The sequence below is a fragment of the Dromiciops gliroides genome, chromosome 1, assembly GCF_019393635.1.
Source record: "Dromiciops gliroides isolate mDroGli1 chromosome 1, mDroGli1.pri, whole genome shotgun sequence".
Taxonomy (NCBI): domain Eukaryota; kingdom Metazoa; phylum Chordata; class Mammalia; order Microbiotheria; family Microbiotheriidae; genus Dromiciops; species Dromiciops gliroides.
Window position 1 is genome coordinate 13,289,350 of NC_057861.1, and position 72,089 is coordinate 13,361,438.

Sequence of the window (72,089 nt, forward strand, 5' to 3'; positions counted from 1 at the left end):
CACAACCTCTCTAAGTTCAGTTTCCTTATCGGTAAGATGGGGGCAAGAAGACTACTTATCTCTCTGGATGGTTCTGAGAATTAAGTTTGATAAGAGATGTAAAGCCCTTTTCATCCTTCTATAGCCCCATTGTTTTATGATTTGTGAAACACTTCCCATCCATTCCACATTTCACTCGATCCTTGCCAAAAATTCAGGGACTTGGGAACTTCCCCAATTATAAATGAGGAAACTGAAGCCGAGAGAGGGGAAGTGACTTGACAATAGGCACAAAGCTAATATGGGTCAAAGATGAGATTGGAATCTTGGTCCTCCCAACTTTTTTTGGGGGGGGGCAATGAGGGTTAAGTGACTTGCCCAGGGTCACACAGCCAGTAAGAGTCAAGTCTCAGTGCCACCGAGCTGCCCCCTCTCCCGACTTTCTAAATACAACCCTCTTCTCACAACATCATGGTGGACTCTCCTTAGTCTCCATAGAGAGATCAGGGATAGTCAATGTAGATAGACAATAATTGGGTTACAAATTGAACTGAGGAACATCTGGGGGTGTATTTGGACAGGAATTTGGAGAATTCAACACAGTTCCCTATTATTTCAACATCCATCTGATGCTGGAATGGCTGGGGATCTTGGAGCACCATGATCTTGAAAGGTTCAAAGTCACCACTCATCCAATGGCTTTCAGAGAGACGTGGTATATGTCCTAGCTGCAGTGCAGTATCAGTGATAACTTGGATCTACAAGACTTCAGTAAGAATATATGTGTGGGGGCAGCTAGGTGGCACAGTGGATAGAGCACCGGCCCTGAAGTCAGGAGGACCTGAGTTCGAATCTGGCCTCAGACACTTAACGCTTACTAGCTGTGTGACCCTGGGCAAGTCACTTAACCCCAATTGCCTCGCCAAAAAAAAAAAAAAAAGAATATGTGTGACTTGAAAAAGAGATGGCTCCATCAAATAAGAGAATAAGAGATGACAGATGGCCATTCAAATAACATCCATGAAATATTTCTAAAACTGAGAAAAGCACGTTGAGTTAATCCCTTACAGAGAATTTATGGGAAGACATGGATAAAAATCCCACCAGATGAAATGGTGTGAATGGGTTTCATACTGATGGAGGGAGAACCAGTCTCAAGGAGACCACAGTTCCATCAACTGAGCTTTCCTCATGAAGAGATAAGAGGAAGTTTGGTCATTATTATCTCCATTTCATGGAGGAGGAAGTTAATTGCCCATGGTGACCCAACAAGTAAGAGTCGGAGCTAGGACATCAACCACAGGCTCCCAGTCCATTGTTCCTACCACTATACTATTCTGCCTTCCTAAATAATTATCCTCTGGATTCACTGAGGTTCATAGAAAAAAACATGGACAAGGAGTTAAAGAACCTAGATTCATATCAAAATTTTGAAACTTACCAGCTCAGTGACCTTGGGCATCTTATAATCTTTCTGAGCCTTAGTTTCCACATGAGTAAAATCCTTCATATTTATTTTTCTTTTCTCAACACGTATTTTAGTACACAGCACACAGTAGGGGCATATATATTATATAAATATTTGAAAAATCTGTACAAAACAAATACAATGTAATTGGGATGTGAATGGCCCTAGCAATTGAATAGAACATGATGAAATACAAAGAGACTGTGTCCATAAAACACTGTGTAAATGTGAATTATTTTAATCAGTTTCCATTTTTTAATTGGAAATGTTTTCACATTGTGGTGTAGTGGTAAGAGATCTTGATTTTGAGGTCAAACCCGGGGTCAGTCATTCAACAAGCCTTTATTGAGCTTAGTACAATGATGGGGATGCAAAGAAAGACAAAAACACAGTGCTTGTTTGAGGTGCTCATGTTCTTTTTTGTTTATTTGTTTGTCTGTTTTTGCAGGGCAATGAGGGTTAAGTGACTTTCCCAGGGTCACACAGCTAATAAGTGTTAAGTGTCTGAGGCTGGATTTGAACTCAGGTACTCCTGACTCCAGGGCCAGTGCTCCATCCACTGTACCACCTAGCTGCCCCGATGTTCTTTTTTATCATAAAGTATTTTTATTATTTACAATTTACATGTAAAGATAGTTTTCAACATTTGTTTTCATAAAATTTTTAGTTCCAAATTTTTCTCTCTCCCTCCCTTCCCTCCCCCTTCCCCAAGACAGGAAGCAATCTGATATAGGTTATATATGTACAATCACATTAAACATTTCTGCATTAGTTATGTTGTGAAAGAAGAATCAGAACACGAGGGAAAAACCTCAAAAAAGAAAAAACAACAACAATAACAAAAACAACGTAGAAACATTATGATTCAATCTGCATTCAGAAACCACAGTTCTTTTTTCTGGATGTGGAGAACATTTTCCATAATGAGTTCTTTGGAATTGTCTTGGATCAATGCACCACTGAGAGGAGCCAAGTCTATCACAATTGATCATCATACAATCTTCTTGTTACTGTGTACAATGTTTCTCCTGGTTCTGCTCACTTCACTCAGCATCAGTCCACTTATGTCTTTCCAGGTTTCTTTGAAGTCTTCCTGCTCATTGTTTCTTACAGCACAATAGTATTCCATTCCATTCTTATACCACAGCTTGTTTAGTCATTCCCCAATTGATGGGGATCCCCTCAATTTCCAATTCTTTGCCACCACAAAGAGAGCTGCTATAATATTTTTGTACATGTGGGTCCTTTTCCCTTTTCTATGATATCTTTGGGATACAGACCTAGTAAGGGTATTACTGGGTCAAAGGGTATGGTTCTCACTCTAATTAGAAAGACAATATGCAAATAACTGTAAAAATAAGCTATAGACAGGGTAAAATGGAGATCTCAGATGGGAGACAGTGGATTGAATTGGAAATGGCTCCTTGCAGAAGGTATCATTTGAGTTGGGATGTGAAGGAAGCCAAGCTCCCTTGCCTACTTCCTAGGTGACCTTAGACAAATCCTTTGGCCTTTCTGGGCCTTGGAATTCTCCTCTATTCCGAAATTGGGGTGGATAGAATGACCTGGAGGGGCCCATTCAACCTTACATCTCATGAGTACAACTGCATAGGGAATAGCTAGATCTGAAGACAGATGCTCTGGCTCTAAATCCTGGTGTGGCCCAAGGCACGTGTGTAAATCTAGTTCATAAGAAGCTCTTAATAAGTATTCATTGTCTGACTGACCGACCTCAGTCAAGTGAGTACATCTTCCTGGGCCTCAGTTTGCTCATCTGTAGAATGAGAGGGTTGGACTATAGCAGATGGCCACTGACATCCCATGGTCAGCAGGAATTGAAATGAAGTTTTTGGATCACACAGCAGTCCAGATATAGGGTCAGGCAAGGTTTCAGAAGCACTTTCCCTGGGTAGGATGCAATTATTCCTTCCTTGTTGGAACTTCCTTAGGCTTAGGAACTTTTACCCACAGAGTCTCCCTAGTCTAGACTTTCAACTATAGTCTGAGGCAAGCCTCTTTTCATTTGGGCATTTATTTCCTCATCTCTTGAATGGGATTATTGGCCTAGGTGATGCCTAAGGCCTCTTCCAGCTCCAAGGACCTATCTTCTAAATTCGCTCCCAATTCTGACGTTTTTATATTCCAACGTAACCTCTGCTGACTCTAATATTTTGGTATATTCTATATTCTAGGAACCCTGCCTGTTTTCCGTCTATGTGCTATGTTAGCCCAATTCTGAAATTCCCTGTTCTAAGGCCCCTCCAGGCTCTGACATGCCCTGTTCTGAGGCCCCTCACAGCCCTGACATTCCCTGTTCTAATCTCCACCCCCCCCCACCAGGTCTCACACCCTGTGACTCCATGGATTTAACTTCAATTTTTAAACTAGATTGAGTATCAAGACAGGCTTATAAAATAAGGTCATGCTGATACCTGGCCCAAGACTTCCACCAGCCTGGAGATCTCAAACATAAGGATCTCTGCATTCTTTGTATTTATATTTTAGGAACCAATCCCTCCTAACCACTGTAAAACAAGTCTGCCTGGAGATGAAGGCCAACGCTGTATCACACATCCACCCGACTTCCCACCCCTCACTGTAGTCACATCATGCTCATTAAACTGTCTCCACTGCCCAAAGCTGCCCATTGATCAGTTCCACCCCTCGTAATGAACAGCATTGTGAATACCTGGTCTCCATCCTGAACTGAGGTCTGTTGCTCTCTAGGTAAGTAGGTGGTACAGTGGCTAGAGCACTGGTCTTGGAGTTAGGAAGACCTGAGCTTAAATCCAGCCTCAGACACTTACTAGCTGTGGGATTGTGAGCAAGTCACTTTAACCTTTGTCTGTCCCAGTTTCCTCACTTGTAAAATAGGGATAATAATGACCTTCTTACAGTTGTTGTGATGATCAAATGAGATAATATTTGTAGTTCTTGGCACACAGTAGGTACTATATAAATGCTCAGTCCTTATACCTTCTTTCCTGGACAGAACCAATTGATGCCATTCAAAAGACTTTTTTAAGTCCTTACTGGGTACACTAGTTAGTTACTCTGTTGGGTATGAAGTTCATGCATATACTGGACACAAGGATTTCATCAGTTCAGGGAATTTCCTGTCAGTAAAATCCTTCCAGCCCTGCAGATCTGTTCCTTCTCTATAATTTATGCTACCTAGGGCATTGAGAGGTTAAGTGACTTGCCCAGAATCACACAGCCTAAATGGATCAGGGACAGGACTGGAACTAAGATCTCCCTTGCTCTGTCATCTGTTCTCTATCCACTACACCAGAGGAATACAAAGACACAAATGAAAATATTCCCTGGCCTCAATGGGCTTACCTTCTAATAGCTACCATGTACATAATATCTTCTATAGGCCAAACAATGAACCGAGCACTTTAAAATGATTGTCTCATGTGATCTTCACAACAGTCCTTCAAGGTAAGGACCATATCATCCCCATTTTACAGATGAGAAAACCGAGGCAGACAGCAGTTAAGTGATCTGCTCGGAGTCACACAGCTAGTAGGTGTCAGAGGCTGGATTTGAAACCAGTAGTTTCTGACTCCTGGTCCAGTGCTTTGACCACTGTGGCACCATCTAGCTACATTCTATTGGACAGTAGGAAGATTGATGACCTTGGAGTCCAGACATCCTGAATTCAGACTGTATTGATGTTCCTAGCCCTGCACCTCTTCAAGGGTTGGTGTGAGGACAGCACTTTCTAGATACTATAGATAGAAATGGAAAAGTGTTATTCCTTTGTTGTCCCATTTGGTCTTTCCAAGAAGGCATTTCTCCTGCCCAATCTCTGGACTCATTCTTTTGTGAGGCCGGGGATCAATCACTCAGAGCCCAGCTCTGGTGCTGGATGTTGCCATGGGGTCAGCTTTTATTCTTCCTCCCGTCACCCCCCCACACACACACACCCAACCTCAGGCACCTCACAGATGTGCCTCTTTCAACACCAATATTTTCTCAGCTCCCTCGAAAGAGAAAGTCATGTGTTAAATGGGAGATTTGCTTGAGTGAGTCACCGGGAATCTAAGAGAAATCATATTAAGGAAGTAATATTTATGATCTCCATAAAGCGCAGAGCCCAGGCGATGTTCTGGAGCCAGATGGAGGGCCCAGATGTGTGGGGAGCCAAATCGGGGACTGTCAAAAGGGGGCACTTCGATCATGACTTAAAGCCTGCCGTCCGTGCAACATGGTTATAGATGCTGCCTGCCCAGAGGTGGAGACCCCCCTCGTCAGCTCCCTGGGTTGGAGAACTGCCTGGATATGGAAGGTGCAGGGGCCAGAGTGCCAGCACTGACTCCACCCATCCCCCAAAGCCAGATGTGATCAGTGGAAACAGTCTCTGGGAACATCTGGGTCCATCGTTGTCCTTTCCTCTCTTCTTCCTCCCAGCCATGATGAATGGGAGGTAAAGCTCATGGTCTAGATACCATTGTTCCCACATAGCACACCCTCCCATGCCTGCCTAGCTGGTCCATGCTCAGCAAAGACACCATAATAGGTTGCCAGGTGGATCTTTATGCTATGGCTCTGAGAGATATCTGTGAAGTTCTACAAAGCACAGTCTCCCATCCAACCATTGAGGTAGATAATGTGGGTGTTTCTGTCCACATTTTTCAGATTGGGATACTGAGCTCAGCAAAAAGAAATAAAATGACTCACCCAAGGTCACACAGCATGCACATGACAAACCTGTGGTTGGAACTTCAGCTCCCGACTCTATACTATTCTACCCAACCCCGGAATGACAACTTTTTTTGTTGTTTTTTTTAACTGTAACCACCAACTGGTTCTTCCCATGCATCACCAATTTTCATAAGCTAGCTCATGCTTTCTTATTTTCCCAATTATATGACAAAGCATGGCAGCTACGTGGCCCTAAAGTTGAGAGGACCTGAGTTCAAATCTCACCGCAGACACTTATTATGTGTATGATCCTGGGCAAGTCACTTAACCCCAATTGCCTTAAACATCCGGGACCATGTCCAGTCATTTTGATGTACATCTTGCCACTAGACCCAGATGACTGGAGAAGAGAGTGAGTTTGGTGATCTTGCACAACCTTCCTTAACTTAAATCCAATTCACTTCAAGTCATGACATCTGTCACAGTCCTCTTTGAGAGTGAAGGACAAACAACAACTGATGGGAAGACCTTCATGGGAAATATTGGGTCTGATTCTTCATTCTATTTCCCCGCACACTGCCTGACACCCTATCTTGAATCCAAGAGGTACTCAAGAAAAGACTCCATGGGTTGTTTTAGGCCTCCCTGGGGAAGTGTCCTAAGGGGATACATTTTCTCATCTGACAGATGAAAATGTGACCTATGATCCATGACCAGAACTTTGTGGAGAATGGTATCCCTCAAATCATGCCATGCAAATGGCTTCTCCCCATGATTAGGCTAATTGACCTAAGTCCCCAGTGTTGAAGGAGGTGGAGGGTGGAGGAGTAAGAGGAGAGAAAAGAAATGGGTGGGGAGCGATTTTTAAGAGCTTGTTATGCAATTGGGTGTCTAGGTCAAGTCAGGTTCTCAGGTTCTAGCCCTGAATCTTCCTGCCATGCATCAGATTACTTTCTCTGGGTCTCACTAACCTCCTTTACAAATGAGGGATTGGGACCAGATGATCTCTAAGATCCTTTCCATCTCTGACATCATAAATAACATTTTATTTCCTCTATTATTATTTACTACAGGTCTCTCCCCCCTCTGACATTGTATGTTCTATATAGATTAAGATCCTGTCCCTGTTCTAATATTACCTGTTATAAGGTCTCTTTAAGCTCTAATATTCCCTAAGGGCTCTCCCAGCTCTGACATTTTCTGTTCTAAGTCCCTACCCAGCCCTGACATTCCATGTTCTAAGGGTCCTCCCAGCTCTAAGATTCTATGTTCTAAGGCTAGTGCTAAGGCTCTTCCTTCCTCTAACATTCTCTCTTCTAAGGTCCTTCCCACTCTTAATATTCTCCATTCTTAGAGTCTCCTAGCTCAAAAGCTCTATTCTTTTTCTTTTCTTTTCTTTTTTGGTGAGGCAATTGGGGTTAAGTGACTTGCCCAGGGTCACACAGCTAGTAAGTATCAAATGTCTGAGGACAGATTTGAACTCAGGTCCTCCTGATTCCAAGACTGCTGCCCTATCTACTGTGTCACCTAGTTGCCCTTCAAAAGGTCTATTCTAAGGCCCTTCCCAGTCTTGAATTTCTCTTTCCTAAGGGCCCGCCCATCTCAGACATTCTCTGCTGCCTGATTCTAAAGTCGCTTGCATCCCTAACATTCTCTGCTTCTTTTTTCTCCCTTTGCCCCTATCTTGCTGTTCACTCTTGTTCTTCCCCCGTCTCTAGGCCTCCTTCTGGAGAACCTCAGAATTCTTTTCAGTGGCTGCTCTCCTTCCTTCCCCTCATCCCCCCTCCCACCCCAAGACTCCCTCCATTCTGTGACTGACAGGCCCTCAGCCCCAAGCAGTTCTGGGATGCAGGGAGGCAACCCTCACCAGACTTTTTTTTTTTTTATTAGCAGGAGAAAGTTGGAATGGTTATGCAAATAGGCCTGTTAAATAAAGAATATTCCTAGGTAAAATAATTATGCAGAGCAGTTTCCCCTCTGCAGAAGGTGCCAAAAATTATCTCCCTGGTGCCAATTATATGCTTGTTAGCACTGACATTCTCAGAGTCATTACATCGAATGGGTGCCGTTTATGGAGAATCTACACTGTGTTCCATTGTAACTCTCCCTCTATTTACAACTCAGGATAATAAATGTCATTTTTTAAATGTTAAGGTATTTGGTATTTAATCTATCATTAAAGCTTTAGATATGTCTAGCCCTAATAGGGAGGTAGCTCTGAACCCCCTCAGGCATCACATAAAGAAGAAAAATATAAGTGGGGAGAGGCCCTACCTGGACACAAGGGTCAAAAGGCTTGAACTATAGGCTGAGGTCTGCAGACAACCTGAAGTATTATTTTGGGTAAGTCATGGTCTCAGTTTCCTCCTTTGTAAAAGAAGGATGTTACCCCAGTTGATGAAATAGGTCCCTCTGAACTCTAATGTTCTGTGTTTACCTCCGAGACTCTTGATTCTATATTCTTTGTTCTATGTTCTGTTGTTCAGTCATTTCAGTTATGTCTGATTCTTTATGATTCCATTTGGGGGTTTTCTTGACAAAGATATTGGAGTGGTTTGCCATTTCCTTCTCCAGCTCATTTGACAGATGAGGAAACTGAAACAAACAGGGTTGAGTGACTTGCTCAGGGTCACATAGCTCTTGTGTCTGAAACTGGATTTGCACTCAAGTCTTTCTGACTCCAGGCCAGGCACTGCACTTCCTAGCTGTATAGCACAACAAAGTATCTTGTACCAGGCAAGTACTTGGAAATGTTTTTATTTTTTTAATGGGAAAGGATAAAATGGGAGAGGCTGAGATGTCTCAAAACTAGCAACTCATTCCAAGGGGCAGTAGTACTTTAGTCCTCAATCATTATTAGAAGAATCAGACGAGCATCCAAAATACCAAATCAAATCATTGGGCCCTTCTCCCATTTTGCAATGGCCAGTGGTCTCCACTCTTTACTCTGCTTTCTATGAATTGAAAATTCTTTTCTCTGCCAACTATCATGTAAGAAATAAAGCTTATAAACTTACTCACAATGAGATACGAGTAGCAGAATTGAAGGGTCCCAAAGCGAGGAGGGTCCTTAGAAATAAGGACCCAGACAAAGTGACATTTAAAGAATTGGTCAATAAGTGGGAGACTTGGGACATGGAAAACAGTTTGTTCTGCCTTAAACTCAAGAATCTTTCTGCTCCACCATCCTGAAGCCTAGACTGTTTCTGGGGACTTAGAACTGATAGGAGGTTTAATATAAGGCTCTGTCTTTTGTATCATGGGACAAACCAAGGAGAATAATGTAAACTCCAGGGGAAGAAAAGTTACCTGAGGGCAGGAAATGTATCATTTTGGTGTTTGTATTGTGAGCACCTAACACAGTATTTGTCCATGGTAGGCATTTAATATAGTCTTGCTGAATTGAATTGGATTGAATTGAAGAGTAAGACCTACTTCTAGCCTTCAAGGGGCTCACATGGAGACTGGGACAAATGAATACATCTCTAATACTAGATAGGATGGGGAAAGATCTATAGGAAATAGTGCTATGAAGATAATATCTCATGAAATAACTACAAGAATCATATATAGCTCAAATGCTATGAAAATTTGGAGGAAGAATGAGTAGGAACTAAAAGAGTAGGGGGTCTTCCAGGCAGAAGGCCAGAAGACTAAAGCTGCAAGGGGAGGGACAACAAATTACCCTTTGGCCAAGATGTATATTTATGTTTTGCCAAAGCACAGGCTTATAAATACAAGAATTTAGACCTGGAAGAAACTTTAGTGACTACTGAGTCAATTTCCTTCATTTTGCAGTGAGGTGAAAATGAGGCCCACAGAAAGATCATGGGACTGAGAAATGAAAGGGGTCTTAGGCACCAGTTGGTCATAGGGTACCTAAATCTAGAATTCAAGGGGATAACTTTGTTATCCAAGGTCATCTCCCTCATTTCACCAAGGATACAAAAAAGCCAAATGACTTACCCAAGGTCACAGAGACAGAGTCAATGGTCCCCAACTGAAAAAAATCTCCTTCTCTTCCAGTTTGGCTGCTCTGTTTCCTTTCCCGAAATCTCATCGGCTCCAGTGGCTCGCCAGAAACTAGGCACCCCCTGCTGCTGGCACCCCCCTCTTCTGGCAGGAGGCAGCTTTCTGTCGGGCTGTTTTGCTGACCTTGCTCGTCGGAGGCAACATTTTGACATAACAAATAACAATGTGATGAATCTGATTGTGTGAGTGGCCATCTGGTCATGTCCATGTGTATTTATGAACATCCTCATATTGGAACAAAGTGCCTCGGATAACAAGGTTATTAATCTTGAATAACTCTCTTTGAGCCTCTCTTCCTTGTCAGTTCTTTTGCCAAGAGCGCGTTTACCCATAACTCCTTGTTTGGGACTAGGCTAGGGGAGGAGGGAGTATGTGTATCCTTTTCAGTACTGTTGGATGGCCTCCATCAAGCCTGCCCAATCAATGCCACACACTCTTGGTAGAGAATCCTTGGTGGGACAGAGTCTCTCCATTCTATTTCCTGACTAGAGGTGAGAATATGTTGATTTTCCATTGAATGGAGGCCACAGTCATGTGGCAAGGGTGCCCAATGGTGCCCCAGGAATGTTGGGGTGAGCTCTTTCTCCCTCTACTTGTCCTGAAATTTCCCAGAGACATCCAGCAAGTATAAGGCAGGGAGAAGATCATAGGGTCATCGAATTATTCAGAAGATCACTAGCCAAACCCCCCACTATACAGATAACCATAGAGGTTATCTGACCTGCCTAATGGCACACAGGTAATGAACATAGGAGGTGAGATTTGAACCAGTGTCCTTTAGTGCCAGAAGCAATGCACTTCCCACTGTGTTATACTATTCTGCTGAAATTACAGGGTGAAACATTTTAAGGGTAGAAGCTACTTCCCAAGTCACCCAGTCCAACCCCATTATTTTACTAATGAGAATATGGAAGTACACAGAGGTTAAGTGACTTTGTATTCAGTGATTCCCGATCTAGAGCTAAGAGGGATTCCAAAGTCTGTACTAGGAAGGACATTGCTTCCAGGAAAAGGGAAGTTATAATTCCACCAGACTGTGGCCTCATCTGAAGCATCATGTTCAGATCTGGGTGCCACAGTTGAGGAAAGGTATTGGTAAGCTGGAGAGTATGCAGAGAAGGGGAACCAGAATGGTGAAGGACCTTGGGTCTACATCATATAAGGCTTAGATCTTGAGTCTATGTCATATTAAACTTTGATGAAGAAACTACAGATGTTTAGATGATAGAAAACTCAGAGAGATTATGATGGCATCTTCAAGGATTTGAAGGACTTCCCTATAGAGGAAAAATGAGACTTTTTTCTGTGACCACAGAACCATGGGTGGAACCAGGGGTAGTGCAGGTGGAGGGAGCTTGTGAAGAAGATGACTTAGAATGGATATCAGAGAAAACTTCCTAAAAATCAGAGCTGTCCCAAAGTGGAATGGATTGCCTTGGAAGGTGGTGGATTTCTTTTTCTGGGAGGGTTTCAAGTAAAGGCTAGAAGACCACTTGTCAGAATGCATTTCACAGGGGAGTTCTTTCATGCATGGATTCAGTGAGATAGAGAACAAGGTCTCTTCCAACTCATTGGTTTATAATCCAATCAATCCCACCAGAATTTTTGTTGTTGTTTTCAAATAGGACCAATGACATCACAGGGTAATGTCTTGACTCATGCATGAATTGGATTGAACTGAGGCAGAGCTACACAAAGTCATCAGCCTCATTCTCTCTTCCAAGACCATGAAAGTCCAGTGGCAGAAAAGAGTCAAGATGACTGGCGTTGGCCCGAGATGCAGTGGATGATCTTGGCATCTTCAGTGTCTGACCGAACTCTAAGTATTTCCCAGAGCCTGCTTCAGTTGCCTTCATTGGAACAAATTGTTCTCATCTACCCATTCCACCAGGGGAAATATTCATGAGCATTTTTTATTAAGCATTTTTGTTAATTCCCTATTAAGTGTTCAGAATCCTAGCTCTGATACTCTGCGTCCTGAGATCTATCAAATCTCTGACATTCTGTGTTCTAAGGTCTCTCTCAGTTCTAAAATTTTATGCCCTAACGTCCCTCCAAGCTTATCTGTTCTGAAGATCCTTCCAGCCCTGGCATTCTCCATTCTAAGGACCCTTCCATCTATGTTATTTTATGTTCTAAGTCCCCTTCCAACTCTGGAACCCTATGTTCCAAGGTCATTCCAAACTCTAAGGTTCTAGGTTCCAAGTTCTTTTTTCAAGCTCTTGATCTGAAGTTCTTAGATTCTAAGCTCAAAAAATGTAAAGCAAAGATGAAGTCCTGGAATTCAGAAGATCTGAGTTTTAGTCTCACTCGATACTTCCTTGCTGTGTGATTAGGGGCATGTCACTCTGTCTGTCCCTCCTTCAAGATTGCATACCATGAGGAGAACAATATATTGGCTAACCCACTTGCTGGGCTTGTTTTCCAGGTGAGGAAGGCAGCCTGCGGACCTCAAAGCACCATGGAAATGGAATTGTTCTAAATACAATTCTAGAGTCCAAGAGCTTGGCTCCAGTTCTAGTGCATGTATCAGTAATTCACCTGTGAATTCTGCCCATTCTCATAAGCCAGTCTTTCTCTCTGGTTCTGCCAAATGGTCCAGCCCCTAGATAATGGCTCTCACTCCATTGTACAGGGCGTCTGGGCTTCTGCCCTTCCTCTGGCAAGTGCTCCCCCTGTCTTCTATTCCTTCCCATTTATCTTTTTCCACTTCTAGCATCTCATTTCAGTCCAAACTTTAGATGACGGGAACATTGATAAATTAATGATTGCAATTAATAAAAATTGACTCTGTGCTAATAAATTATTATGGAATGGCCTGTCAGATTTCTAAAATGAAATGTAAAAAGCCAGGGTAATGAGATGAGTGTGTGTGCACGTCCCCAGTCAAGGCCATCAGCAAATACATGAGTGGGGAGAGGGGGGTGGGTAGTTGGTGTTTTACTGAGCAACCGGAAAGCATCCCAAAGGACTGAAACAAGCCAGCCCCAGCAGAAGCCAAGTAAGGGGCCACCTCAACACTGGAGTTCAAAAGCATTCATGGATTCAAAAACTATTCCCCAAATGCACCCTCTCAGTGACTGAAAGGACCCCTGTTTATGGTACTTCTGTAATTGAAAGCATCAAAGGCTTCTGGTTGATAGCAAATATTGCCACTGAAAGTATTATACATTCACATTTTAGGAATAATTTCTTGGTTTTAGAATTATATAGAATAACAGAATGTTAGGCATTGAGGGACGCTTAAAATATGGAACCCAGAGTGTCTAAACTGGGAGGAACCTTAGAACAGAGGAGATCAAATCTGGGAAGAGCCTGAAAATACGGAATATCAGGACTGTGGTAGGTTTAGAAAAAATAAGGCAGGGGGCAGCTAGGTGGCATAGTGAATAAAATGTTAGTCCTGGATTCAGGAGGACCTGAGTTCAAATCCGGGCTCAGACACTTGACACATACTAGCTGTGTGACCCTGGGAGAGTCACTTAACCCTCATTGCCCTGCAAACAAAACAAAACAAAACAAAACATATGATAGAAAAAAATAAGGCAGACTAATGAAGATCTCAGCACATAAAACCTAGAGCATCCAAGCTGTTAATGAGCTTAAGATGGAGGCTGTAGGCTGCCCAGGTTTGAAGCCAGAGGGTCTCTTTAGAGCAAAGCTTCTTAAATTGTGGGTCACGACCCAATATGGGAGTGTGTAACTAAATGTGGGGGTCGTGAAAAATTTAGCAACAGTAAAAGGTTATCTATACCTATTTTATTTACCTAGATACCTGGGGTGGCATAAAAATTTCTCTGGCATTGGGCGGCTAGGTGGCGCAGTAGATAAAGCACCGGCCCTGGATTCAAGAGTACCTGAGTTCAAATCTGGCCTCAGACACTTGACACTTACTAGGTGTGTGACCCTGGGCAAGTCACTTAACCCCCATTGCCCCCCACACAAAAAAAATTCTCTGGTGAAAAGAGGTCATGAATGGAAAAAGTTTAAAAAGCCCTTCTTTAGTGAAGACCCTTAGCAAACTTAAAATGTGTCCTACCATTTTTATTTCTAATAGGTGACAGCCCCTCCCAGCCCTGACATCTGCTGTTCTAAGGCAAGCCTTCCCAGGCTTGACATCCTTTGTTTTAATGCCCCACCCAGCCCTCACATTCCCTTTCTAAGCCCCCTCCCAGCTCTGACATCCCCTGTTCGGAGGTCCCTCACAGTCCTGACATTCTCTGTTCTAGGTCTCTCCCTGCTCGAACATTCCTTGCTTTGGAGTCCCTCCTATCTCTAATATAAGTTCTAAGCTCCCCTTAGCTCAGGCATTCTTTGTGTTATGATTCTAAGAACTTATCTTACTGTTTCTCTGCAGACCCTGAATTCACCTATATCCTACTCATTCAAGTGTTATCCTATACTTGCATATATTGATACCATCATCCCTCAGTTTGCTCTTTTCTAGACTCAGTTCCATAAATCTGTCTGTTTTCCATCTTTTTCATTATCTTTGTCATATTCCTTATCGGAAAAAGAGACTTTGAAAGTAAAATGACAAGGAATAAAAACATAGAATCTCAGGGAAGTAAGAGAAAATTAAGGAAGTAAGAGGGGTGGAGGGGAAAGAGTGGAGAGGAGGATAGAGATTCAGGGGAGATAAGAGAGGAGGGAGGAAGAGAAGAAGATGAACAGAGATAGAAGAAAAGAGGAAGAGGAAGAAAGAAAAGAGAGAGATAGGAGAGAGAAAAGAAGGTGAAAGGGAAATAGGGCTATGGGGAGCACAGAGGAGAAGGAGAGAATAGAGGAAGAGGAGAGGGGAGAAGGGAACAGAGAGAAGGAGCTTGGGAGAGAAGATCAGGCAAAGGAAGAGAGCAAACCAGAACAAAGATTAGGAAGAAAGGGAAACAGAGACAGAGAGCAACACAGAGAGAGAGAGAGAGCAACAGAGAGAGAGAGGGAGAGAGAGAGAGAGAGAGAGAGAGAGAGAGAGAGAGAGAGAGAGAGAGAGAGAGAGAGAGATGAAGAGAGACATAGAGAGACAGAAAGCTATGAACAGAGACAGAGACTGACAGAAAAATGGGGAGGGAGGGAGAAAGAGAAAGACAGAGAATAGAAGCTTGAAGGACAAAGGAAATAGAGAGGGGGCATAGAGGAAGAGTGAGCAGAAGGGAAACTAGAAGAAGTGAGGAGAGAAAGTAGAGAGGGAGGGAAAGAGCGGATGGATGAATGGATGGATCCTGATGGATGGCAAAGCATTTTAAATATTTCCTACCTGTCCTAACAGGTGTGGATACAAGTTAAAAAACAAGATCATTTCCTGCTTTCAGGGAGTTTACATTCTAATGGGAGATACACACATATTGAGGCATCCTAGCCAAGGAGGGGCATGGTGGTCACAGCAATGGTGGCTGGGATCATGAGGGAGTAGGTCCAAGAACAATGATGCATTGCTTTGACCTTGGTTCCAGAGATAAAGGGTCCTAGAGTAGAAGAATGAGAGAGAGAGGGAAAGGGAAATAGAGAGATAAATGGGGAAGAAAAGGAAGTGAAGTGATGGAGCATCATTATGCCTTTTCTCTTTCTTCAAAGACAGGTTTCTGGGGCAGCTAGGTGGTGCAGTGGATAAAGCACTGGCCTTGGATTCAGGAGTACCTGAGTTCAAATCCAGTTTCAGACACTTGACACTTAACTAGCTGTGTGACCCTGGGCAAGTCACTTAACACTCATTGCCCTGCAAAAATTAAAAAAACAAAACAAACAACAACAACAAAAAAAACCAAAGACAGGTTTTAGCAGCAGCATCTTGGAGAAACTTTTCCTGAATAATATAAAGTTCCAGGTTATCTATGAAGGTTTCAAGCTTATCCGGATATTTGTCATTGTCAAATTTGGCCAGAACGCCCAGTAACATGACCAGCCTTCCTCCTGGCTATGGACATCCCCGTGGCCCGGGGCCACCCCCAGTTCCCAGAGGGCAATGCCAACAGAGTAAAGAAAAGAGACTCCTGTCCTGGGATGGGCACACCCTTGAAGCCTGTTCTGACTGAGCCCCGGTCTCTAGGACCTGTCAAACTATCATATCTGCCAGACTCCTAGACTTCCTGGTATTGGCCCCTGCTAGCTGGCCTGTCCTGGGAGTCATCATGTTCTGGTGTGAGAGGGAGAGCATATGGAGTCCCAGATCCTGGGGAGAAGACCCACCCTTATGAAGACCTGGCAAAGAACTGAGACACTGCATTTGTTCATCCAACCTAGTCATTTTACAGGTGAGGAAACTGAGGCCCGGGGAGATAAGATAACTTGTCAAAGGTGACAGAACAGTGAGTCTCAGAGGGAGGATTTGAATTAAGATCTTCTGACTCAAGTGCTTCGTTCTTACCCAACCTCTGGCCATAGATGGTTGTTGAGCTACTTTCTAGGCTTTTTCCCCTTATCCCCATGAGAGGCAAAAAGAGAAAGCTGAAAAAAGAAAAGTGGAGATTATCAAACACTCTCAATATAAAGGGAAAGAAACTGAGTCCCAGAGATGGGAAGTGACTTGCTCAAGGTCACACAGCCAGGATAAAGTGGTAAAAGGAGATGTGTCAAAGTCGAAGAGAAAAGGGAAGCTTACACTTCCCAGGGACACCCTCTCCAATTGTCTTTGGTGTTTAATATTACAAGGTTATCCATGTTCTTAGTCAACTCTAGCCATGAATGTAAAACAACCTGTTTTTACAACAGAATTGTTTAACCCTGCACCAATTAAAAGTACCTGTTATTAAAAAAAAAGGTAATTATGCTGTAATTAGTTTGACACAAGACATTAAGCAGATTATTATCAAAGCCTGGAAAATAGTAACTTCAAAGCAATTTCCTCCTTAAAAAGAGGCATTTACATGCCACCATCCAAATGGAATCCTAACTCCAGGCACTTTTTAATTCAGAAGAATTTGGTTTCCAAGATTGGGGGAGCAGCCCAAGCTTTATGACACTGGAGGCCTGAATTACAAATTAACTCCGGTAGTTGGGGAAAAAATATCTTCCAGCAACTTGTGGGTAAGACCACAAAGTTGTAGATTGTGGTGTTCATGGTTTAGGGAAGGCCTCGAGGGGGCAGGTGAAAGAGCTTTGGGTTGAGAGACAGGAGGGGCATTTTGTGACCTGGCCCACCTGGGACAGTTTGAAGAGGCAACCTAGGCGAATTAGGTGACTGTTCTGTGTTTCTGTGAAATGGAAATAATCATCCCTGGACTTCTTGACCTACGGGGCTGCAGTAAGAAAATGACTTTGTCAATCTGGAAAGGATTTTGGAATCATTATTGATGTTTGTTTGTTTTTTTAATTTGGCCCCAATGTTCACTTGTTGGCATTTCTTGTTCCTCATCTGTCAAAAAGAGTGAGGAGCAGGACTCAGTGACTTCTAAGGTTCCTTCTGCCTCTCCCCCCTACGTTCCAGGATCTTAACTGCAACTCTTATGATGACCTTCTAACTTCTAGGAAACTGTTACTCAAATACTGAACCGTAAAAGAGATGCCACTGCATCACAGAGTGGTGAGTCTCAGATAAACTCCTAGGTCATAGAGGGAGATCTGGAAGTGACCTTAGAAGTCACTGAGTCCCACTCCTCCCTCATTTTGAAAGATGAAGAAACCAAGGCCCAGAGAATTTAAGTGGTGTTCTCAGGGTGACACAGCTGGTAACTGCCAGGAAGGATTTGAACCCATCTGCTCCACTGCATAATCCTTTGCTCTATCTACTCCACCATCCTGCTTCGAAAGATAGATAGATAGATAGATAGATAGATAGATAGATAGATAGATAGATTAGATAGATAGAGATATAGAGATAGATAGAGATAGAGATAGATAGATAGATAGATAGATAGATAGATATAGAGATAGATAGAGATAGATAGATAGAGATAGATAGATAGAGATAGAAAGAGATAGATGATAGATAGATAGATAGATAGATAGATAGATAGATAGATAGATAGATAGACAGACAGACAGCATTTTTGAAAACATTGGAGAACTATGGGAATGCCAGCTATTTTTAGTAGATAAAGGAGAAGAGAAGCAGCCTACAATTCAGGGGGCAAATTTGTCCAAGATTTGTGACTCTGAGAACTCTGTTACACAAATATGCACACACACACACACACACACACACACAGCCTCAGTTTCAGCTTTTATGGATATGTATTGAACCAGAAACAGCACTTGCTGGGTGAAATGCAGTAAATCCCTTCTCCTCTCTGGGTTATAGCTTCTTCATCTATGCCATGAGGGCTGAGCTCTGAGACTCCTTCCTGCTCTGACATTTGATGAAAAGGCTGTTACCTGGAGCATTTACCTGAACAAATGAGCTTATTTTGGGGAAGGGGATGGGGTTGAGAAGTGGGGTCACTTGTCTATTGGGAGTTGAATCTCCTGGATCCTTCCTAGGGTGTTTCTCTCTCTCTCTCTCTCTCTCTCTCTCTCTCTCTCTCTCTCTCTCTCTCTCTCTCTCTCTCTCTCTCTCTCTCTCTCTCTCCCCTCCTTTCCCTCTCACTTATGCTCAATCCAGCCAGTAGCCTTTGTCTTTGCTCAAAGGGTATGGATTCCACAGAGAACAGAATGAAGGAGCAGCTCCAGGGATGAAGGCTGGGGGGAGGGCCCTGAGCCTGTCCCTTCTGTTTCCATAACAACAGGGCTTACATCAATCTTACTGAAGCCCCCGTTTTCCAGCTCACTATCTTCAGTTTCCATCATCTTCATACCTGCTATGGGCCCAGGCTGGGGAATTTGCCTTGCTGAACCAAGGGATGTAGTATGTGTGGGAAGTGGGGTTGAGGGGTGGCGATGGGCATAGGGAGGCAGGGGAAGATGAGGGCAAGATAAGGAAATCCTGGGGGTATTCAGTCCAGCTGTAGCAATGGCCCATTGGAAGAGAATCCCAGGAACCTCCAATGGGAAGGTCTGGTGCAGAAAGACTGGCTGGGGTCACTCCGACTGAGGAGCTGGACTTTAGGTCTCTGGGTTATTGCACAGAGCCAAGGTTAGAGTCCAAGGTTTGCTTCCCATGTGGGTTGGTGAGCTTCACTGAGTTCCAAAATAAGAAGCCCTATTTCTATGGTCCTTTGAGATTTTCAAAGTGTTTTCCTCTCAACCAGATCTACAGCCAGAGGAGGGCAATTGAGGCTTTGCCTGAGGCTGCCAAAGTTAGAGCAAAGACAACACAGGCAGGTATTGCTTAAGGGGCAGCAGAGAAACAGCAGAGTTTAGCACCCAGTCATCAAGGCTAATTCCCTGGAATAAGAAGCTATTGAGACATGGTAGAATAAAAACCTTTGTAGGGCACAGGCTGGTTTCTTTTTTTGTCTTTATAGTTTCCATACCAAGCATAGTGTAATGGACAGGAGTGGGAAGGAGGAAGGAAGAAAGGAAAGAAGGAAGGAAGGAAGGAAGGAAGGAAGGAAGGAAGGAAGGAAGGAAGGAAGGAAGGAAGGAAGGAAGGAAGAAAGAAAGGAAGGAAAGGAGGGAGGGCATACTTTCTGCCTCAGGCTTGAATTGTCCCAATGGAATGGATAGCTAGAATGCCACTTTTTGTCCTGGTTCAAATACAGCTCTCACATTTACTACATGACACTGGACAAGTCACATAACTTTTTTGAGTCTCATTTTATTCATCTGTAAAACAAGATGGGGTGAGACTAGCCCAATAATGGGGAACTTCCAATGTACAAACTCCTGCCAGTGCATATCTTACCTGCTCTGCAACATATAATCTTAGAGTTGCCTGGGGGCACTTTGAGATTAAGTGATTTTTCCAGGGGCAGATAAATAGCACAAATATAAGGCTCCTTATTTTGAGGATGAGTTAGGGTTGAAGTTACTTGCCCATAATGACATAGCTAGAAAGTGTCAGAGTCAAAACTAGAAAACTCCCCAGCGTGCTATACTCCCCTCTCCTTAGTCCTATAGCCATGATCCATTCTTTTAGATTTGTTCATCTTACACATACATGTCATTAGGACCAAATGGAGCAGGGCAAGGGACTGTGGAGACCTCAGGGAATGCCATTTCCACTCTTAGAGCACGGAACATGATAGGAAGGCAGCATGATGCAGTGGGGAGACTTGGTGTCTAAAGATATATTAAAATTTTCACTCTACTATTTATTAGATGCATGGCTTTGGGCAAGTGATTTTTATCTCTCCAACCTTCAGTTTCCTGAAAAATACAAGAGGTATTATAGTCAGGGAGAAGCTGATCAAGGAACCCCAATCAATTGATTTGAGACATTTGCATTCCTTGTGTGTACCTCTCTACTGGTGTGACCTATGTGGTTACCCAACATCTTAAACAACATTGAGGCAGCCAGGTGGCTTTATGGAGAGAGCACTGACCTTAAAGTAAGGAAGACTTGAATTCAAATATAGCCTTGGACAATTAGTGGCTGTGTGGTCCTGGCCAAGTCACTTAACTTCTGTCTGTCTCAGTTTCCTCATGAGTATTGTACTCAACTGCCTTTAAGGCCCCTTCAAGCCCTAGATCTATAATTTTAGGAACGTTTGTTCTCTGTATGCTATCACACCACATGCCTTTGCTTTGAACTGATTATGTCAACTGGCTGACTATTAAAGACAAGCTCACCAGTGGGGACTCATGAGCTACATAGTTTCAGGAGTGAATGCCCAGACTGTCCCTTGAACCCTAAGTAGTTACAACCCTGGCTACCCATCTTGCAGGTAAAAGCAAGTTGGGGGTAGCTCTACAAGGGATCCAATAATAATAACATGATATGGGGAGATATAATATGGGGGAGATTCAAGGCTGTAAGCTCAGTCTCACCCAACTTTTCTTGTATACTCTAATGGATATTACCTTTGGGGCATAGAGTAGATTGGATGACTGCCAAGCTCCCATCCTTTCAGCTTTAAATCAATTATTTTATGACACTCAACCAGCTTACTTAGCTGAGTCTTAGTCTTTCTTCTAGAGCTGTCTAGAGCCCTGAGATGTTAAGGGACCTGCCTAGGGTCACACAGACAGTATGTGTTAGTGGGAAGACAAATCAAAATCTTGCTAAATTCAAAGGCCAACTATCTAACCACTAAGACACATCTCACCATATTGTTGTTATTGACATGAATCTTGTTCACCTCTACAAGCCACTGTCCAAAGTAGTTTGTTTGGTCCTGACTAAGCCAATGGTGAATGAACTGGTTAGTCAGCCTTCTGTTCAAATCATTTGTTTCCCTGGGATAGCCTAAACTCTATCTTTAGTTTGTTTTTCTTGAGGCAAGCCACCATTAGGCCTCAACTCTGATTTCAAATTCAGCGTAGGGAGTGAGCTATTACTGGGCCCACTAAGCCAATAAAGGGCAAGGGGTTCTGAGGGTATTGGAGGCAGAACATGGAGGATTGCAGAACTGTGTGAGGAGCCACAGAATATAGAAAGCCAACGCTAGGGATTTCTTAAAACACACGACATGTCAGAACTAAGAGGGGCCTCAGAAAAGGAAAGATCAGAGGTGGGAGGGGCCTTAGAACAGGGAATGTCAGGGCTGGAACAGGCCTTAGAACATGGGATGTCAAGGCTGAGAGGGCTCTTAGAACAGGGAATGTCAGGGCTGGGAGGGCTCTTAGAATATAGAATGACAACCTAGAATGTAAGAGCTAGAATGTGCTTTAGAACACAGAAAATCAGAGTTGAAAGGAATCTTATAACAAAGACTATCAGAACTGGAAGAACTTGGATAACACAGAATACTAGATAAAACTTAAAAAAAAAAAAGGCCTTGGAAACCACTTAGTCTCATAGATCATATCATTTCAGAGCTGGAAGGAGCCTTCAAAAATACCAATTTCAATCTTTTCCTTTTTCATATTTGGAAACTGAGGCCCAGTGAGGTAAAAGAACTTGCCCAGGGTCCCAGAGAGAACTCAAGGCAGAGTCCATGAGTTACCAATGCCCAGTGCCCTGTCTTGTGTCCACCTCCCATGCAACCTTCGGAGGTGCATACCGTGATGCCCTGTGCATTTTTATGAAACGGTATTTTATTAAATAAACAAACTGGAGCAATTCCAACAGATTTATGAACACTTCCTCTCTTCTCACTTGTTCGACCCATTGCAGATTTATGACTCTGCATTAACCTCCCGAGCACTCGTAAAGTTTACTAAGATAATGTTGGCAGGAGGGAGAAGGGATTTTTATAGCTGGGTAATAATTACAAAATGCAGAAAGTACTAGGGGAATCTGCTTGTTAGTTATTCTGGGAGCCTGATCAACAGTTAAGCTATCTATTGTGGTCGCCATGATATCAGCCAAGATCCCACCCCTCTTCAGAGACCTCAGCTTCCTCCTCCCAGAAATTAGCACAGTGTCTGGCACACAGTAGGTACTTAATCCATGCTTATTGGTTGATTGATCGATTGATTGATTGGTGCCTAATTCCAAGAGGAGTACAGCAAAGCTCAGGATTTCAGAGTCAGAACTACTTGGCAAGGAAACGGTAGGAGGGAGACAAGTATACACCTTTTTATTATTATTATTATTATTATTATTATTATTATTATTATTATTATTATTATTATTATTATTATTATTATTATTTTAGTGAGGCAATTGGGGTTAAGTGACTTGCCCAGGGTCACACAGCTAGTATGTGTTAAGTGTCTGAGGCTGGATTTGAACTCAGGTACTCCTGACTCCAGGGCTGGTGCTTTATCCACTGTGCCACCTAGCTGCCCCCACCTTTAATTATTTCAAAGCCACCCTAACACCTGCATATAGAATAAAAAAAGTTAGATCAGTAAAAGACCTTAAAAGGAAAAGTCAGGGATGGGAGATGCCTTAGAACATAGAATGCCTCAGCTGAGAGGGACCTTAGAACACAGACTGTCAGAGTTTGAAAAAGACTTTAAAATACAGAATGTCAGAGCTGGGAGGGGTCTTAGGACATATAAAATCAGAGGTGGAAGGGATTATAGAACAGAGGATGACAGAAATGAGAGAGGCCTTAGGAAAAGGAATGTCACAGTCAAGAAGGGTCTAAGAATATAAATTGTCAGAGCTGGAAAAAAAACGTACATCATAAAATGTCAGAACTGTGAGGACCCTTAGGAGATAGGATTTTAAAGATGGATATATAATATCAGAGATGGGAGGGACCTTAAAACCTAGAGTTTCAGAGTTGATGGGGATTTAGACCAGAAACATGTAGCATTTGAGAGCAGGAAGGAGATATAGAAAATAAGCTTATAGACTCTTTGAGCAAGAAGGGATCTTAGAGTTCACCTCATCTAATCATTTCATTTTTCAGTTGAAGAAACTGAGGTTCAAAATGGTTCAGGGTATTTCTTGAGTCCTCCTAACGGGTAAAGAAAAGAGAATGGATTCAGACTTGGGTCCCTAGACCCCATGTCCACTATACCATGTGAGAATTTCAAGCATAGAATGTCAGAGCTGGTGGTGACCTTAGGACATAGAAAGTCTGGGCTGGGAAAGTTCTTAGGACATAAACCATAGATTTTCTTAGAACCTTAGAACATTAACCTAGAAGGGATACAGAAGATATGTCTACACAACTATCTCATTTTATAGGAGAAGGAAAAACAAGGCAAGGGAGAAGTGGTTTGCTAAACATTATACAATCATTAAATGAATGGCAGCCAAGACTTGAACTAAGGTTGGGGGTAGGCTCTTTCTATTGTAGCAATTTCTCAATTACTTTCACCCTTGCCATGTCCTAAAATCCTTTCTGCTAGATTCACGGTAGCACAGAAGAGTGCTATCTTATGGAGTCAGAGGGTCTGAGTTCAAATTCCCAGCCACTAGTCCCTAGCAGTACCCATACAATCTAGGGCTCCTTGTGCCTCAGTTACCTCCTCTATAAAATGAGATCAGACTGGGTATCCTCTGGGGTCCCTTCCCACTCAGGGTATAATCCAATAACAGGTTAGCCAGTAAGGCAAGGCCATTGTCTTCTGAAGGACCCATTAAAATTTGCCAGAGGATGCCCCCCTCATCAGCTTCCAGTCACCTGGGGAAAGGCTAGGATTTTACAATTCCAGTTTGAGGTCATGGTATTGCTCTTCTCTACCAGAATATACATTTCTAGAGACATGGCTTCAATGAGAAGAATCCTGGGTGGGGAATCTGAATACCTGGTTCCTCATTCCTGCTTGGATACTAAGTTTCTGAGTGGTTTTGAGGTAACAGATGATTCCCTTCTGGGACTCAGTTTGCTTATCTGTACAATGGGATTAAGAATTACCCGGATGTGGATAAAGCACCGGCCCTGGATTCAGGAGGATCTGAGTTCAAATCTGGCCTCAGACACTTGACACTTACTAGCTGTGTGACCCTGGGCAAGTCACTTAACCCTCATTGCCCCACCCCCCAAAAAATAATAATTACCTGTATGTATCTACCTCAAAGCAATCGTGAAAGTTGCTACAGGTGAGAGCATTGGCTTGTGGCAATAGAAAGAGGCAGAAGGCCTGGGGACATCAGGTAAGGCATTTAACCTCTCTAGGTCTTGTTCTCCTCCTCTGAAAAGTGGGGACAGAGTGGACCCAATTGACTTCTCCTGTCCCTTTCCATTCTAAATCTCATGGCCTCATTTAGCCTTGTCACTCATCCAGCAAGACTGGCTAGGTATGTAATATGATTTGAGGAAGTCATCTCAAAAAAGAATAATTGGGTCATCTTCCATCAACCCGTAACCACGCCTGTTAATTCCACCATCAGTGATGTTCTCCTTCGGACTGAGTGTCTCCAGTTTGTGTGGGACCTTTTAGAAATCCAGGACTCTCTTGGAGGGAATGGCCACCTCAGACCAGAGGAGGTCAGCGGATCAATAATGGAGAGAGATGGAAAAGGGCAGTACAGAGGCATCCAAGAGCTTCTCAGGGATGGGCAGCTGAGACACAGGCAGAGGTGCCTCCCTTTCAGACTTCACTCCCCTTGCTGCTGTCTTTTGCCTTTCTTTGTCTTACCACAGTGCCTGGCATTCTTTAAATACTAGTCGACTAACTGCTGCCTCAACTTTTCTTTAGACCTCTATCTAGGTCCAGTCCCTGCAGGGCCTGGCTCATGCTAGCATTGGTAACTCAGAGAGAGGTATGCTGGGAAGTCCTGCCAATGGAACCAATTTTAGAATGCATCCCCATCAACTAAACACAGACTGTGGGCATCTGGACTCCCTCTGGTCAACCTGCATAAGGCTTCTCCCCAATGCTTCTACTGGCATCCCCCATCACCACCACCTCCAACACAATCACTGTATGCATGCACACACACACACACACACACACACACACACACACACACACACACACACACACACACACACACTACCTCCCCCCTTCCCCATGCCTCCCTGAGATTTGAAACTCAAACAAGAGAGTATGAATAATGTAGTGATATTCTTCCCCTCTTCTTCCCTTCAAATCCTCTGAGGATGAGTGAGACGGCTTGTCTGCCTCATTAGTGACTGCTCAGCCATTTGATTTCGGGAACAATGAACGTACTTTGCCTCAAATTTTCATACCAAGTTGCGTCACTGGAGTCAACACGGAATTTTTGAATTCGCATAAAAATTTAATGGTGTAATCTGCATATTTCTCGATTTCTATCCGCCCGCCACCCATGCTCCTGAGCTCCCCTCCAGAAGATAACGACAGACCAGGGAGAGGAAGGCTGACAACTCTGGCCCTCCATCAAAAGGCCCATTAATAACAGATGAGCCGATTGCCTCCTAATGAATGCTGCAATTCTTTCTCCCCCTGTCTTCCTGGGGTTCCTAAAGTCACCAGGGGGCACAAACCAAATGATGGGGAGGGCAGTCTTTCATGGGCAGCCCTCTGGGGCTCAGAGAACCTGGCCACAGCTCCTCAGGCTCAAGAAGATCACTTTCCGAGTCCCACTCTCTCTCTCTCCTGGGGTGGGGAAAAAAAGCAGGGCATCCACTAAGCTGATTCTAAACAGGATATAGAGATGAGCACACTGGCTCAGGAATCAGGAGACCTAACTTTCTGTGTGACCTTGGTCAAGTCCTTTCTCTTCTCTGAGCCTGTATCCTCCCCTGTAAAAATGAGTCAGTTGGACTAGATGATTGCTACGATCTCCAGCTTAAATCTTCTATATTCTTGTCCTAACCAGCACTGACAAATCATGTTCTAAGACCTCTCCCTGCTCTGGCATCCCATATTCTAAGGCCTCTCTTACCTCTCACATTATGTACTCTAAGGCCTCTCTCAGCTCTGACAATGTATGGGCTATATTTGAAGTTTCCTTTGGACTCAGACTTTCGATGTTCCAAGGTCAGTGCTAGCTCTGACACTCTATGCTCAAAAGACCCACCCCACTCTGGTTACCTTCCAATGCACATTCTATGTTCTAGGGTTCCTATTAGTTAAGATATCATATGTTCTAAAGTCTCTTCCCACTGTGCCATTCAATAACTTTTTGTTTCTTACTCACTGTCTGGGCTTCATGCTTCTTCGTTTGTCCTACGGAAATAATAATCCTTGCCCTGATTACTTCCCTAGCTGTTGATGGAACTGAGACATCCTTGATGGTCAGTAGTGCTGTTCAGTGGATAGAAAACCAGTCTTGGTGTCAAGGAGCCTCAGATTTAACTCCTACATTTCAAAAGTACTAGCTGTATGACCCTGGACAAGTCACCTAACTTCTGAGTTCCCTAGGCAACTCTCTAAGACTCAAACTTGCAAAAGAATCACTAAATGAGATCACAGAAGGAAAAGTCCTGTGTAACCTACAAAATTACACTCAAAAGTAAGTTACCATTTATTACCTATGATTACGATAATATTGACCAATAAATAGCAAAAAGTCTAGGGGCCGGCCTCAGGAAAAATAAGTGGAAGGTGGGAGAGTGTGGAAACAAAGTGAAAAAGAGAAATTTTGCCACAAGAATCTGCCCTTAATCCCTGTTCTCCCCAGTTGGGGAAGTGGGCTTCCCATCATTCATAGGAAAGATGCAAAGTTGTTCTCTTGGGGATTGGATCACAGTAAAATGAGATTCCCCCCTCTCCCAGTATTTCTTGCTGGGCATAATGAAATGGAAGGAATTTCTGCTGAGAAGGGTGATTACTAAGCTGCCAGGATGAGTGACAAAAATCAATTCAGAAGCAGCACAGCCGAGAATGGGCTTTATGGGGTGAGTGTGTGATTGTGTGTGTGTGTGTGATTGTGTGTGTGTGTGTGTGTGTGTGTGTGTGTGTGTGTGTGTAAGAGAGAGACAGAATAAGCCAAGGAGAGGAACAGAGACAGAGACAGAGAACAGTGAGGGAGAAGAGACAGAGAGAGACTAGAATAGAGAAATAGAGACAGATATAGACACAAAGAAACAGACAGAGAAAGGAGAGAGAGAGAGAGAGAGAGAGAGAGAGAGAGAAACAGGGAGGTAAAAGGGGATAGCAAGAGAGGAGGAAAAGAGGAAGAGCAAGAGAGGGAGGAAGGAGACTGATATAGAAACAAAGAAACAGAAAGACACATAGAGAGAGAAGAAAGAGGGAGGAGAAAAAAGAAAAAGGTAAAGATAACAGAAAGACTGGCAAATATAGAGATGAGAGAGACAAAAGACAGAGAAAGACAGAGAAACAGAGGGAAGAAAGAGTGGAGAAACATGAGAAAGAAAAAGACTGAGACAGGGTAGAGAGAAGTAAGAGAGAGAGGCAAAGGAGAAAGGGAGAAGAAAGAAACAGATAGAAAGGGACAGAGGTCTTGAGAAAGAGAATCACAGACACAGAGAAAGGAATGAGAGAGAGAGAGAGAGGCATAGAGCAGAGAGAGTGTTTAAAGAAAAAGAAAGAGACAGAGATGGATGAAAAACAGAGGGAGAGGAATGGATAAACATTTATTAAGCTCATCCCTATGTTTCAGTTAAGGAAACTGAGGTAAACAGAAGTGAAGTGACTTACTCAGGGACACACAGCTAGGAAGTGTCTGAGGCAGGATTTGAACTCAAGTGTTTCTGACTGCAGGCCCAGCAGTCTATCCATTGGCCCATATAGCTCCCTTTGTCTCCTAATTACATCTCCTTTCTCACTTCTTTATTCTTTTGCTTCCAGAATTTTGCCTCTTCTCTTTCAAAACCTTGTCAAGGGTTTGCTACTCCATGAAGCCTTCTTTGATCCCATCCCTTTGGCTGAAAATGACTACTGCCTCCTCGGGTTAGGAGACCTTGCCTATTCTCCTGAGCCTTCTTTACTTACCCCATTCTGACTTGTGCTTTTTTCAATTGTTTGTATATAGATCTTGTTTGGCCAACACACTGCCTAGACTGCAGCTGACTGTAATCTCCATCATTATAAAAATACAAATATGTAGACCCATATGTATGGTGCTTCACACCCTTTACCATTTTGAACCTTCCAATAACCCTGTGAGGTAGGCAGTTCCCCATTTTAAATGGAAGAAAAATGAGGTTTAGCCATGTGAAGAAATTTCCTTATAGTCACACAGTTGGTAAGTGCCACATTAGGATTTTAACCCAAGCCTTCCTAACTCCAAGGTCAATCATCTATCCCTTGTGCCATACTGCCCTACTTGAGGACAAGGAAACATCCCTTTTTATCTGCCCCCAAAATGAGATCTTAGTAACCCATCAATAATTCAACCAGCAAGCATTCACTAATTTAAAGATATCTCCATTCCAAATGTTCATGTGGAGTATTTGTGCCTGACCTGTGGTAGAGCATCCAAGCTTGTATTGGTCTGATCAACCACACTTAGAAAAACTGTACCTTGACCCCAACATAGTGATGTCATTATGGTCCACTGTGAGCAAGAAGGATGACAACCAACTGACTCAGTGCACAAAGTAAAGCCAGTGGTTATCCTTCATGCTCACAGAGGACAACAATGACATCTCTATGTTGGAGCAAAGGGGAGGGAGTAAAGAGATGGAAAGAAATTGCACAAATCTGGGTATTTGAATGGAATGAAATATTTCTGCAAGATAAGGAATGAAAGGATTATAAGGAATTCACAGAAACATGGACAAATTTGTATGAACTGATGCAAAGTAAAGAAAGCTAAACCAGGAGAATATTATGCCGAAGGAACACAACACAAATGAAAACAAGACTAAAACAAAGCTTAGCTGAGTTTCACTTCATCAACTGATCCTCATCTTGAAGGAGAAATAATGAAACATATTTTTCTTTTCTCTATATATATTATGAAATTAAAGACAGCATGAAAGAAGACTATTTGGGGGGGAGGGTGGGCAATGAGGGTTAAGTGACTTGCTCAGGGTCACACAGCTAGTAAGTGTCAAGTGTCTGAGTCTGGATTTGAACTCAGGTCCTCCTGATTCCAGGGCTGGTGCTCTATCCACTGTGCCACCTAGCTGCCCTCAAAGGAAACTATTGATCCATAGAAGGGATATTATGCCCTAGGTCAGAGCACAGAGAAAGGTGAGAGCCAAGAACATTGGGTTTTTCTGACCCCTATCCATAGCTTACTTTTATGGTCTTCTTCCCTCCCTTAGTTCTTTTCTCTTCCTACTTATTCTAGGCCACTTTCTATGGCCTTTGGGTTCCTAGTTCTGTTGAGGGGGATGCTCTTGGGAAGCTACATAGTGTGGTGTTATGAGTCAAACCTAAAAAGAAATGGGAGTCACTAAACCATGCGTTAATTGGATATTGAATTAAAAGACTACTTATTAATATTATTTATGTATTATTATATTTTTATTTATTCTGTTAAATAGTTCCCAATTACATTTTAATCTAGTTCCAGATGCAACTCAATAGTGTTATAGCACGCATGCAGCCTGTGGGCCACATGTTTGACACCTCTGAGTGGTAGGGGTACTACACTTGGAGTCAGAAAGACCTGAGTTCAAATCCTGCCTCAGACTTTCATTAGGTGTGTGACAATGGGAAAGTCACTTAACCTATCTCTGTTTCCTCATCTGTGAAGTGGGAATGATCAAAGTATCTACCTCCTAGGGTTGCTTAGAGAATTAAATTAGGTAATATAGGTATACGCTTTGCAAACTTTAAAGGGCTACATTAATGCCACACCCTCCTTATCTTCTGCCGCTTCATCATCATCCTCATCTTCTTCTCCATCCTCCTCTTCCTCCTCCTCCTTCTCCTCCTCCTCCTCCTCCTCCTCCTCCTCCTCTTCCTCTTCCTCGCTGCCAGAACCAGGGTGAGATGGCTGAAGCTTTGCCCTAGGTCACTGAATGTAGGAGAAGTGGCATTCCTTCCATTCCTTCAGCAGTGTACAAACATCAGAGGTTAGTACCCACTTATTAATAATAATTAGTCGAAAAAGGAAATGAGCAGATGGTGAGTTAGGTAGGGTGACCGCCGTCACAGCTCTACCCTGCCCCAGACCCCCCACCTGTCCTGCAATAGCCCTGTACCTGTGGCCAGCCACCCCTGTCACCAGCATTGTCCTCCATCCCTATCCTGGGCTCCAGCAATTATGAATCAAGCTACTTTTCCTGGCAGAAGTTTGTGACACTGGCCCCACATGCAAAAAAATCCTACTTATAACTGTGGTGGTAAAGAACAAAGAGTTACCTTTTTATCCCAACACTCCTGGCAATGGTCAGAACTGGGCCTCGGAAAAGAGATTGTCAGAGCTGGGAGGGGCCTTAGAACAGGGAATGGCAGAGCTGGAAGGGACCTTAAAGATGATCTATTCCAAACTTCGCATTTGACAACTTAGAAAACTAAAGCCTAGAGTGACCACTAGATGGCACAGTGTACAGATTGCTAGACCCTAACTAGACTCAGAACAGACCTGAGTTCAAATCCAACCTCAGATTTACTAGGCCCTAGACAAGTTACTTCCATCCTCAGTTTCCTCTGTAAAACGGAGATATTACTAGCACCTACCTCCCAAGATTGTTGTGAGAATCAAATGATCCATATGTAAAGTATTTATGTGCTATGTAAGTGACAGCCATTATTATTATTGAGAAAAGGCTTGTCCATGGACTGGAATGTTAAACTCTATTTTACTCCCTCTCCCGACCGTGGACACTAGATCTGAAGTAATAGGACCATAGGCTTATAAACCTAGAGCTGTATCAGAGGCCAACGAATTCAACCCCCTCATTTTGTAAATAAGGAAACTGAGGCCTCAGAGGTGACTTCTCTAGGTCACAGAGGTAGGTAGTATCAAAGGTAGGATTTTAGTCTAGGTTCTCTGGTTCTAGAGTCAGGGTCTTCCCAGAATGCTGTAGTCCTGGTTCCATTACTTAATAACTCTGTGATCTTGAATGAATCCCATTCCCATGATAACCTTGGCTTTCTGCTCTGCCAAATGAGGGTACTTAACTCAGTTTTACTAAGTTCCCTTTCATCTCTGTCACTCACTGTCCTATGTTCTAAGAATGCTTTCTGGTTCCCACGTTCCCTGTTCTCAGGCCCCTCCTAACTCTAACATTCTGTTGTTCAATCATTTCAGGTGTGTCTGACTCTTTGTGACCCCATTTGTTGTTTTCTTGGCAAAAATACTGGACTGGTTTGCCATTTCCCTCTCCAGTGCATTTTACAGAGAAAGAAACTGAGGCAAACAAGGGTAAGTGACTTGCCCAGGGTCACACAGCTAGTAAGGGTCTGAGGCTGGATTTGAACTCAGGAATATTAGTCTTCCCGACTCCAGGCCCAGAACTCTGTGTACTATGGCGCCCCCTAGCTGCCTACATTCTTCTTACTGCCGTCCCTTCCACATCTAGAAATCCATTTTCTTTGTTTTCATGTCCTTTCCAGGGTTAACACTCTATACCCTCTCTGCTAGGTACCCTTCTAACTCTCCCATATTCTACCCATCTCTGACATCCTAGATACTAAGGTCCCTCCCAGCTCTAGAGTTCTGTGTTCTAAGGGCTCTCCCACCTCTGATGGTCTACATTTTCTTTTCTTTTCTTTTTTTTTTTTTGCTTTGTTTTTGGTCTACATTTTTAAGGCTTTGCCAGTATTCACACTCAACATTCTAAGCCCCCTTCTAACTCTGACATTCTTTGTTATCTGTGCTAAAACTCAGCCCAGTCCTTCTGTGCACTATGGTCCCTGCTCTCCTTGAAATTCTATGCCCTAAAGTGACTGAGTTCTGATGGCTGAACCAAGGTCCTGTCTTGCTCTAATTCCTCTCTGTTCATAGACATCATTCTGGACCCATAGGCTGAGTCTTCTTTGTCTCAAGTCTCTCCACTGGGATCGAAACAGTGGTAATGCTTTCTAGGCACTAAAAATTCCCCAGGGTCATCCTCATGGAATATGAGTTCATATTATCCTGACCCCACAGTCTTTTTAAGGCTTTTTCACCCAGAGAACATACATTGACTGTACTTGGCAACAGAAATTTCGGCCATAGTCAAGAGCACTCAGGGGTCTCCCGCTGCCTCTAGAATATCCTATTGAGTGTCAAATATGCACCTGCCGCACTGAACACCAGAATTAAAAGTCTCTGAAAAATTGATTGTATTCATTCTCTTAACCTCACCCCAACCTGAACATAAATTGTCTCTGTTTATAACACTTCTGGCATTGGGTGCATTTCACCAAGTGACATAAAATGACGATAAATTTAGGCCCCACCAGCATGAGACTACCTAAAATGCCACATGTCATTAATATTGACAGGTTCTCAAAGTAAAACTTGGAAATGTTTCAGGTGATATAAATTAAACCAAAAATATATGCTTTGTCCTTGTGAGGGGGATTGGATAAAAAACATGGAAATGGGGGATGGGTGTGGAGGTGGCAGAATGAGGAGGGGAGCATCCAGGAACATAGGACAAAGAATTGTCTATGGTGGAGAATCCCTGGAGTGGCTGCAGGTAGCCTCAGAACACTGAACTTTGTTACTTCTGGACCTTAAACCTTAGAAAATAGAATGATGTCAAACCTGGGAGAGACCACAGAACATAGAACGTAGAAAGGACTTTAGAAAAGAATGTCATAGGGGCAGCTAGGTGGCACAGTGGATAGAGCACCGCTCTGGAGTCAGGAGGACTTGAGTTCAAATCCAGCCTCAGACACTTAACACTTAACTAGCTGTGTGACCCTAGGCAAGTCACTTAACACCAATTGCCTCACCAAAAAAACAAAAAACAAAAAAAAAAGAATGTCATAAGTGATTGGAACCAAGGAACATAGAACATGGAATGTCAGAATTGGGAAAAAAGCATCGCAGAAAATACAGAAGTTGGAATTTGTGAGCTGAAAAGAGACCTGAAAACAAGATAGGATGTCACTTTTGAAAATGTTAGGAGAGGGGGCAGCTAGGTGGTGCAGTGGATAAAGCATTGGCCCCAGATTCAGGAGAACCTGAGTTCAAATCTGGCCCCAGACACATGACACTAGCTGTGTGACCCTGGGCAAGTTACTTCACCTTCATTGCCCCCCCCCAATAATAAAATGTTAGGAGAGCATAGAATGTTTGAGATGGAAGAGACTTTAGAACAGAAAATGCCAGCGCTGTGATGGACTCTGGGACGTGGAATGTCAGAACTGGGCCTGACAATACTTATTCACTCTCTGGATTTTGTGAAAAAAAGCTTCAGTTTCCCTTTCAAGCTATGTGGTGCAGTGGAAAGAGCACCAATACTGGAGTCAGGAAGATCTGAGTCAAATCCAGCCTCAGACACTCACTAGCTGTGTGACCCTGAGCAAGTCACTTAACCCTGTCTGCCTCAGTTCCTCATCTACAAAATGAGTTGCAGAAGGGAATGGCAAACCACTCCAGGATCTTTGCCAAGAAAACCCCAAATGGGGTCATTGAGTCTCGGTGAACCCAGGCAAGTCTCTTCACTTCTACCTCTGTTTCCTCAACTGCAAAATGGGTTGATGATAATAGCACTTACCTCCTTGATTTGTATTGAGGTTGAATGAGATTGTATCAAGGATCACATGAGATTATATTGGATGTTCCTGGCACATATTAGGTTCTTAATAAATGCTTATTCCTTCCCCTCCCTCTCCTTGCTCTCCTCCTGCCCCTTCAGTCCCCTTTTTCCCATGGTGAGTTCTTCCTGGAATGTCCATTTTGATGTAGGGCTCGGACCGCAGAACCTTCCCTCCCCCTTTTAGATCTTTTATGCATCATCTTTCCTCATTAAAAGTTCAGCTCCTTGAGGGGAGGGACTGCCTTTCTTTTCTATTTGACCTTGCATCCCTGGCACTTAGCACAGTACCTGGTAAACAGTAAGCACTTAATTAATGCTTGATGACTGAATGTTGAATGGCAGAATGATGAAGTACCTGAGAACAGAGAATTTAAGATTATTATTTTTTAATGAAAGGGAACTTGGGATGTACCGGCTAGGATGTCAGGGCTGAAAGGGTAATCCTACACAGCAGAATACAGGGAACTAACCAGAATGAGCCTCCGAGAGCGTTTAGCCATTTTCTCAGCCTGAGCCTCAGTTTTCTCAGCTGGAAAATAATGGGTATGGTGAAGCCCCTTCTGCCACCGAAAGTCCACAATCCCCGAAGGCTCCATTTCTCCTGTAGCCAAGCCAAGGGGTGAGCTCCTTTACCCTTTAGCTCCACCCCCAGCCCTACACCCAGGCCTGATCCTTTCCTCTGCCCATCTGCCAGCCCCCACTCACTTCCACCACACTGGCACTCACTAATGGTCCTCCCCACCCCCCTTGGCTCAGCTCCCCTGCCTGAGTGCTGGCACAATTGGAGAAGGGCATTATGTAAATGCCGTTATGCAAATCGCCCCCCTTCTCCCTAGCTCGCTGGACTCCTGTGCCCTAATTAACTTGCCTATGCCTAATGTTTCAGCGCTTCCCTTCCTCCTTCCCCCACCCCAAGGAGGAGAAGCCCCACGTCTTTAGGTATGAAACACAGCCTAATAGCTCCTTCTCTTGGTCAGGGGGCTGACGTTTTTTGTCTCCAATCTCTCTCCAAAATAAATGTGTCCATCCCCCACTCCCTGCCTCCCCGACTTGGACATAGGGAGCAGAGTTAAGGGAGTCAGGGAAATCTCTCTTACCCCTTCCCCCATCTGTGTTCATGCTAAATTCAGATTCTCTAACCAAAGGGATCATGTCCTTGAGGTTGGGAGGACCCTTAAAGATCATCTGGTGCCACTTCTTCAATGGTCAGAGGAATGAAATGACGAGCCAAGGTCACACAAGGACTTAATAACAGTGGGAGGATTTGAACCCAGGGCCTTAAGACCAGCACTCCTTCTATCACCTTCTTTCTGTGTGTCTTGAATTCCTTTCCTTTGGTCCCCTACCTCCAGTCCAATCACTTTCCAGGAGCGCAGCAAATATAATGGGGTCCTGGACTTGGAGCATGAAGGGACCTTAGTTCATCCACTTTATTGTACAGTGGAGGAAACAGGCTCAGAAAGGTGCATTCATGTGCCATGATTCATACAGGTAGAAAATAGCAGAGGATTTCAGTATTTTAGCCCAGGTGCTCTGTCTCCACAGCCAGTTCTCAAGGCCAAGCTCCGAGGACTGGTGTCCAGAGCCAGGGAGCTGAGGACTCACTGTCCTCAGCTTTGCTTAGACTCCAGCCTCAGGACTGTGCTCGGTCCTGACCACAAGAACTTAGGGAGAATATTGACAGATGGGAGAGAGTCCAGAGACAGCTAACTAGAATGATGTGATGGTTGAGGACATGCTATGTGAGGATGAGGTGAAAAATCCAAGAAGGTTTTCTGAGAAGGACTTTAGAAGAGAATACGTCAGAGCAGGGTTAGTGGGAGAGGGCCTTAGAACAAGGAATGTTTGGACTGGAGGAGCCTTAGAATAGGGAATGTAAGAACTGAGAGCAGTTTTAGGACAGGGAATGCCTAAACTGGGATTAGTCTTAGAACAGGAAGTGTCAGAGCTGGGAAGGGTCTTAGAATAGGGAATGTTTGGGTGGGATTAGTTTTAGAATAGAGAATGTCAGAGCTGGGAGGGGCTTTAGGACAGGGAACATGACAGGTTGAAGGGGCCTTAGAACATGTGCACATCAGAGTCAAGCCATAGAATGTAGAAAAGGAGCACTTGACATTTCACAGATGAGAAAAATGTGGCCCACAGAAGTAAAAATGACTTGTCCAAGGTCACACAGACAAAAAAAAATCAGAATATACCAAACATATATACCAAAGGTATATAGTTCAAATTATACATGTTCTCCATAGTATCTCTTGGTAATATGTAGAATAATCTCTTCCAACTCTGTAGTCCTGTGAAGCTTAGAATCTTTGGACTTTAGAACCCTAGATTTTAGGATTTGTAGAACTAAGAACCTTAAAATCAGTTTAGATTCCTCCTTTTCTTGAGGGGAAGACCTCCCTCTGCCCCTGCAGCCCCCTTTTCCCAATGGGGAGTTCTTCTTAGAGCCTTCATTGAGATAAGGCCAAGACCAACCATCTTTTATTCTCTGCACTTTACCACCATGTCCCTTGACTACCTCCCTACCCACTTTTGGCTTCTTTTTGTTTGTTGTCTAAAGTTGTTTAAAGTACATTCTTCTTTTTCTAACATTAACATCTTATTGTACAATGCAGGGCTGCCTCAAACTTTCCTTCTGCACCAAAGAAAGACTCCTGGGCTGGTTGAGTCATAGATTATGATCACCTTGTGATAATTCGCACATCCTTCTAAGAACACACCAAGTGAGACTCCATAGAAACTCCATTCTCTGGAACACCAGCATGCCAACCCCATTGGCCAATGTCATGAGGGAGGCCTCACTGTTTTCCAAATAAGGTCCCTAAGCATAAATATTTCCCATTTATGACATGTAGTCCTTTGGTCTCACCAGAGGAAATACTGTAGTAAAACCCCAATAAATTTCTAGAGGCATAAGCATACTCGGTCAATTTATTGCAGGTTTTGACTTTAATAATGTTTGGTCTTAGATTTGGTCCTAATTATAAATCATTCGCAAAGACAGTTTAAAATATAAGCAAATCCAACATGGCATTCTTATTATCTACTTAATATCTCCAACCCAAAGATTTACTGTGGTGCATTCTGGGAATTAAGCAAACGAGGAAACTTTAGATAAGAGCGAAATGTGGTAAAATTATAGTTTTGTCATAAAACATTGATTGATCAATGATCATTGTAAAACTGTGGTAACTACACAGGTGTCAACATAAATCAGAAAGAGGTGGGATTTATTCTGGAAAAAACACTCTATTTCCCACAATTTTGACCATAGTGTTAATATGAGCCTGACAGATTTACTGTGGTTTTAGCTTAATTAACTCCATTTGGTGTGGGTGTACATCCATACCCATACCATTGTAATGACCACATGCTTAGGTGTTTCTTACTATATTTAGCTTTATCCTCCACCTAGAGGTATAGCTGCCTTTAAATATTTATTTAACTACCTGCCATGCTGAGCTCCAGAACTCATAGAACACTCAAATTGGAAGGGACTTTAGAACACAGAATACAGAATGTTAGAGCCAAAACAGGTCTCAAGATGATGGAAAACTGGTAAATGGGACATAGGTTGTCAAGTCTTGGAGGAACCTCTAAAAAATTCACATGTACCATTAGAGATACAAAGGAGGTTAGGATAGTGGGCTGTGAAAATATAGAACATAGTATGTTAGTGCTGGAAGGTTCTTTAGAACGGAGAATGTCCTTAGGAATTCGAGAATATAGAACAGAAGTTAAAACAAGAAGGGATGTTGGCAAGGGGTTGGGGAATGAGTATTTATATAGCACCTACCATGTGTTAGGCACTGTGCTAAGCACTTTACAAATATTACTTCTTTAAGACAATAGAATGTAAAAAAAATACCAGATCATAGAATGCCAGAGGAAGGGACTTTAGAATATATAATATAGACTGTTAGAGTTAGAAGGAACTTCTAAGCTCCTCTAATTCAAAACACACTTTCGACAGCTGAGGAAACATACATTCTATAGGTGAAGCTCAGAGAAGCTATGTGGCTTACTTGCTCAAGGTCATGCAGTGACTTAGAGAAAGCTAGATGGTTCAGTGGCTAGAGGGCCAATCCTGGTATTAGGAGGACCTGAGCTCTAATCAAGCCTGAACAACCTTGGGCAGACCACTTAAACACTGTCGGCCTCAGTTTCCTCAACCGTAAAACAATGACAATACCTTCTACCTTCGAGGATTAAATGAGATAATGTTTCTAAAGCACTTTGCACAGTGCCTGGCACATAGAGATGCCTAATAAGTAATTGTTTCTTTTCTTCCATCTGCATAATGAGCATGTTGGACTAGATAACCTCTGGGGTCCCTTCTAACTTCAATATTAATTGATTTTCTTATCATAATTAAATATATCACATTATAAATTGATGATACGGATGTTGCACTTTAAAGTTTATGAAATGATTTCCCATTTCAGAGAATCATAGAGTTAGAGCTGATAGAGACCACCTTCTCCCACATCCTCATTTTATAGGGGAGGAAACTGAGGCCCAAAGAGGTTAAATGGTCAACTAAAGGTCACACAAGGAATGTGTCAATGGTGGGTTTGAACTTATGTCCTCTGATTCAAAAGCCAGGTCTCATCCCACTGCCCTATTTTTAAAATAATACTGTCAGCATCATTTCATTGTCTCCATGCATCCTAGGAAAACAAAGGTCTATCTTTCTTGGTACCAACATTCTACTGATATTGGAGTATGATCATTAAACATAGCATACAACAGTCTCCAAGAAACAAAATAGGCAAAGTCATGGTCTATGGTGGGTGTGAACAGAATGAAACATATAATAATGATCTATGAAGAATAGGAAGGAAGAAAACCAACATTTATTAAGTACCTATTTTATGGCCCAGGCACTGTTCTTAGTACTTTACAAATAGTATATTGTTTGATTCTCAAAACAGCCATGGTAGATAGGAGCTAATAATAAACTCATTTTGCAGTTGAGGAAAGTGTGCAAACAGAGATTAAGTGATATGGTCAGCATCATGCAGGTAGCAACTATCTGAGGCAGGATTTGAACTCGGGTCTTTGTGACTCCAGGCTCTGGGCTCTATTCACTGTACCACCTACCTGCTTCTGTCCATGGTAGGAGAGAATAGATAACATGTAACATGTAAAAATGTAGGCATAACAGGAACAAAAGATATCACTAAAGAAATGCATGATAGGAATAAAAGAAGAACTGGTTGCTTGTTGAGAGATGGACAGTCCAGAGATTTCACTGTTACCTCAAAATGTCAGGAGAAAAATTCTTCTTTGGAGGAAAGCTTCCATAATATTTGGTGAGCTGTTTCTTGCATGGATTTATAGGAGGACATGGTACTGTCTTAAAAAGAAAAGCATCTAAGAGGTTGGGCAGACATGGATCAACTGCAACCTGTATCCTTTGAAGGGCTTTCCTAATTCATGAGTTCATTGCTTCATCTGAGTGTTTGAGTGACATTAAGCCACTGTTCTCCACATCTGTGTCTATGGGTGTGCTGGAGTTATCTTGAAGCGGCTTGAGAGAGCCAACTGTTATGCTACAAATCAAGGCTTTATTTGTTATTATGTTGAACTTCTAGACTTTAGAGTACTGGATAAAACATTAATAATGCAGATTAAACTTTAAAATATGTCTTGTGTACATTTTTTTCCCAGAGAGCTGGTTGTTAAACCTTTGCCAGTACACCTCTGCTGACAAGTGAGAGTGTTCTTGAATAAATTGAATTAAAGGGGGAAAAATTGTGGAGGGTCATAAAGAAAGATTTCCTAATGTTATGACAACAATTACCAGAATGGGCAATAGAAGGAGAGAATAGGGTAGATTCATCTGTTGTAATCTTCAAGAAAAAAAAAATCAGACAGTCTAGGATTTTATGAGGTCTTTAAATGTGGGACCCTTGAAACAAGAAAGAAAAATAAAATACAATATATTTTTGAATTGTACTGATTCTATCCTTAAAAGTAATATCATATCATTGAAACACCTGAAATGTTATTATACCATAAAAATTCATGAGGACGCTCTAACAAGTCAGCCCTAAATCTGTGTGGCAGTGTAGTGCAGTGGATGGGGAAGTGGCTTAGGAATCAAGAAGACCAAAATTCAAATCACATATCAGATCAAATTACTCAGTCTTCATCTTTAAAATGTTGGTGTTGGACTCATCAATCTCTGACATCCCCTGCACCTCTAATCTATGATTTTACATGCTCTCTTGCAGCATTGTCCCTATGATTTTAGAGTCTCTTTCTGCTCTTATGTTCTATATATTTTCTCAAGGCTCCTTTCAACTCTGGCATAATCTATTTGGTAATCACAAAATCATGAAATCTTAGAAGGGACCTGGAAGCCCATTTAGGCTAACCCTTGTTTAACCAAAGATGTCCAATGACCACTCTTGGAGTCCAGTCACCCAAGCATTTCTGAGTCTATCAGTTAGCTCATATTTCTACCATACTCATAATAACTAGTCATGAAGTCCCTTATTTTTTTAATAATAAACATTTTTATTTAAAGTTATACACAATAATATTCCATTACAATTATATACCATAGCTTGTTTAGCCAGTCCCCAATTGATGGGCATTACTTGATGGGTTTCCAATTCTTAGCCACCACAAAAAGAGCCATGCAGCCCCTTCTTTTTTCCCCTTTTTTTATGCAGTTCCTTCTTTAAGAAATACAGTGAGGTGAAACCTGAGGCAGCCTATTTTTTTGGACAAGTACAACTATCAGGATGTTCTTAACCTGAAGTTCACATATACCATTCTATAATTTATACCCAGGGCAACTGGGTGGTACAGTGGATAGAATGCCTAGCTTAGAGTCAGGAAGACTTGAGTTCAAATCTGCCCTCAGACACTCACAAGATGTGTGACCCTCCTAGGCAAGTAACTTAACCCTATTTACTTAAGTTTACTCATCTGCAAAATGAGCTGAAAAAGGAAATGGTAAACCCTTTTCGCATTTTTACCAACAAAACCCCAAAGGTGTTCACAAAGAATTGAACATGATTGAAATGACTGAACAACAACAAACTTATACCTCTTGCTCCTATTTTTGTCCCCATGGTCCAAGCAGAACCACTGCATTAGCAGTCAGAGAACTTCAGTTCAAATCCCATCTCTGCCTCTTGCTTCCTTTTGTGTTCCTCTGTGTTCCTATGACTAAGACACTCAACCTCTCTGAGACTCAGTTTCCTTATTTGTAAAATGAGGGAGTCGAACTAAATGGTCTATAAGATGATAGATCAGAGAAAAAAATGCTGCCCTTGATATCTGCCCTATACCACATAGAAAAATTTTGATCATTTTTTTCCCACCGTTCTAGTGCGTCAAGATATTTTCAAATCCTAAATCATTTGCTAAATGAACTATCCCTTCCAGCTTTCTGTCATCTGCAAATCTGATAAACTTGCCATTCACACCTTCATTCAAGTCATTGTTAAAGGCATTAACAAAATAGGACCAAGGACAGATTCCTGAGGCACTCCACTAGAGATTTTCTCCAAGCTGACACCAACCCTTTCCTTAATGACTGCTTTTTAAATCCAGTTACTCAACCATTTCAGAGTCTACCTAATTATATTCTCATGTAGCCCATGTTTCTCCATCTTGTCCATAAAGATGGAGTGAGAGATTATGTCAAAAAATTTGTTGAACTCAAAAGTAGTCTTCAAAAATTCTCCTGACCTATCAATTTAGTAACTCTGTCAGAATGTGGGTAAGGCTAGCTTGGAACCATTCTTGATGAAGCTATGCTGGTTCTTTGTAATTTTTTTTCTAAGTGTTCCTAACACATATCTTTAATGATCCTAATCCATATATGTTCTAGGATTTTTCCAAGAATCAAAGGCAAATTCCATTGTTTATAGACTGTGGAATCTATTCTTTTCCCTTTCTTGAACACTGAAGACTGTATTAGCCCTTCCAATAACAACCCAGTAACTGGATTTCTAATCCAATAACACATTTCCTACTCTCTATGATTTTTCAGAGATCACCAACAGTGACTTAGCCATGACAACAATCACATTTAATTCTGTCAATAACCTCAGAAGTAATTCTTCTGGTCCTGTTGACCTGAACTCATCAAGGGCAGTTGGGTGCTCTCTTACTATTCCCTCTCTGTCTTAGGTGTCAACACCATTAATCAATTTATTTTTCCTCTCTGTCATGCGATGACTAAAGGATGCAAGAGTCTTTTTCAACAGTAAGCTTCTCTAATTATATTTAATATAACAGATCAATCAGGCATTAATATTTTGGAGACATTTTGCTCCAAAATACTGACCTTAGTTATTGACCTTGTTGAGCCCAAGGTGTTGACCCTGGTTCAAGTTGGCCAGCCTTGATTTAGATGTTTATATACCAAAAGGCATATTGAACCTCAGGCAAGTCCTTTGTCCTCTCATGGACTCTTGTTTCCCCTTCATTAAATGCCTACTAAGTGAAAGGCAAAAGTTATAATGGTGTAGATGTCTGGCCCTCTAATTTATGATGTCTTGCCTCTGATCCATCCTGGCTCTGAGATAATCTTCCATCTGCTCTGTGGACATCTTTCATATACCCAGCTATCTACATGTTATCTTTTCCATAAGAAAATAATCTTACAGAAAACAGGAACTGCTTTTGCCTTTCTTTGCATCTCCAATGTTTACTGAATGACTAACAGAATGACTCTATGACTTTGAACAGATCATTTCCTTTTTCTGTCCTCCCAGAAAACCTTCTATGTATTGAGTCCTTTGTTGTTCTGCACTGGGGGAGGGAGTCTTTACACCAGAAGTTCCTCATACCAATGAAATCACCAGTATGAAATCACCAAAAATGTGCCGATCACTATTCTACATGGCAGGGCTACAAAGACAAGAAAAAAAAACAAAAAAGAAAAACAATGTTTTCCTTCAAAGAGATTTCATTGCACTCCAACAAGCTGGACCAACTCTTCAATGACTCTGGCCTATGGTTTTAGGACTAATAGTGTCTTGTAGAATTAATTCAAAATTTAACTCAACAAGCTGCTTTATTAAGCAGCCATAATGTGCCCAGGTCTGTGGTAGGTACTGAGACAAAAGAGAAATGATTCCACCCACAAGGAGCTTGCACTTTTCATTCTTCCCTGTTGAGGGAAGGACTTTGGGGCTCTACCTGTCCCATACACTTCCTGAATTTGGGTCTGGATACCCCCACATACCAATTTCACATGTGGCCTGGACCTGGAATTTCCCAGGCTCCCCTTAAATCCATTTCTGTAAATGAGGAAGAGGGGAAAGCAGCAATGATTGTGACAGTAACTCACAGGGCCAGGCCTGACATGTCTCTAATTGCCTGCTAAAATTGTCCCTGTCTCCTAAAGTGCAAATTATCACCGAAAATGACAAGAATAATGAATGACTAACTCTGATGTAATACAACAATTAGCCCTTAAAGACACTGTCTAATATGGTAATTCGGAACACCCACTCCTTGTTATTAAGTGGCTGATAATTATTTAATTATCTATCTGCCAGGATGATTTAGTTCATTTATTTAGCTGCAGATGCAGGGTGATCTCGTTCAGGCTTAAGGTCAGGATGAGCTGTCCCAATCATTGGCCACCATGTCTGTTTGCCTGGCGCCAGGGCCGGCCATCTCAAAGCCTTCCCTAATCAGCAATGTCAGTGCCAACCCAACCTGATGTCAAAAAATTACCTCAACTCAAGAGGAACCAAGCCATTGCCCCCTTTGTGCTCCCTCACACCCTAGCCATTGCTGCTTGGGGACCATGAGCTCTATAGACTCTGGGTCCCAAATTCCTAGGATTGCCTCATCTTCAAGATTCATACCAGACTCTCCAAAAACTAGAGTTGTGTTCATTTCTGGGTCATATATTTCAGAAGGAAATATGATAAAAAGCCATCCTGGGCTGGCCAGAGGAGCATAGGATCATGGAATTTTTAGAAATAGAAGGGGACCTTAGAAATCATGTATGAAAATCCCCACATTTGACAGAGAAGGAAACTGAGGCCTAGAGAGGGGGCTTCCCAAGGGCACACAGCATATAGCATAAGCAGAATGACTTGAATCTGGGCACCCCGACTTCAAATCCAATGCTCCTTCCACTGTACCACAGTTGCCTTAAACCCTACTCTCTGAGGACTCCTTAAAAGAAGGAAGGAGATTTCATGAGGAGAAGATAAATCTCACTGAATGTTCAAACTTGAAGGGGCTTTAAAGACAAGACCAAAGCCTTGATTTTTACAAAGGAAATAACTGAAACCCAGGGAGGGAAAGTTTTAGCACAGCAGTGACAGAGCTGCTTTCTTCAGCTACCTGAGGGGAGACCAGATGGAAGAGGTTTGAGATTTATCCCACTTGAAATCAACAAGTCAATTTAACAAGCTTTTCTTTTTTTAAGCAGCTTCTAAGTACCAAACACTGTGCTAAGTTCTGAAGGGAAAAGACAGACCCTGCTCTCAAAGAGTTTATGGTTAATGGAGGAAACAGCACACAAACAGAGATGTACAAACCAGACAGGATCAATTCAGAGGAGACACTACGGAGGGTTCAGAAAGGCTTCTTAAAGAAGGTGGAATTTTAGCTGGGACTTGAAGAAATATAATAGACAAAGATGAGGAAGGAGAACATTCTAGGCATGGGGGACAGCAAGGGAAAATGCATGGAACTGGGAGATGGAGTGTCTTGTGCAAGGAACAACTGAAAGGGGCCTCCAAAGGTATCTAGACAAACCTCCTCAATTTATAGTTTAAAGAAACAAGAAACAAGTAGGTTAATTTGACTTGGCCAAGATCACACAAATAATAAGCAAGAGATCAGGGGTTTGAACAGAATTCCTTTGACTCCAGACAAGATCTATTTCCACTGTATAACAATTATACAATAGTTCAAGTCTCCCATTCTACAGTAGAGGAAACTGAGATTCAGGTATAGAAAGGAACTTGTCCAAACTCACACAGCCAAGAAGAGGAAGAACTGTGATTTGAACCCAACCCTGATCCCAAGCTCAGGGCTATATTTATTACTCTTCTTTGGAACCACACAGAACAAGTTCAGTCCTTCTGTCTTTTTTTTTTAATTAATTTAGAATTTTCCCCAAGTTACATGTAAAAAACCTCATATTTTTTCACATTGATTTTTTTAAAACTTTGTGTTCCAAATTTTCTTGCTCCCTCCCTCCTCAGCTCTCCCTAAGAAATCAAGCAATTCAACATAAGTCATACTTGTGCAGTCATGCAAAACATCTTCACATTTATCAGGTTGTAAAAGAAAAGAAAATAACTTTAGAAGAAGGAACTAACAGATAAAATTATACTTCAATCTATATTCAGATATCAGTTCTTTTCAGTCCTTCTTTCACATGGACAGTCTTTCAAATACTTCATACAATCACAGAATTCTGAGAGCTGAGAGGGACTTCAGTGGTCATTGATCCTAACCCATCACTGAAATTCAACCCTTACTATAATACCCCTAACAACTTGTCATTATAATTGATTAATCACTGATTAATTAGGTGATTATGATTATTAATTAACCCTATTTCCCCTGAGACTTCTTTTCTCTTCTCCTTTTCCTGAACTAGCCAAGTTATCTATAGTTATTGAGAACCCTTTCTCCAGGTGTCTTTGCTACCTCCTTAAGTCAAAGGACTCTTTATTCTTCACATAGATGCCAGAATTATTTTTTTCAAGACACTGGGGCAGCTAGGTGGAGCAGTGGATAAAGAACCAGGCCTGGATTCAGAAGAACCTGAGTTCAAATTCGACCTCAGACACTTGACACTAGCTGTGTGACCCTGGGCAAGTCACCTAACCCTCATTGCCCCGAAAAAAAAAAATGGAAAGCTCCTTCCATCTCCAAGATGCTGTCCCAAGGTTCTTTCCAAGTATGAAATTCTATTGTTAAGTTCCCTTAGAGGCCTCATATTCTAAATTGTAAAATCCTGACCAGCTCCAATTTTCTATGCTCTATGGCCTCTCCTCCCAGCTCTGAAGTTCTACATTCTAAGACACTTTCCCATATCTGATGTTCTATAGCAGCCTATTTCTTTTGATCTAGCATTCTCTATAAACCCGGAATGACTCATTGGCTATTATAGGATTACTTATTTTCAGTTGGAAAAGACATGAGAGGGGCAACCAGGTGGCACAGTGGATAGAGCACCGGCCCTGGATTCAGGAGGACCTGAGTTCAAATCCGACCTCAGACACTTAACACTTACTAGCTGTGTGACCCTGGGCAAGTCACTTAACCCCAATTGCCTCACCAAAAAAAAAAAAAAAAAGAAAGAAAGAAAGAAAAGAAAAGACATGAGAGAGCATGTAAACCAATGCTTTCCTTTTGAAGATAAGGAAACTGAGTCCTAGAAGTATTAGGTGACTTTCCCAAGGTAACACAATAAGTAAATGGCAGGACCAGGATTGGTACCCAGATGCTCTGGCTCCAAATCTAACCGTCTTCCCACTTCACCATGCTGCCTCAACAGGAGAGACTGAGAGTGAGAGACGTATCATTCTCTCCATTTTATAGTCAGTGAAATTAAGGTGAGAGGATTCCTCAAGGGCAGACGTTGGTCTAGAACAGAGTCCTTCCAGTGTGTCCCCATCTGGACTCCTCTAAGTCTTTGCTTTTTGTGCTAGTGTGCAAGTTAACAATTGAGTAGAGTGAACGCTCACCTGATAGCCGGGAGGCCTAAGTTCTCATCTCAGCTGCCAACAACTGACTATGTAGCTTCATCGACAATTTGGATTGGCGGACATTTCATGTGGTGGAAAGAGCACTGGACATTAAATCAGAAAAAAAACCATTCAAGCCCTCTACCATGAACTCATTTTGTGACATTAGGTGAGTCATTTCTCTTCCCTGTACCTCAGTCTCCTCCTTTGTCAAATAATGCGTGTTGGACCAGATGATCCCTGAGGTGCCTTCAGCTATTGGTCAATGATATCTAAACCATTTGTTCAGTACTCATAGCTACAAGTTCCAGTGTATTACTTCCCAAGAGAACTAATTTGATATACACAGAACAGACTAGACATTTGAGATTAAATTCAGGCATATTCTTTTTTTAATCATAAAAGTGTTTTATTATCTTCTAGTTACACATAAAGAGAGTTTCAACATTTGTTTTCGTAAGATTTTTAGTTCCAAATTTTTCTCTCTCCCCCTCCCCAAGACAGAAAGTAGTCTGATGTAGGTTATATATGTACAATCCCATTAAACATATTCCTGCATTAGTCATGTCGTGAAATAAGAATCAGAACAAAAGGAAAAACTCAAAAAAAAGAAAACAGCAAAAACATAGAAACAGTATTCAATCTGCATTAGGAATCCATAGTTTTGGGGGCATCTAGGTGGTGCAGTGGATAAAGCACTGGCCTTGTATTCAGGAGGACCTGAGTTCAAATCCGGTCTCAGACACTTGACACTTACTAGCTGTGTGACCCTGGGCAAGTCACTTAACCCTCATTGCCCTACATTTTAAAAAGAATCCACGGTTCTTTTTTTTTTTCTGGATGTGGAGAACATTTTCCATCATGAGTCTTTTGGAACTGTCTTGCATCATTGTATTGCTTAGAAGAGCAAAGTCTATCCCAGTTGATCATCATATACTATGTTGCTGTTACTGTGTACAATGTTCTCCTGGTTCTGCTCCTCTCACTCAGCATCAGTCCACATAAGTCTTTCCAGGATTTTCAAATACAGGCATATGTTTTTTTTTTTTTTTGCGGGGCAATGGGGGTTAAGTGACTTGCCCAGGGTCACACAGCTAGTAAGTGTCAAGTGTCTGAGGCCAGATTTGAACTCAGGTACTCCTGAATCCAGGGTCGGTGCTTTATCCACTGCGCCACCTAGCTGCCCCTCAGGCATATTCTTGATACAAATGATCTATGATCTCGTAGTTCTGAATCTCCCTCCAATGATGCATATGGCAACACATCTATTTCTTCCTAACTCTTGTTCATGTCCTCCCATATCTTTAGCATGCACAACCTATCCAACATTCTGGAAGTCTAAAAAGATTTCTTCTAACATCAGGCCATTCACCTGTGAGCCCTCATCCTCACTACATGATGACACATACCTTTCCCCCTTATAATTATCTAATAACATAATTTACTTACATTCTTCTTAGGAGAGATCCTAAATAATTCCTCATTAGTGATAGATTGCAGTCTATTTACATCAACCATGTCCCTTTTTATGGTTCTCTGGGCTGATATTTGGTTCTTTTCAGGCGATGGTGTTCCAGATCTCAGCAGCAGACAGCAGCACCAGTGAAATGTTTGTATTGAAGAAAAAAATGGGCCTTGGATATTATGGGAAGCTTAGGGTCAGTAAAAAGTGCTTTGTAATTTCCTGAAAGCAATTCAGCCCTTGATTTCTGTATAGGAATAGGAAAATAAATTTCATCGGATCACAGATTTAGAGCTGAAAGAGACCTTAGAACATCAAATGTCAAACTTGCTCAGGGAAAAGGTGGAAACTTGTGACAAAGAATGCCAGAAGTGGGTGATGGGAGTGGGGCTTAAAACAAAGAATACCAGACTGAGCAAGAACATTAGAACATAGATTACAGAATTTCAGCACCAGAAGGGACCCTTTAAATGGATTTCTAACTCTATAGAGTTAGAAGAGATGTTAGAACTTAGAATGTTAGATCTAAATGAGGCCTTAAAATATAAGAACATAGAATGTCAGGGTCAGGAAGGAACATAAAAATTAGAATATCAGAGCAAAAAGAGAGCTTAGTGAGGGTAGCTAGATGGAGCAGTGGATAAAGCTCCAGCCCTGGATTCAGGAGGACCTGAGTTCAAATCCAGCCTCAGACACTTGACACTTACTAGCTGTGTGACCCTGGACAAGTCACTTAACCATCATTGCCCCAGAGAGAGAGAGAGAGAGAGAGAGAGAGAGAGAGAGAGAGAGCTTAGAACACAAAATATCAGACTGTGGAAGGTACTTAGAATAAAGGATGTTAGAGCTGGGAGAAGACCTAGAACATAGATTTTCAGAGATGGGAAGAACCTTAGAACATAGAATGTCAAAACTGCATAGAACATCAAAGCTTAGAGGGATCTTAGAACCTAGAATGTCTAGAGTACAGGTTGTCAAAACTGGAAAGGACCTTAGAATATGAATGTAAGAGATGGGAGGGAATTTAGAACATGGGCTATCAGACCTGGAAGGAACCTTAGAACAGAGAATATCAGAGCTAGGAAGGATCTTAGAATATAGAATACTGGCATTGAGGGGCCTTAGAACAGGTAATGTCAGAAGGGGCAATAGAGAAGATGGCGGAGAGGAAGCAGCAAGCTGCCTGAGCTCTCCTTCTGTTCCCTCAAAACGAACATTAAATCAAGCCTCTGGACGGATTCTGAAACTACAGAACCTGCAAAGAGACAGAGAGACACAGTCCTCCAACCAGAGATAATTTAGAAGACTTCAGGAAAAGGTCAGTCTGACTCAGGCAAAAGGGAGGCCCAGTGCAGGGCAGCAACCCAGCGCCGAGGGGGTCGGGGCAAGTCAGCAGGAACTGCGGGCCACAGCCGAACAACTGAGGCTCCTGGAACCTGGTTCAAAAATCTGGTGGCCAAGAAGGACAGTGGAAAAACTTACCTGCACCGGCCGAGAGGGCCACGAACGGCGGGATCAGACGCCAGGGTCTGGCGCCTGGCTGGCCGAGCACAATCATACAGGAAGTGCAGGGCGGGGGATCTCCACACACCATAAAGGCCTCAGAGTAAAAGCCCGGTCACACAGCACCTATACCCCTACACAAGAAGCCCAAAACAGGGACCCTGGTGCCCCCAGAGCAGACCTCAACTTAAAGAATAAATAAATAAGCTGCAATAATGAGTAAGAAGCAAAAAAGAGCCCTCTCCATTGAGAGCTTCTGTATCAATAGGGAAGAAGCCAACACAAACTCAGATGAGGACTCAAAATTGTCTACATCTGAAGCCTCACAAGGGAAGGTGAATTGGTCGCAAGAACAAAAAGCCTTCCTGGAAGAGCTCAAAAAGGATTTTAAAAATCAATTGCAAGAGGTAGAAGAAAAAATGGGGAGAGAAATGAAAGCAAAACAAAAAAACTATGAAAAAAGAATCAGCAGCTTGGAAAAGGAAGCTGAAGAAAACAAAGCCTTAAAAAATTCATTTGGCCAAATGGAAAAAAAAGCTGCATAATCTCACTGAAGAAAACAATACCTTAAAAAATTCACTTAGCCAAATGGAAAAAAAGGTGCATAATCTCACTGAAGAAAACAATGCCTTAAAAATTAAAGTGGGACAGTTGGAAGATAAGGAATCCATGAGACACCAAGAATCAGTCAAGCAGAATAAAAAAAAAATGAAAAAATAGAAGAAAATGTGAAATACCTCATTGGAAAGACAACTGATCTGGAAAACAGATCGAGGAGAGACAATTTGAGAATCATTGGACTGCCTGAAAGCCATGACCAGAAAAAGAATCTAGATACTATATTCCAGGAAATTATTAAGGAGAACTGCCCTGATATCATAGAATCAGATGATAAAATCATCATTGAAAGAATCCATCGATCACCTCCTGAAAGAGACCCCAAAAGGAAAACTCCAAGGAATATTGTAGCCAAATTCCAGAATTATCAGGTGAAGGAGAAAATACTCCAAGCAGCCAGAAAGAAGCAATTTAAATATCATGGAGCCACAGTCAGGATTGCTCAGGACCTGGCAGCTTCAACATTAAAGGACCGCAAGGCTTGGAATATGATATTCCGGAAGGCAAAGGAGATTGGATTGCAGCCGAGAATCTATTACCCAGCAAAAATGTGCATTTTCTTTCAGGGGAAAAGATGGACATTTAATGACATTGGCGACTTTCAATCTTTCCTGGTGAAAAGACCAGAACTGAATAGAAAATTTGATCTCAACATACAAGACTCAAGAGAAGTTTAAAAAGGTAAACAGAGGGGGAAAAAAAAAAGTTACCCTATTAGGTTAAACTGTTTATATCCCTACACAGGAAGATAATACTCATAACTCTTAAGAACTGTAAATGTATTTGGGCAGGGGGCAGCTAGGTGGCGCAGTGGATAAAGCACCGGCCCTGGATTCAGGAGTTCCTGAGTTCAAATCCGGCCTCAGACACTTGACACTTACTGGCTGTGTGACCCTGGGCAAGTCACTTAACCCCATTGCCCCATAAAAAAAAAAAAAGAAAAAAAATGTATTTGGGCAGAGAGAAGGACTTTATATAGAGGGTATAAATATAAATTGTCTTTGATGTGATGATACAAAAGAATTAAGGGGATAAAAAGGGAGTCTATGGGGAGGAGAGGAAAGGGGAGGTGGAATGGGATGAATTATATCATATGAAGAGGTGGAAAAAAAACCTATTATAATAGAGGGAAAGAAAGGAGGGGGGAACATGATTTCAACCCTATTCTCATTAGATTTGACTCAAAGAGGGAATAACATATACGTTCATTGGGATAAAGAAACTTAACTCATTCTTCAGGGAAACAAAAGGGGAAGGGAAAGGGGGGGGACTGATAGAAGGGAGGACAAAAGCAAGGGAGAAAAGGGTAAAGAAAAGAGAGGGGGGTGATAAAAAGGGAGGGCAGATTGGGGGAGGCAGGGGTAAGAAGTAAAACGTCGGTGAGGAGGAATAGGGTGAAAGAAGGGGGGAAAAGTACAAAGGGGGTAAATAGAATGGAGGGGAATAGACAGTCAGTAATAATAACTGTGAATGTGAATGGGATGAACTCTGCTATAAAACGGAAGCGAATTGCAGAGTGGATTAAAAACCAGAACCCTACAATATGCTGTTTACAAGAAACACATTTGAAGCAGAGAGATACACACAGAGTAAAGGTAAAAGGCTGGAGCAGAATATATTATGCCTCAGCTAAAGTAAAAAAGGCAGGGGTAGCAATCCTTATCTCAGACAAAGTGCAGGCAAAAATAGATCTCATTAAAAGAGATAAGGAAGGAAATTACATCTTACTTAAAGGTACTATAGATAATGAAGTAATATCAATATTGAATATGTATGCGCCAAGTGGTATAGCATCCAAGTTCTTAGAGGAGAAGTTAAATGAGTTACAAGAGGAATTAGATAGTAATACTATACTAGTGGGGGATCTGAATCTCCCCCTCTCAGAATTAGATAAATCTAGCCAAAAAATAAATAAGAAAGAAGTGAAAGAGGTGAATAGATTACTAGAAAAGTTAGACATGATAGATGTCTGGAGAAAATTGAATGGGGATAGAAAGGAATATACCTTTTTCTCAGCAGTACATGGCACATTTTCAAAAATTGACCATGTATTAGGGCACAAAAACATCATAGTCAAATGTAGAAAGGCAGAAATAGTAAATGCATCCTTCTCAGATCATGATGCAATAAAAATTACATGTAAGAAAGAGCCAGGGAAAAGTAGAATGAAAATCAATTGGAAACTAAATAATTTCATTCTAAAGAATGAATGGGCCAAACAAGAAATCATAGAAACAATCAATAACTTTATCCAAGAGAATGACAATAATGAGACAACATACCAAAATCTATGGGATGCAGCCAAAGCAGTGCTTAGGGGAAAATTTATAGCTCTAAATGCTTACATGAATAAGAAAGAGAAAGAGGAGATTAATGAATTGGGCATGCAACTTAAAAAGCTAGAAAAAGAACAAATTAGAAATCCCCAATTAGACACTAAATTAGAGATCCTGAAAATTAAAGGAGAAATCAATAAGATTGAAAGCCAAAAAACTATAGAATTAATCAATAAAACTAAGAGCTGGTTTTATGAAAAAACCAATAAAATAGATAAAATATTGGTTAATTTGATTAAAAAAAAGAAAGAAGAAAACCAAATTACCAGTATCAAAAATGAAAAGGGTGATGTTACCACCAATGAAGTGGAAATTAAAGCAATAATTAGGAAATATTTTGCCCAACTGTATGCCAATAAATTTGACAATCTAAATGAAATGGATGAATATTTACAAAAATACAAACTGCCCAGGTTAACTGAAGAGGAAATAAAATCCTTAAATAAACCCATATTAGAAAAAGAAATTGAACAAGCTATTAATGAACTCCCTAAGAAAAAATCCCCAGGGCCAGATGGGTTTACGGGTGAATTTTACCAAACATTTAAAGAACAATTAATTCCAATATTATACAAATTATTTGGAAAAATAGGTGAAGAAGGAGTTCTACCAAATTCGTTTTATGACACAAATATGGTGGTGATACCAAAACCAGGCAAAGCAAAAACAGAGAAAGAAAATTATAGACCAATCTCCCTAATGAATATTGATGCTAAAATCTTAAATAAGATATTAGCAAGGAGATTACAGCAAGTGATCACCAGGATAATACACTATGACCAGGTGGGATTTATACCAGGAATGCAGGGCTGGTTCAACATTAGGAAAACTATTAACATAATCAACCACATCAATAAGAAAACCAACCAAAATCATATGATTATCTCAATAGATGCAGAGAAAGCTTTTGACAAAGTACAGCACCCATTCCTAATAAAAACACTAGAGAGTTTAGGAATAGGGGGAGCTTTCCTTAGAATAATAAACAGTATCTACCTAAAGCCATCAGCAAGTATTATATGCAATGGAGATAAATTAGAGGCCTTCCCAATAAGATCAGGGGTGAAACAGGGATGTCCATTATCACCCTTATTATTTAATATTGTTCTAGAAATGTTAGCTTTAGCAATCAGAGAAGAGAAAGGAATTAAAGGAATTAGAATAGGCAAGGAGGAAACAAAACTATCACTCTTTGCAGATGATATGATGGTATACTTAAGGAATCCTCGAGAATCAAGTCAAAAATTACTTGAAACAATTAACAACTTTAGCAAAGTAGCAGGATATAAAATAAATCCACATAAATCATCAGCATTTCTATACATGACCAACAAAGTCCAGCAGCAAGAGATAGAAAGAGAAATTCCATTTAAAGTAACGGTAGGTAATATAAAATACTTGGGAGTTTACTTGCCAAGACAAACCCAGGAACTCTATGAACACAACTACCAAACACTCTTCACACAAATCAAATCAGATCTAAATAATTGGAAAGATATCAATTGCTCATGGATAGGCAGAGCTAATATAGTAAAAATGACAATACTGCCTAAATTAATTTACTTATTCAGTGCCATACCAATCAGGCTACCTAAAAATTATTTTATACAGCTAGAAAAAATAATAACAAAATTCATCTGGAAAAACAAAAAATCAAGAATATCCAGGGAAATAATGAAAAAAAATTCACAGGAAGGGGGGTTAGCGGTACCAAACCTGGAGCTTTACTATAAAGCAGCAGTCATCAAAACTATCGGTTACTGGCTAAAAAATAGAGTGGTAGATCAATGGAATAGGCTAGGCTCAGGAAATGCAGTAGTAAATGACACTAGTAATGTAGTGTTTGATAAACCCAAAGACTCCAGCTTCTGGGATAGGAACTCAGTATTTGACAAAAACTGCTGGGAAAACTGGAAGATAGTATGGCAGAAATTAGGCTTAGACCAACATCTTACACCTTATACTAAAATAAGGTCAAAATGGATACATGATTTAGACATAAGAGGTGATACCATAGGTAAATTATGAGAGAAAGGAATAGTGTACCTATCAGATGTTTGGAAAGGAGAACAGTTTTTGACCAAACATGAGATAGAGTATATTATAAAATGCAAAGTGGATGATTTTGATTATATTAAATTAAAAAATTTTTGTACAAACAGAAGCAATGCATCCAAAATTGGAAGGGAGGCAGAAAGCTGGGAAACAATTTTTGAGGCCAGTGCTTCTGATAAAGGCCTCATCTCTAAAATATATAGGGAATTAAATCAAATTTATAAGAATCCAAGTCATTCCCCAATTGAGAAATGGTCAAAGGATATGAACAGGCAGTTTTCTGATGAAGAAACCAAAGCTATCTATTCCCATATGAAAAAATGCTCTAAATCTCTAATGATTAGAGAGATGCAAATTAAAACAACTCTGAGGTACCACCTGACACCTATCAGATTGGCTAAAATGACAAAAAAGGAAGATAATAAATGTTGGAGAGGCTGTGGGAAAATTGGAACACTAATGCATTGCTGGTGGAGCTGTGAGCTGATCCAACCATTCTGGAGAGCAATTTGGAATTATGCCCAAAGGGCGATAAAGCTGTGCATACCCTTTGACCCAGCAATCCCACTTTTAGGTCTTTTGCCCAAAGAAATCATGGAAGGGGGAAAGGGACCCACATGTACAAAAATATTTATAGCTGCTCTTTACGTGGTAGCAAGGAATTGGAAGTTGAGGGGGGTGCCCATCAATTGGGGAATGGCTGGACAAGTTGTGGTATATGAATACAATGGAATACTATTGTGCTGTAAGAAATGATGAGCAGGAAGAGTTCAGAGAAACCTGGAGGGTCTTACGTGAGCTGATGATGAGTGAGATGAGCAGAACCAGAAGAACATTGTACACAGTATCATCAACATTGAGTGTTGACCTACTGTGATGGACTATATTCTTCTCACCAATGCAATGGTACAGAAGAGTTCCAGGGAACTCATGATAGAAGAGGATCTCCAAATCCAAGAAAAAAAAAGAAAGAACTGTGGAGTATAGATGCTGATTGAACCATATCATATCTTTTGTTTTGGGTGCTGTTGTTTTTTTTTTCTATTTTGAGGTTTTGCATCACTGCTCTGATTCTTTCTCTTGTAACAGGATTAATGCAGAAATAGGATTAATGTTATTATGTGTATATATATGTGTGTGTGTATATATATATATGTATATGTATAGAGATATATAGATATAACCTATATCAGATTACCTGCTGTCTAGGGGAGGGGGGAGGGAGGGGAGGGAGGGAGAAAAATCTGAAATTGTAAAGCATGTATAAACAAAAGTTGAGAACTATCTTTACATGTAACGGAAAAAATAAAATATCTCATAAAAAATAAAAAAAAAACTCTGCTGCAACCTCAAAAAAAAAAAAAAGAAGGGGCAATAGAACAAGGACTATCAGAGCTGAGAGGTTTCTTAGATAATGTCAGAACTGGGATGGACCCAGGCAGCTAGGTGGCAAAGTATACAGAGCACCAGCTCTCAATTCAGGAGGACCTAAGTTCAAATCTGGCCTCAGACATTTACTGTCTGAGTGACCCTGGACAATCATGTAAGCTCAATTGCCTCCCCCCTCCTAAAAAAAGAACTTGGAAGGACCTTAAGACAGAGTCTCAAGTAGGCAAGGGCCTCAGAAATAGGCCATAAATAGGAGTTTTCATGCTTGACCGTTGGATCAGATTCATTTGAGTTGGAGTTGCAGAAGAATCCTAGGAGGCATGGTTGAGTTAGACTTCGGGTGGATATCATGGTACTTGAAAAGATTGAGGATATTTAAACAGGGAAAGGGTTAGAGTAAGGAGAAAGACTATGAGCCAGGTACTTAAGTTATTGGGAAAGAAAACTAATTTAGTATTTCAAGGATCATAGAATTACAACACTTGACAAGTGGCTTACATCATTAAGGAGGAGAGGTAGACACTGTGTGATGATGGCAGATAGTCAGTAAAATAAATGACAGTACCTCCTCCTGGCTCCAGGTACTGGGAGGCAAGGGATGTTGGTGTCTTCAAGAGAGGTTTTAGAAAGTACCAGAAGCTGGAAGGAATGAGGAATAGATGTGGATGAATATTGCAGGGAGGGGGTGGGGGAAGAAGAGGATGACAAGAAAGGTTGATGCCAAAGGACATAATGGAAAAAGGAAGGTAGAAAAGAAGGGGGACTGGAGGAGACCAGTCTTGAATGTATTATGGGGAGAGAAGAAAATGGTAGCCAGCTTATCACCCTAGAAACTCATGGTCCTGGTGATCCCATGCTGATTCTGAGCATCCCTATAGCTTAGGAGCCCCGGCTGGTCAAGGGAAAGTTCTCCCCTGTGGGAAGAGAGGACCAGGGAGGGAGATGACAGCTGCAAGAGCAGGTTGGAGACAGGGTGACAGCCCTGGTGGCTGCTTCAAAGTGGGGTTAGAAGGGAAAGAAAGAAAGCCCCCTTGTGCTTTTTGCCTGAGGCAAAGCCCCTGACACCCAGGGTTAGTCTCGTCTCTGATCATAGATTATATAGGCCCAGCCCTTCATTTTACAGATGAGAAAACTGAGTTCCATTCTTGCTCTGCGTTGCTCAGTCACAGGCTTTTTTGCAGTCTCCACTCGTGTTGTATCTGCAGTTTCTTTTATTTGTGGTTTATCACCTTCTATACGGTGGCAAACAAGAGACTTTATAAATATTTCAAACTCTAATAATTTGTGTATTCCCTGCTTAGACTTTTAAATGAATTTGAAAGCATTCCTCGTCTCACAAACCTGCAGAACAGTTCTGCAGTGAAATGGGGGCTCAGCTGAAGTGCTGGACAGCAGTCTTTCACTGGATATGACTGCTCAAAGTCTCCCCCAAGCCTTGTTCCTCATAGTCTTTCCGATGACCCTTATTTCTTTTCCCACTGGGGCTTCTGTGCCCTGTGGATGATGCCACCGGGCTCCTGGACACCAGGGCTGCTGCTAACCCCAGCCTCATTCAAGGAGAGTGAAAATCAAGTCCAAGCTAAGCTGACTGACAGGTCAGTCCCACTGCCTGTCCTCATGGAATTTCAATCACAATTCACATTTCTGCATGGCTTTAAGGTTTACAAAGTGCTCCCTTCTTGATCATCCTGTGACACAGGTAATGAAAGTGTTACCACTCTCATTTTATAGATAAGCATGCTAAGGATCAGAGAAGTTAAGCAATTTTTCCAGAACCACATAGCAGTAAGGACCAGAATCCAAACCCAGAGTCCTCCTTACTCAAGGTTCTTTTCATTTCACCTCCACACACAAGTGAACTTTGACAACCTTGACAACCTTGGCAACACATTAAGCCCAAGAAACCTCTGTTTCCCCTACTCAGTAGATCACTCATCCCCCAACCCAACCCTTGATTCTCTTTTCTTCTTCTTCTTCTTCTTCTTCTTCTTCTTCTTCTTCTTCTTCTTCTTCTTCTTCTTCCTCCTCCTCCTCCTCCTCCTCCTCCTCCTCCTCCTCCTCCTCCTCCTCCTCCTCCGCAGGGCAATGAGGGTTAAGTGACTTGCCCCGGGCCACACAGCTAGTATGTGTCAAGCGTCTGAGGCTGCATGTGAACTCAGGTCCTCCTGACTCCAGGGCCAGTGCCTTATCCACTGCACTGCCTAGCTGTCTATCAACCCTTGATTCTCACAAAATTACTCACAGAACCACCGAATTTGAGAGTTGGAAGGGACCTTGATGACCACCTAGTCCGATTCATACCTGAAAGAAACTCCTATTATATCATCCCTGACAAACAATTATCCAGTTTCTCTTTCATGACCTTCAAGGAAGAGAAATTACCACCCACAAGGTACCTCATTTGCCTTTTGTCCAGCTCTACTGTTAGGAAGGCCATGGACAGATTCTCAGCTGAGCAGATATGTTTGAAGAACTTGATCATCTAGACATATAGAATGTTAATAAAATGAGAATCCTTATGAGGTTGGACCAAACGAGTTCTCATTTGACAAGTGCTGAAACGATAAATCCTATAAAGTAAGTGACTTTCCCAAGATCACATAGGCAGTAAGTACCAGAGGCAGGATTTGAATCCAAGAACTTTCATTCCAGGGGCAGTTCTTTTCCATTATACAATATATTTTATCCTTAAGGAAATAGAGAGCCATTGAAGGCTTCTGCAAATGGGAATTACAGTTTGGAAAGGAATATTATTTTGACAGCTCTGTTGAGAATGGCTTAGAGAGGAAAAAAATGAGATAGGGAAACTAATTCAAAGACTATTTCACTGGTCCAGGTGAGTGGTAGTAAGAGTCTAAAGAAGAATGGTGGCTATAAAGAGAAACGAGACAAATATCAGAGATATTGTGAAAGCAGAATCTATAAGACCTGGTAACTAATTGACTTTTAGGAAAGAACAAGAAGGAAAACTCAAGAATGACTGAATTTATGAATCTTGCTGACTGAGACTGTGATTGTATCCTCAGTTAAAATGAGGAGGTTAGGAGGCCCAAAGAGTTGAGTAGGGAACAGTCAGTCATTAAGCAAGCATTTATTAAAGTGCTTACTTTATGTCACACACTGGGTTAGGTAATGGATCAAATTAGTTAACATATGGAAAGTGCTTTGCAAACCTTAAGACATTATATAAGTTCTAACCATAGTTATAGAATGAGAAGAAAGGCAAAAACAGTCCCTGCCCTCAAGAAGCTTACATTCTAAGAGGGGAGACAATGTAATGTGTGCATTAGGTACATTCAAAATATGAAGAGTAAATAAAAGGTAATTGCAGAGGAGAGTATCCTAACAGCTGTGGGGGACAGTCAAGGAAAGAGGTTCTGTAGAAAGTCTGCTTTGAGTTAAGTCTTGAAGGAAGCCAGAATAAGAAGCACAGTTGAAGAGAAAGTGTATACTGGGCAAGAGAGACAGCCAGAATAAAAAGAAATGATGATGAAAGAAGTGCTGTGTGCTGGGGAAAACAATATTGCTGTCTCTGTGCACAGTGTTCTCTTGGTTCTTCTCACTTCACTATACATCAGTTCATACGTGTCTTTCCAGGTCTTTTTGAAATCAACCTGCTTGTCATTTCTTATAGCACAATAATATTCTATCACCATCATATACCACAGCTTGTTTAACCGTTCCCCGACTGATGGCCATTCCTTTGATTTCCAATTCTTAGCCAGCACAAAAAAGAGCTGCTATAAATATTTTTGTACAAATAGGTCTTTTTTTCTTTGGGGGGATGACAAGATTCTTAATAGGCTGATCCTTCACCTGGAAGGTGGTCATCTACCTGGGAGCCACTGTGGCTTCAGAGAGGGCCAAGGAATGGTTGATATAGTGTTTGCTGCCCAAAACCACCAGAAGAAATGTCAGGAGCAGAAAAGAGGTTTGTACACAACATTAGTCAATCTGACTATGACTTTCAATATTGTCAGTTGTGAGGGCTTGTGGAAGATATGGCAAAATTTTGTTGCCCAGAGTTCATTGATATTGTATGCCTGCTTCACAATGGCATGCTTACATAGGTTCTGGATAATGGATGATGCTCTCTTTCCCAATCATCAATGGAGTGAAGCAGGGGTGTGTGCTTGCTCTCATGACTTTTAGAATGATGTTTTCAGCAATGTTGTTAGCTGCCTTCAACACATCTATGTGCAAATAGACATAGATGATGAGGTTGACACACTCATTGCCAGAGCTAGCTCAGGATTTGAGAGACTCCAAAGTGTAAGATAAAAGAGGTATTAGACTGCCCACCAAATCAAAGATCTACAGAGCTATTGTGCTTACCTCATTGTTGTATGTCTGTGAAACCTGGATGGTCTACCAGTGCCATGCCTGAAAACTGAATTGCTTCTATTTGAATTGTCTTAGGAAGAGTCTGAAGATTACCTGGCAGGACAAGGTACCAGACACTGAGGTCTTCACTCAAGCTGAACTGCCAAACATTCAAACTCTACTGGCAGAGAGTGCAACTCTGATGGGCTGGCCACATTGTCTGAATGCCCAACTTACATTAGCCTAAAAGACTATTTTACAACAAACTTGTGCAAGGCTGGCACTCGCATGGAGTTCAGAAGAAGTGACACAAGGACACTTTCAAGGTCTCTCTGAAAAACTTTGTAATTGATTGCATTCAATGGAAGACACTGGCACAGGACCACCCAGCATGGCATGCCCACGTCAAAGAAGGCACTGTGCTCTATGAACATGGTCACACAGCAAATTCAAGGCAGAGACCAAACTCAAACTTAAGTCTCCTAACTCTGAATCCAGGGCTCATTTCAGTAAAGATGTGTTAAGTGCCTCCTAAATACAGTACTGGGTTAATCTCTAGGCATACAGAGAAAAAAACCCAAATCCAGTAGATCAATCAATTCACAAGCATATGTCAAGCACTTACTTTGTGCCTGGCACTATGCAAGGCTCTAGAGGCCTAAAAACCCATTTCTGTCCTCCAGGAGAACATTCATACATTAAACACAAACAATATGGCACCCACCATTCTAGGTGTTAGGGATTCAAAGACAATTAAAAAAAAATTCCCTCACTCAGGGAGCTTGCATTCTTTCAGGGGAGACAACATGCATATATGAATGTATATGCAAAATACATACAGAACCACATACAAGGTCACCTGAAATGGGGAGGTTCTAATCTGGGAAGGGGCGTTAGGTCAAAGGCCTCATGAAGAAGACAGTGTTTCAGCTTGGTCTTGAAGGAAATCCGAGATTCCATGACACGGAAGTGAGGAGATGGAACATTTTAGGCATAGGGGACAGTCAGTGCAAAGGTGTAGAGGTTTCAAGGTGATTTTCTAACAGTAATCCTCAGGTCTGCTCATTCTACTGTGGGAAATATTTTTACACAGATAAATGAACACAAAATATCTACTAAATTCCATCTAATGTTTCTGGTTGACTTACAGATGGACATACGGGCTAAAATTTTTCCCTGTTTTCAATGGATTTGATCTCCTTGCTTTTCTTTAGAGTCTGGCCCTAATTTTGAAAGCAATCCTGCTTCCCTTCTTCCCTTTTTACCTTTCCATGGTGGTATTGCCTTACACAGAGCCCAAGGAAAAGACACTGGAAATAGAGCTGACCTCCAGATCTGGGGAACTGACCTCAGCCTGTAGCTGCAAAAATTTAGATTTGATATTTCTGATGGATATGGCAGTGGAATGCCAAGGGAGGGACAGCATCCCACCTTTCCAACCACATGCCATTCCATTTCTCAGTCAACAGAATTCCAGGTCAATAATAATTATCCTGGGGTGGGGTGGGGGATGGACAAAATGACCTCTTAGCTTCACTTTAGCTCTCAGTTTTGATTTTCCATCTTGGGAGCTGCACTGCTTGGCCAGCTGAAGAACTACCCCGACAGGTGTGATGCCCAGCTGATACTTAGCAGAGCATCATTTATAACACCTAATATGGCACCATTAGCACCATAATGAAGAGGAATTCAAGCTTTTCCTGTAGTAGTCTGTCGACTTTTGCAATCTGCTAAGGCCAGTGACAGATGTGTCAGGCAGGATGGACACAGGGAGAGGGTACTGAAGACAGAATGTGATCTAAGGCTCTAGAGGGAAACCCTACCGAGGAAAGAAGAGTTAGAGGAGATATTGGTGCCAAAGTCACAGTCACTAGTACAATGAAACCCTATGTCTAGAACTATCAATCTATCAATAAGCACTTGTTAATCACCTATTGTGTGTCAGACACTATGCTATGCACTGGGAATACATAAAAAAGTAAGAGTCCCTGACCTCAAAGTGCTTACATCCTTTCTGGAGAAATAACATGCACATAGATCAATGTAGACAGTACCTGCCTTAAGTAAATGGACCATTCCTCAGAACTCTACATAAATATAAATTTGCCCACCCCTCCCCCGCCTTCCAGGCTGTGGGGAAGGGAAAGTGGACAGAGGAAAGGAGGCAGGAAAGGTGTCATAATTGGGACATGGTTCAAAGAAATATGGGGGACTGGATAGAGAGAAGAAGAGCAAGAGGAGGAACACTCTGGGGCAGGACCAGCCACGTGGGGCAGCAGGGAAGACATGATGGAGCTGGACACAGAGCCAGAAAACAGAGGACAGGCAACAAACAGGGCCAGAAATAGATGCATGGTATCCAACTGTTGACAGATGGAAGATAGACACTGAAGTGGACATCTCCTCTCTTGACATAGGAAGTCTCAAACAAAGCTCCCAGTCCAGTTGTGGCTAGGGTCTCTCCAAGCATCCTTTCTTCTGATTTAACTTGGAGGATTTTTTTTTTAGTGGGGGCTAAGGAGCAGAGAGAGCATAGTACTGCACAGTAAAGGTTAATATAGGTGGGGTTTGGGGAATGTAGATTTCTTTCCGAATTTTTTATGTAAAGTAGAATTTGCATCATTCTCATTTACATAAACCAACTATCTTACTCAGATATGCCAATGACTCTATAATCTCACCAGTATGAAGACTCACTACCAAATGTTTACTAATGGAAGTGGGATCCACGCAGAGCAAGATTGAGATACCCTGATAAGCAAATTGACAAGCAGCATAATAGAATAGATAGATCAATGGCAGAGAAGCAAGAAAAAAATTATTTTAACTTCCATTTATGATATGACATTGCACAAGTCACTTAACTTCTTAGTGCTTCAAGTGACTCACTAAGACTAGAAGTTGTGGAGAAAGCGTCAACCTGAATTAGTAGATGAATTTTCCTCAGCTGGGAGTTCCCTATACAAATGAAATCCCAAGTCTAGTCCCTAACTATATACAAATGGATTATGGGGAGTGGAGGGGACTAGGTGGATGGGGACAGCTAGGCGGCTCAGTGAATAAAGCACTGGCCTGGGATTCAAGAGGACCGGAGTTCAAATCCAGTCTCAGACACTTGGCACTTACTAGCTGTGTGACCCTGGGCAACTCACTTAACCTTCATTGCCCCACCAAAAAAAAAAATGGATTATTAGGTAATAAATGGCCCATCCAGGTATCCTACATCTCAGACAACTGAGTTCCAAATCCCAGACAATAACCTGTGGGTTGGGTCCAAGATGGAAGCCATTGCTGCTCCTGTGGGTCTTCATATGTCACCTCCATCCATCTTGATCCCAGGGAAGGTGGTCTAGACTGCGATGAACTAAAGGTAAGTTTTCTTTGACTGCTGCCCTTTATCTAAAGACCCTAGAGTATTTTGGCCAGACCTTCTGCCCTTCCATTTCCCTGTCTGAGAGGTTCCAATCTATTAGGAGTGGACTTCCAGAACTCTCCATTATATCCTTGGGATTCAAAACATACAAGAGGAGCCTGACTCAATTGTTGCTGATGATAGAATTGTATTCAGAGCACCTAGCATAATTCATGGGACAAAGTACCAGGCGTGTCAATTGATGTGGTTTTGAATAATTTATTATATTTCTCCTATCTGTGCAAATGCACTTTAAATAGAAATAATTACAGGCAAATATTATTATTTTACTTAAATATTTCATCCCATTATCCTTATTTTCTTTGTTTTATGTGTGGAAAAAAATGTATTGACAATTGATATAATTGGTCCTTCAAGGTATTCTTAAGTTTCCATTCCTTATAGTGTGCATTAATAATTGTGCATTGATTGGTGGATTGACAAAGCCTAAGCAAGCAAACTGGTAGATACAATGAGCAATGTCTAGTGGAAAGTAGGTACTTAAGAAATGTGGATTGATTGTTGAAATAGTTAACCCAATAGGGGCAGCTAGGTGGTACAGTGGATAAAGCACCGGCCCTGGATTCAGGAGGACCTGTGTTCAAATCTGGTTTCAGACACTTGATACTAGCTGTCCAATCTTGGGCAAGTGATTCATTGCCCCACAAGAAAAAAAAAGTAAAAGTAAAAATAAACCCAATGTACACCAACTGTGAACATGCCCCTTGTTTCAGACCATGGAGAGAGAAACAAACATTTATTAATTTCCTGCTATGTTCCAGGCACTACTTCATTTGATTCTCATAACTCTGAAAGATATATTATAAGGTGCTGTTATAACCCCATTTTACAGTTGAAGAAACTGAGGCAGACAGAGGTGAAGTGACTTGCTTAGGGTCCCACAGTTAGTAAGTGCCTGAGACTGGATTTGAACTCAGATCCTCCTAACTCCAGGCCTAGCCCTCTATCCACTGCACCACCTAGCTACTTCATGGGAACCTTTGAACTCAGTAGCTCTTACTTAGATACCTTGATATCCCACATATTCTTCTTTCTTTTTTTTTTTGTGAAGCAATTGGGGTTAAGTGACTTTCCCAGGGTCAAACAGCCAGTAAGTGTTAAGTGTCTGAGGCCGGATTTGAACTCAGGTCCTCCTAACACCAGGGCCGATGCTCTATCCACTGCACCATCTAGCTGCCGCCTATCCCCCATATTCTTAAACAACAGAAGTCTAGGGCTAGGACAATGGACCTTCTAGACATTTTATTCCTCAGACCACAAACCTCCTTGTTTCAGATCATGACCCCTCTAGGTATTCTGGATCTCTAACAATATATGTGTGTATACATATATGCATGTATATGTGTATACTACATATTTAACCTGACTCTATATGTACATGAGTGTGTATGAGTAATGTTTGTTCCCAGAGAACTTCAATTTGGAATACTTTTAACCTATTTCTCAGTGGTTTTTTAATCTTCTTAAAATTATATTAAAGTACTTATATCAAGGAGTATTTGAACACACACACATATACATGGAGTTAGTGACTGGATCTATGATTTCATTTGTATAGGGAACTCCCAGGTGAGGAAAATCATCTACCAAGTCAGATTGACACCCTCTCCACTGCTTCTAGTCCTGGTGAGTCACTTGGAGTATTCAATCAAATGACATTGTTCCACCATTTACTATAATGATGATGTTGATGGTAATAATGATTGCATTTATACACCATATTAAAGTTTGCAAAGCACTTGACAAATATTATCTCATTTTAACCTCCCACAACCCTAGGAGGTAGGCAGTATTATTATCTTCATATCACATGAATAAACTGAGGCAGACAGAAATGAAGTAACCTGCCCAGAGTCACATATATGAAGTCAGATTTGAAATCTTATTCTCAATTCTAGGACTCTATCCACTGAGCCACTTCCACAAGCTGCTAAAAAGTCACTTATGTCCTCTGATTGTTGATTTCTTCCTCTCTGCAGTCTCTGACCACTCCATATCTTCATGTTTGATTCTTGCCCACATCACTCTATAAATCTTCCATAGTAGATTCACCTAATACACTAGAAGTTATCCTCCAGGGTTTTTTCATTCTATCAGGAATCCCACATCAGCATTCAAGCTGCTTATGTGCAGTTATCCCTCATTCTCTTTACAAGCCTGCCTCACCTCCTTTCCCCATGTCCTCCATTATGTTCTCTCTACCATTTCTTTTGTATAAGTTGCCATTTGCAATGCTATAGCCTACTTAAACCCACCATGGTTTTTTTTTTTCTCTGCATCCATCTGGGTCACCTACATTAACTGGCAAAAAGTACATAGAGTTTCTCTGTCATAATTTAACACTTCCATAATGTCTAGAATTCATACTCTCTCTCTTTTGGGCCTCACAGCAGTCATGGGAGGCAGGTACTAGTGGGCTTTTTTATGCCTAGTTGAAAGATAAGAAAAATTTAGGATGTTAGGAATAAAAAAGTCCTAGAATAACAAAACAGGAAGGCTCTTTTTCTAGAATAATAGAACATAGAATGTCAGAACTGGAATGGAAATGTCACCTAGACCAAACCCCTCATTTTATAGAGGAGAAAACTGAGATGTGAAGCGGTTAAGCAGATGCTTCTAAGGTCATAGATCTGGAACTGGAAGGGACACCAGAGGCCATGGGGACCCACCCCATCATTTTACAGAGAGGGAAACTGAGGCAAATAGGAGAAATGCCTTGTCAACCTGACTTGGATCACACAGCTAATATAGTGGCAAAACTGAGCTCAAATGATATAATCAATGTGAAAGTAACATATAAGTTTGAACTATGTTATGATTTTTGTTGTTGTCCTTTAGTTCAAAGGTTCTTAACTTTTTTGTATGTCTTTGACCCCTTTGGCAAATAAGGCATATGGCCCCCTTACCAGAACTGTATTTTTAAATTATTGAAGGAAATCTTAAATCTCAGTTAGGGGTTAGTGAAAATACGTATTTTTCAAAACCAAGTACTCAGACTCCCTGAAATCTATCAATGGTCTGTGAACCCAGATTAAGAACACACACACTAATCACTTATTGTGGTGTCATGGAGAGAACATTGGATTTGGAGTGAGAACACTAGGGCTTAAACCCCCTAAATTTCTATCTACTTGTCTCTCTCCTTTTCCCTTGATCCATGTCTCCTCTGTTTCTCTTTCCACCTCTCTCATTTTCTCTGTCTCTATTTCTCTTAATCTCTCTGTCTTTGTTTCTACCTCTCTCTCTCTCTCTCTCTCTCTCTCTCTCTCTCTCTCTCTCTCTCTCTCTCTCTCTCTCACACACACACACACACACACACACACACACACACACACATACACACACAAACACACACATTCTTTCTGTCTCTGTTTCTCTCTATCATTCTTCCTTTCTGTCTATCTTTCTGTGTCTCTGTCTCTCCCTGCCTCAATCTCTTTCTCTCTTTCACACACACACACACACACACACACACACACACACACACACACACACACACACACCATTATTTTTTCACCAGGATTCTTGACTTTTCTCCCCAAGATTTATATTTTCCATCCCCTTCTGTTTTTTTTCAAGGAGATGCATTTACATGGTGCATGTGAGTATGCATGTTCTCTTTCTCTTTCATGTGCAAAGAATATTATGTGATGGGTAAAATATCAAGAGAAATAAGTCAAATTTTCTGACAAGAATAATCGAGGCTGCCTCCATTTCCAGAGCGCCTCATGAGCTCCAACAATTAAGACACATGGACAGTTTGAACTTTTTACAAAGAATTAATGACATGTGTGAACACGGGGGATAACAATTGCTAATAATTTATGAAGTCTCCTCCGGATCAAAGTGGGAAGTTTGGGGGAAGTGAGGCAAGGGGGTGGGGGGTTAGGCTTTGAAAGGTAAACACTTTGAAAAGCTGTTCAGAGGATCTGCCCTGTCGATTTAGAATTTACCACATTCCATTAACCAACCTAAAATAACTCCTATGGTAATCACCCTTCAGAGGCAGACGCCCGGTGCCGACAAAGGTATTATTAAGTTAAATTACCCTAAAAGGGTTGGATTGGCAGGAAGGTTCAGTCAATGGCTTGGAAAGTCAGGGCCCTGAAGTGGCGCAGGTAAACAGATACTGAGGCCCTCCTGCCCAGTATACTGTTTTTTCAAGGTCCAGCGCCAAGAGAATTTCAATCATGTTCTGTGAATATTTCATGGACCAGGTGGGAGAAGGATGGCTATGGAATTCCTGTGAAGTCAGGGTAGAGATGGGTATGGAAGACAAAGACATAGGAATCCTCCTATAACCTCCGAAAAGTGATTCCTGATAGAAATGAATGAGGCATGGGCAAAAAGTAAAAGCATAGAGAAACAAAGGCTGCTCCAGGAGTCAATGGCACCATGGACAGAGGACATGGGTTTGAATATGTAATTTGCCACTTGCTAACTCTGTGACCTTGAAGAAGCTATTTTCCCTTACACTGTGCCTGTATCTTCATTTTTCCAATGAGGAGGTTGGAATAGATGACCTTTAAGATCACTTCCTGCTCAAAACCTGTAATCCTATGATCCTACAAGTCTGGAGATATGTGAACAAATCTCAAAGACCTGTGACTCAAAGGATGCCCTGTGGTAAATTTGTTCTTCTTTATCTTTAAAATGAGGTCAGCATCCTAATGACCATACAAGTATGCTGTGAGCTCAAAGATCATAGAAATATAGACTGATAGTTAGGGAAGGACCTTAGCATTCATCTAGTATCTCACTTTACAGAAAGGAAAACAGACCCAGAAAAGTTAAAATGACTCCCCCAAGGTCATACAGTTAGAGTCCAAATTCCAGCCTACATTCTCCCTCTGATTTCACATCTAGTATTCTTATCACTTGCATGACCTTTCAGAGGTAGTTTCATTTCTCTAGGTGGATCTGAGTCAGTTTCTCCAGTACTAAGTTCTTCAGTCATCCCATTTTCCCATATTTCCCAGCTAAAGAGAATTGATTCTAGGATTAAATCCCAAAATAAGGAATGTAACATGTGTTACAACTGTGAATATCTATAAAAATTCTATCTATCATGGGTTCAAAGATCTTGAGCTGGAAGGGAACTTAGAGTCCATCTAGTTCAACTTAATTTTACAGATGAGGAAACTGAGGTATGAAGTGACTTGCTCAGGGTCACACAGTAAGTGAGTAGCAGAACACTGGAATGGGAGTACTTTAGATTGTTTTCTAAGTAACTTGCCCATTCTACCAGGTAGCAAGGGTTTTTTAAGGGAAGAAGAGATATTTAGTGGGAGTGGGGAGGGAGATTCTTTACCACTGGCAGTATTTAAGATTGTGCCAAGGTATAATGTATTTTATCACATACAATTTTCTCCACATCCCTGTGAGAAAGGTAAGTCAGGCATGATTATTTCTATTTTATAGGGGAGGAAACTGACTCTCAGAGAAGTGAAGTGTTTTGTTCTAGGTTACACACTGAATTAATAACAGGCTGGGATTGAAACCCAATTCTCCTAAACCCATTTTTTAAAATTTCTACTAAACCGTATACTCCATGAAGACAGGAATCACGCCCTTTGTGTCTTTTGAACCTTTTGTATTGTTTAGTCCATAACTCACCCCCACGCTTTGTGATGCATGAAAAATTTCCCAATTACATTTGGAAAAGACCCAAGATTGAATCTTGCCTCTTGTCTCTGTAGCTATGTATGTCACTATGAGCAAGTCAATTCTCTCTAAGCCTCAGTTCCCTTATCTACAAAATGGGGATTAAACTCCCAGCTGTACTTAGCATGAGAAAGGTGAAGCTCAAATGAGATAATGTATGCAAAGTGCTTCACAAACCTTAAAACATGAGAAAAATGTCAGTTATTATTTTTATTCAAATAAAAATAGTTGTTGACAGGTTGATGGAGCAGGTAGTAAATTTAAGGAACACATTAGCCCAAGAGGTGTTACAGGCTGACAATGCAAATAACTTTTTCAAAAGCAGGGAGAAATTCCTTAATGACAGGTTGATGGTGCAAAGGACAGTACTCTGTATATAGTAGGTGCTTAATAAATGCTCAAGGCATTTGTCATAAAAATTTGTTTAATTAAGTTGTATTTTTATATAATATATACACAATAGTTGCTTAATAGGTTTATGAGTGACAGTCAGAGCCAAGATGGTAGATTAGAGGCAACCCAGCTGAACTTTCTCAAACATTCCCCTCCAAACCTTTAAAAAAATGCCCAGGGGTAGCTAGGTAGTGCAGTGGGTAAAGCACCAGTCCTGGATTCAGGAGGACCTGAGTTCAAATCTGGCCTCAGACACTTGACACTTAACAGTGTGTGACCCTGGGCAAGTCACTTAACCTTCATTGCCCTGCAAAAAAAAAGAAAGAAAGAAAGAAAGAAAGAAAGAAAGAAAGAAAGAAAGAAAAGAAAGAAAAGAAATGCCCCAATCAAATTTTGGAGTGGCAAAGCCAAAAAGAAGGGTAAGACATATTTCTGGCCTAAGAAAACTTAGAAGTTCAGGAGGAGAAGTTTATGACACTGTGGTGTAAGCATGTTTGGAGTTCACACATGCAGCAACAATTGTTTCCATAGCAGGCCCGGCAGCTTTAGGAACTCTCAGCCCAGAGATAGTAAGGGGATCAGACAACTGGTCAGAAGGATCTTACAGAGGACCCTTTTCTGGAAACTTTATTGCTTTAATGCAGTTCTGAGTTGCAGCACCAGGATGCAGAGGAGTGTGTGTGCGTGTGATCAGTCATAAGAAAGCAGGGGCCCTGAAGCCCAAAATAAGGAATCCCAAGTTCCAAGGAAAAGAGAGCACTAGTGCTTGTGGCTGCAGAGGACCAGGGAGCTTTTCTGAGTAAAGATCAAAAAGCAGACCAGGAAAGCAGTGACCCATATCTTTTCCAGGATAAAACCACTTTGGAAACACCAAAAATTTGAAGATATTCAGTACCAGTTCTGGAAATAGCACCAAAAAAAATTTGGGAAGTGTCTCCCCACACCCAGATGAGAAGAGCCCAATTTTAATATAAAATTCAGAGTAAAAAATACTCTTGAACAATGAGGAAACAACAAAAAAGACCTAAAAAAGCTATTATAGTGGAAGGTAAGACCAAGACATAAACTCAGAATTCAACAGTGTGCAAACATCTACCAAAAAGACTAAAAACAAATGCTTATTGGTCTCATATCCAACAAGAATTCCTGGAAACATTAAAGAAAGAGATAAGAGTGGTAGAAGAAAAATTTGGAAAAGAAATAAGAGTGATGCCAGAAAATTATGAAAAGAAAATTAAAAGCTTCTTTTAAAAGGCACAAAAATACTTAAGAAAAGAACTCCTTAAAAAACAAAATTGGCCAAATGGAAAAAGAGACAGAAAAGCTCACTGAAGAAAGTAATTCCTTAAAAATTAGAATGAGGCAAGTGGAATTTAATCAATCCCTGAGACTTCAAGAAACAATAAAGCATGGGCAGCTAGGTGGTGCAGTGAATAAAGCACTGGCCATGGATTCAGGAGTACCTGAATTCAAATCCAGCCTCAGACACTGGACTCTTATTAGCTGTGTGACCCTGGACAAGTCACTTAACCCTCATTGCCCTCAAAAGAAAAAAAAAGAAAAAAACCAATAAAGTAAAGCCAAAACAATGGAAAATAGGGGAAAACATGAAATATCTCATTGGAAAAACTACTGACCTGAAAAAATAGATCAAAGAGAAATAATTAAAGATTTAATGGACTACCTGAAAGCCACAATCAAATAAAGAGCCTAAACATCACATTTCAAGAAATTATCAAGGAAAACTGCCCGCATATCATAGAACCAGAAAGTAAAATAGACATTGAAATACTCCTTCAATCACTTCCCGAAAAAATCCCAAAATTAAAATTCCCAGGAATATTATAGCCAAATCCCAGAGCTCCTGAATCAAAGAGAAAATGCTGGAAGTAGACAGAAAGAAACAATCCAAATATTATGGAGCCACAGACAGGACCACACAAGCTTCTATGTTAAAGGACCAGGGGGCTTGGAATATTATATTTCAGGAGGCAAAAGAGCTAGGATTACAACTAAGAGTAAACTACCCAGCAAAACTGATTATAATCATTCAAGGCTGAAATAGATATTTAATGAAATACAGGACTTTCAAGATTTTTTGATGAAATGACTAGAGCTGAATAGAAAATTTGACATTCAAATACAGGACACAAAAGAACCATAAAAAATAAACATGAAACATAATTTTCTGTTAGTTACTTTGTTGGAAACAAACAAAGGATGAACAG